The sequence below is a fragment of the Pinus tabuliformis genome, chromosome 5_2 (assembly GCF_031772625.1).
Source record: "Pinus tabuliformis cultivar Carrire ecotype Pingquan chromosome 5_2, CPIR1, whole genome shotgun sequence".
NCBI lineage: Eukaryota > Viridiplantae > Streptophyta > Pinopsida > Pinales > Pinaceae > Pinus > Pinus tabuliformis.
In genome coordinates, this window is record NC_142306.1 from 962,865,518 (window position 1) to 962,937,606 (window position 72,089).

Below are 72,089 nucleotides of genomic sequence, written 5' to 3' on the forward strand. Positions count from 1 at the left end.
TTTTGTATCTGACCCATAGCCATCCTGACTTTTCCTTTGTTGTTGGCCTTGTTGCTCGGTTTATGCAAAACCCACATGAAATTCATTGGAAAGCAGCTAAAAGAATATTTCGTTATGTTCGAGGTACAGTTCAGTTTGGGAATCATTATAGTGCAGAAGCATCTCCTCTATTGGTTGGTTTCACTAATTTTGATTAGGCTGGTGACCCTGATGATTGGAAGGTCTACTACAAGTTATGTCTTCACTCTTGGTTATGGACCTAATACATGGGCTTGCAAGAAACAAAGTGTCATTTCTCTTTCTTCAGCAGAAGCAAAGTATCATGGCGTCGTTGAAGCTAGTAAGGAAGCCCTGTGGCTTCGTCAGATCCTGTCAGAGTTTGGTTTTCAGTAGCAGCATCCAACTACACTTTGGTGTGATAATCAAAGTGTCATTCAACTATGCAAAGATGCAATCCAACATCAGCGCAACAAACACATTGAACTACACATGCACTTCATCAGAAAGCTCATTCATGACCATGTTCTTGAAGTGCAATGTTGTTCAACCAATGATCAAGTTGCAGACATCTTTACTAAGGCTCTCACAGAGGCAAAGTTTACTAAACTTTGATTTATGGTTGGAGTTTAGGAATTTGTCACTAAGAGGGGATAGGCTCTAATGCCTCCTTCCTTCTCCTACTATGTCATCTTTGTACATCTTTCAATCCTATCCCAAGTTGTTCTTAAGGGGGGATGTTAGGATATTCCGACACATAGGAAATAATTAAGTATAACTTGGTCTAGTGTATAGTTAGGTAAAGTGTGTTTTTTTAATATGTACTTTTTGTAACTTACAATCTGACGGTCATGATATGTTCTAGACATGAAGTGATCCGACAGTTCATTCTCTCCTCGGTATTACTGACACTTGATCTGTGGCTTAACACCCAATTGGTCCATGATCTCTATTTAAAGAGCATGGCGGGTCATTTGTTAGGTGACCATTCATGAGAGAAGCTTATGTAAATTTTCTTTCTTTTACATTAATAAATTGTTTGAAGTAGCCGCATTGGCTCAGGCCGTGGACTATTTCCCTCTTTGAAAGTTTTAACCACGTCAAAAATATGGTGTACTGATCTGTGATCTGTTTGTGAGCGGTGTTCTTTGGTGTTCTATCTAAGGAACTTACCTTGTGAATTCCTACATTGATCGGGGTGCATACGAGGATCTCAACGCAATCAACGGATTTAAAGGTGAAGGCCTCGAACGTTCAACCCACCACCTTCCACATGCGTGGCAAGGCTAGCAAGGTCACGTCGGGCAACTAGAGAAGTAATATGCATGAGGGTGGCGGTAGGAGGTGTATTCATCTCCATTATCATTGTAAGGTGTTGAAGGACTGCTTGTGGGTAGATACTTGGAGTCTAAAGGAGATCGAAGCAATGGTGGGTGGACGAACCAAGGACACACTCAGCCAGCCACTGCGAGGGTGAATTGGTATGTAGTCTGCCCCATCTCCCTGTTCGCAATGCTGGAAGTTTACAAGATTTATGGTCTGGGTTGGCAGGGCATCATTCAATGGGGTTCTGTGAGTCTGAGCCCTGCACTGTCTAGTTTTGTGTTGAGTCGAGGGGTTTCATTGGAAATTGGCCTAGAGATGCCACCATTTCCCTATTATTTGGCATATGGCTGTCTCGCCAGGGGATCTTCCTAACCTTGAAAGCTGGGAGGGTTTGTAGGGAGGGTAGGCAGGGCGGGGGAATTGCATGCATGAGACCCGTTGGGCTTCTTTCTGAATGGCCTTGGGCAGAGGTTGATGTCAGGGGGGACGGGAGAGCCTCGTAAGCATAGAGATGAACTAGCTCAGTAAAACGGTGGCCTCGACTCTACAACTGAGCAAGGCTGACCTGACAAAGAATTGGATAGTTAGAACAAAACCTCTACACGATGGGTGTGATGGAAGTCTAAGGGAAATGGGGCTTAGGGAGAGCAGGGTAACTAGGTGCAGGGGGACATCATAGTGGCGACAACCTCTTGTTAGCATGGGGAGGTTAATCCCTCGAGTCGCACTCATGTGAGGAGCAATGTATTGGGCCAAGCACCTGGAAATCACAATCCTGAGTCTGAATTGGCTTATGTCGTTTCTGGAAATTGTATTAAAATTTGTAATGAACCTCGAATAGATGTTGAGAAGTTCTTTCAGGTTTTATGTATGCTGAGTGATCTTTGTACAGGTAAGTCGTTTGGAACGAGTCCAGGGCATTCTGAAAGTTGGTGGCTCACTCCTCCGAAGGGCATCCACCACCACAGAACACATTGCAGGAGGTGGGACAAGATGGTTCGTGCAACGCCAAGCTCTCGCAACCCAGCCCTGTGCGACCAAGGCAGAGGACGGAAAAAAAGGGTAAGCAAGAGGAAGGGGAACCTAGCAATCTGGGGGCAAGCCAAGAGGTTGCAAACCAATGGTGAATATTATCAATTAAACAGTAGAAGCCTATCATGAAGGCATAGATGAGGAACCCACCAGCTGATAGAGAAGTGGGAGGTCGACCTAAACCAGCAAGAAGGTTCTATGGAGATCGAAGTCGATGACTAGCGGGACTTAGTGTCGGATCCCAGCCACACCCGCGGCCAAGTGACCCAATTCAAACACACTCTTTTCCTCTACTAGTCAATGAATGGAATCCTGGGCAAGGCCTTGGAACAAATGGCTCTAAATATGGCTGCTACAGTGCAGACATTCCCGGATTACAAAAAGGAATTTCAAAAACTCATGTTTTAGGTGTAGAAGCAATATGGGCGCCTCCAGTGAATCGAAATCATTTGCCATGCATACTGGTAGCGGATGAACTCCCAGGGTTGAATGAAAAAGACCCAAATTCAGTTGATTTTTCTTCGACAAAATATGCAGATCAGTGAAACGATGTCTTTTGTTTAATAATTTTTTATGCAGATAGCATTTACTTTTAATTGTAATTACAGTTATGTTAGTTGGCAAGTAGATAGAGGGATAGATATGGACATACAGTCATATGTAGCTTGGATAGAAAGACTCAAAATGTTTCGTTTTTGGATGGCTTACCATGTTGTTAGGTGGCCAACAGACTTGGTTTCCCGCAGGGCAAGTTGAGGCCACCTAAAAAATCTCAAAATTGGTTGTAACTTGTTGATTAAAATTAATAGAAAAATGAGGACCTACCAAGCTTAACAAAAAAAAAGAATTAAATATTTGAAGAACCGAGGGCACCTCAATTTCCAAACTCTAATGTCATTGTACTAGAATAAAATGTGTAAAGAGGTTCATTCGAGTAAATAGATGAATAAATGTTAGCCCCAATAGATGAAAATATTCATGTTCAAGTAAACAAGGTATTCCATACAAGACAAAAACCTTCAATAACCACTCACAAAACCAGACCAAAGATCACAATGCTAGTCTTTTTAACATGGTTAAAACCCTCTAAAAGGGAAATAGTCCATGACCCCTGCCAAGGTGATCACTTGAGACAATTTTATTAATGCAAAAGTAACAAAATTTACATAAAAGGGTTCTCACAATCAATCATCAACCATGACCCTCCATGCTCTTTAAATAGAGATTATGGAAGAATCAAATGTTAAGCCATAGATCAATAGCCTTCGGTATTAAGGAGAATATGGGTCGCTGGATCAATTTATCTGTAGAACATGTCGTGATCATCGTATTACAATACAACTATTGCATATTAAAGAAATATGTTGAGAAACACACTTTTACCTAATAGACACATTAGACCAAGTTGAATTTAACTAACCCCTAAGTGTCTAAAAATCCTAACAATTCAAGATCAGCACGTCTTAGAATCCATGCAATTTGAAGCAAATATGCAACCATTTTCTCAAGGGTATTTCATTGAACAAGTAAATTTTGAACAAAATCAAGGGAATTTAATCCAAACAAGAGTGCAAGCAAGTAAATTTAAACCAAGAAATCAAGTTAATAATGGGAAAATTATCAATAATGCTCTAGAATTAACATCATAGCAAGTTACTTCACAATCAACAAAGAATCAAGTAGATGCAACAATTAAGATGTATTGTAATATAACTGATGAACTTGCAAGGTGGCAAATTACACTTCCATTTCTTTAAGCAATCAAGATTCCTTAACAAAGGAAAATTTTGCTTAAGGTTTTAGTAAATCCGAGTTCATTAAGCCCAAGGATGGAAGCAGCTTTGGTTAGCAACCAACAAATATCAAACTATTTTCCCCCCAGAATATGACACAAAGTACCTCATTTCTATCTTTCTTTTGAAAATAGTGATTTTGTACTTCATAATTGCATGGTTGATAATGGAGCTACAAATAATATCATGCCACTCTTAATAATAGAATCTTTAGGACTAGAATGTAGTAGATACTATGAACCTAGAGAAAGTATATATGTTATTAGTTCAAAACCATCCTAGATCCATCTTAACTCTGGATCTATCAAGCACTGGGAGGGATCGAATTTTTAGAGGTGCAAGCCTCTCTTTTTAGTGCAAAACTTGAGGAAAGATTGGCACCTCAAGAAACTTGATCATTCTCCATGCTTTATAGATCTGAAGAAAAGATGGACCTCAATTGGTTTATAATATCTATATATTGTGACCTTTATATATTATATATTTATTTATCTCTCGCATGATTATAAATTAAAAAAAAAAAAAAACACCCGAATACTAAGTCCCTTTGATTTTTCTTTTCAATTCATCATTTTTAATTTTATTTTATCTTTTAAAATACAATCATTATATATATATATATATATATATATATATATATATATATATATATATATATATATATACTTTATTCTTATCCATGTATTTTATTTTAATAAAATATATTATGTAAATTTATTTTTTTATAAATTAATATATCAAATTTTGTAAACTTAATATGGTAGAGTAATGTAGCAAAAGTAATATATATATATATATATATATATATATATATTCAACTCTTTACTAAAAACAATTAATTAATTAATGAAATTTTGGAATTCATATTATAAGTTAACCAACATAGTTAATTGAAATCAAGGATAAAATTTCACCCAAGTTGTGAATGACTATGGTTAGTTTGGTTTTGAAATTCCTACCCTGTTGCTTCTACTAATTATAATACTTCCTAATTACAATGTGTATATGAATTATATATGTGTGTGTGCATTAGGAATAGGATTTTAACTTTTATTTCATAGTAATTATAATACATATGAAATTAGGATTTAATATAACCATAAACAAGACTTTTACAAGTTACAGTGTAGTCAACGAAGTTGAGTCAATTATAGAAAAATATAAAAATGTTTTACCTTAAATTTTCTTCACATATTGGTAACATTCTTCATATATTATGATAAAGCGAACATTACAGAATTGTTTTACCGCATGGTGAATGTGCTACTAATTTTTTTATAATAAAAACTTAACATATAAATCGTGTTATGGTGATATATCAATTTATTTTAAATGTGTGATAGAAGATATAATAAAAATTAAAAGATTTTCCATCATTCAACATTTCTAATTACTGGAATGGGGGGGGAGCGATGGCGTTTTCGGAGGCTTTCTCGCGAGGCAGTTTCGGTTAAGGGTTAGGGTTTCAGACATTTTCTGCAGCAGCCCGCAACTGTTATTCTCTCCACTCCCGGTCATCCGCATCCGACGCCGTTTATCCCTCAGGTCATAGGCCTAATCCGATGCTCTGCGGTTAGCCCGTCTCCGTGCAACTCCATCTCCGCCGTTTACTTACCATAACCATTACGGCTGTTACACTGTCGCGACCCGATTCCCTCCACGTGTATCTGCGTTTCGAGGTGCCCGCCGTTCCGAGGGTTTTGTAGCTGGCATCATGGAGGACCAGGAAGCTGTCGACTACACTGAAGACCCGCTGGAAGGTGTCTCCATCTGGCGTAAGCCCCTATCCACATCACAAGGTATGCTCCACTCTGATCTCCCGGAAAATTTGGATGCCTACTTTGCCGAGTTGTTTCCGCGTCATTTTCTCGTGATTCTCCCGGATATTCCCCCCACCTGGCCGGTTTTGTCTACGCCTCCTCACTCTCCGGCCACTCTGGGGTTTGTGGCAGGCTGTATAAACCCTAACCCTTGTTCCTCTCCTCATCTTGCCTCGTTACCCTGGCCCACATCAGCAGTACCGCCTTCCGCTCTCCCCTCATCCTCCCTCCCTACTGCCGGTACTTTCTCTGGAAGCTTCACTGATATCCCTCCCCTCTCCGGTCCATCTACCTCCGCTGGCATTAGCTCCCGTCCCCCTGCAACAAGCACTCACCCCTCACTAGGTATCGGCCCCGACCCGGCATCGAATCCCTTCCCGCATCCCCCGCCGAGATCTGGTCCCAAAAAGAAGTACCGTTGCTTCAAATCCAGGGAGGAGGATATTTTTCTCAGGCTTGAGGAGGACATCCAGTGGGGTGAAATCATGGATTTTGCGGACAGAGTCCTTGTGGGTCGCATCAGAGGCAGGAATTACTCGGCTGCACGCCTGAAGGCCTGGGCTACTGAAGTCTGGGGCCATCACCTGGTAGACATCCCCTTCGTGCAAACCTTTGTGAGGGGATGGTTCGCATTAAGGTTCGCTCGTGCCGACCACACAAATTGGGTCCTTTCCTCATTTTGGCATTTCAATCACGCCCCGGTCCTCCTTAAACGATGGACCCCTATGTTCGACCCGGCTACTGAACAGATTGGGATAGGACTTGTATGGATCAGGCTTCCCGGCCTCCCCCTGCAGTTCTGGTCTGAAGATATTTTTCGGAGAATTGGTAACGCCATTGGTGTCTATATGGATTACGACAAGTCGTATCTGCACACCGGTATGATGGCTTACGCACGGCTTCTCATCAATCTGGACACCAGGGAAGGATTATAGGAATATATCACTATTCAGTGGAGGGACTCTTCCAGGAAACAGAGTATTGACTATGAAGGGATCCCGTACAGGTGCCGAAGGTGTCACAAAGTTGGGCATCTTTACCGGGACTGCCCTCTTCTTAGAAAAGGGCTAGATCGTGCACAAGACGTGGTACCGGATCAAACCACTCCTCCTGCTCAGCCCCCGTCTGCGGAGCCCTTGGAATCTCCAGAGCAGGTTGTTGGCGCTCCTCAAAACCCTCCTGGCACATCGACAGAGGCACCCACCCGCCCATCGCCTGCCCCCGCTCCAGAAGACTCTGATCCGGCCGACGACGATACACCGGGTATGTCTATCACTTCCACATCTATTGTTTTTACATCTATGCATGATCCGGTTGTCACTATTTACATGCATCGGGTTACCTCTCATCCACCCCCCCCCATCTGCCCCTTATCAGTCCTCCTCCCCTGCACCTGTACCTCCCTCCTCTCTCATCTGCTCCATCCCGGCCCCCTCTCCTAGCACATCGCCGTGCCTGCCATCTCTTCCCTCGCAGTTGATGGAATCGCTTTCGGTTCCCTCTCCCCCTGCTCCTCCCAGATACTCCCTCTGACCCCGTACTAGAGGTATCGGCCCAGATGCCATAGGACTGGACCTTGATACCGCGCCTACCTCTCATAAGCTCTCTCGAGGGCGACCATCACGCATTTTGAAAGCCAGACATGCTGCTGATGCTGAAGTCGCTATAGGACGACAGTAGACCATCTTTAGGGCCCTTAGAGCATTGAATGGCCCTGCTTCTCATCTGACATGAAGATACTATCCTTTAACTGCAGAGGGTTCGCTAGTTCACCCAAAAAACTAGCCCTCAGGAGACTTCTCTCCCTCTCTCAATCGGATATTATTTTTCTGCAAGAAACCCTCTGTCCTGCGGACACCCTTATTCCCACCCTCCAGGCCTGGTTGCCCTACTGGACTTTTCACGCTCTGGATGCCTCCGGGAGATCTGGCGGTTTGGCGATTGGGATCAATAATAGAGCACTGAGAATCAAGAATACTTGGGGTGGCAGAGGGTTTATTGGTATAGACGCCTATGTTCTTTCTATGGAATTAGATCTTCGGCTCATCAATGTTTATGGTCCTTGCTTAGATAGGGCTGCCTACTGGAATTCTTTACTGGATTCAGCACTATTACAACAGGATAATATCATACTTGGAGGCGATTTAAATTTTACCATGGGATTCTGTGAATCATGGGGACATGCAGCCCGGATTGACCCCTTCTCGGAATCTATATCTACTCTATTGAATGAGCACCACTGGATAGACACACCCATGGCAAAATTACAACATACTTGGTCTAACAATCGAAGTGGTGAGCAGAGTCTAGCCAGGAGACTCAACAGATTTCTTATCAAAGAATCCCTCCACAACCGGATTGCCCGTATAAGGCAATGGGTGGGCTCTGGAGGCATATCTGACCACCGTCCAATTTTTTTGGAGATATCTGATATCTACAACAAAACTAAGAGCCCCTTCAAATTTAACTCCTCCTGGTTAAAGGACCCCTCCTATATTCAGATGGTAACCGAGTATTGGCAGAGGAACCTTATCAAAGAGGATGAAAACTTCACTGAAGGCTTCATCAGGAAAATAACGGAGCTGAAAAGGATCTCAAAGCTATGGGCACATCAGAAGAGACTCCGGGATGATCATTTTTTGAGGGAGGCAGAAAGAATCATAGCATCACATGAAGACGAGGCAGGAGGCATCTTTCCTACACAGGAAAGAAAAGATCTATACATGTCCCTCATTGCAAAGCGATCACAGATCCTGAAGGACAGAGAGGAAAGCTGGAGGCTGCGGAGCAGAGCTATATGGCTCTCAGAAGGGGATAACAACACCAAATTCTATCACAAATTTGCCAACGGGAGGAAGGCTATTAACACTATTTGGGAATTAGTGGATGCCCAGGATCATATCGTTACTTCTCAAAGGCACCTTGCTAAGCTAGCAACCAACCATTTCAAAAGCATATACAAGGCTCCCCGTGAGGCCAGCATTCTTGAAATAATGAGGGTGGCCGAAAAATTCCCCAGATTTGTCTCCCCTGAGGACCATGATGATCTCACCAAGGAGGTGACCATGGCAGAGCTAGAATCGACCATCAAATGGTTTAAGAAGGATAAAAGCCCTGGCCCTGATGGTTGGACCATCGAATTCTTCATAGCCTTTTTTGACTTAATGGCAGACGATCTCCTGAAGATCGTCGAACTGAGCAGGCAATCTGGTAGGATCTCCTCGGCTATCAAATCTACTTTCATCGCCCTCATTCCTAAAACCGATCACCCTACATCTTTCAATGATTTCAGACCCATATCTCTTTGCAATTGTCTCTACAAGATCATCGCCAAAATCATTGCAAACCGTCTGAAGCCTCTATTATCTCGCCACATTTCATCTGAACAATTTGCCTTCCTTGACCATCGACAGATACATGAAGCCATAGCCACTGCTCAGGAACTCCTCCATTCCCTCCACATTAAAAAACAAAAAGGTATGATCCTCAAGGTTGACCTATCCAAAGCATTTGATAGAGTAAATTAGTTATACATCAGATTGCTCTTGACTCACCTAGGCTTCCCCTTCGTCTACATCAAATGGGTCATGAGTTGTATATCAGATGTTGCTTACAGTATTCTTCTAAACGGGGAGGCCACATCCTTTTTCACTTCGGAAAGAGGGCTCAAACAAGGCTGCCCCCTTTCCCCCCTTCTATTCCTTCTTGTCATCGAAGGGCTGAGCAGGCTTATCATATACTCCAGAGATAGGCATCAGATTACTGACATTAACATCTCTGGAAATTTTCACCTCACCCATTTATTATTTGTGGATGATATTCTCATTTTTCTAAATGGAGGCATTGGCGATGTCACTACTCTACACAACATTTTTCTCCTGTTTCAGCAAGCTACGGGGATGATGGTAAAGGACAACAAATCTACTATCACGACTGTTGGTGTTACACGTCATGAACTTGCATATGCTACCCAGCGCTTCCCCTTCGCCTCAACCTCACTCGCTGATGGCATCAAATACCTGGGGTACAGGTTAAAACCTCTTGGCTACAAAATCGCTGACTGGACATGGCTTCTCGCAAAGGTGGAGAAAAGACTCCAAATCTGGTACCACAAATATCTCTCTAGAGCGGGTCGTCTGATCCTCATCAAAGCTGTCATTGAAGCTACACCAGTTTATTGGATGACACTGGCTTGGATACCCCGAGGTGTCTTAAACAGATTACAGAGCATCTGTACCAGATTTCTATGGAATGGACGGGAAAGTATTTGCATGGGTGAAATGGGATACCATTGCCAGACCAAAATGTTGGGGAGGCTGGGGTATTAAAAGGCTAGATCTATTTGCAAAAGCATTAGCTGCAAAGCTTGGCTGGCAACTACTGACCACAGACAGCCTTTGGTCACGAGTAGCCCAAGCAAAATACATCTGGCCCTCACACCTTATGGACTGGTTCCGACAGCAACATAACGTGGGACACAATATCTCTAAGATATGGAAGGCAGTTTTACTATCCCTCCCCCTTTTGCGGGACGGCATTACCTGGCGCATTAAGAGTGGACAAGATGTAAGAATAGGCATGGACCCATGGGTAGGATGTGGCAACATGCACAGACTTTCGGATGGCCTTATCAGACATCTTCATAGCAGGGGCATTACTCACATAAATCATATTGGTGACAGTACAAACTCTACTTTCCTACAACAGGCTTGGACCTCCGCGGCGGCACTGGATATCCCGGAACTATGGCAGTTATAATGGAGTAATTGTACAGATGCTCTCACTCAGGCAAACATCAAATTGACTGAACGACTGGATGAGCTCATTTGGGCCATAGCTAAACACGGTCTTTACTCTCCTAAAATGGGATACCTGAAGTTAATGGAACCACATAAGCCTCCTGACATCCTCCCGCACTGGAAAAAGATCTGGAAACTACAGGCCGCCCCTCATTGTCGTTTATTAATGTGGAACATCATTTTTGATAAAATCCCCACTGGTAAAAATCTCTTGAAACGATCTTTCAACGGACCCTTCAAATGTCATCTTTGTTGTTGCGAAGAGGAGAGTACTGATCATCTATTCATACACTGCACAGTCACTAGAGATTTCTGGCACAGTATATCATCTTATATTACCTCCCTTAAAGCTTGGCAAGGGACTAATATCTTGGATGCTTGGAACAATTGGAAAAGAGAACACTCAGGCAAGCCCATTAACATGCCCCTCCTCGTATGCTGGGCTATCTGGATAGCTCGGAATCAAATCATCTTTAACAACAAGGCTCCCCACTGGCCAACAATTCTGAGTCACACCATTGCTGATTATAATATGCTCCCTAAGATAGACCGCACTGCGCCAACACGTTCCCTTGCTCCTATTACCATTGATAAATCTAAGCCCTGGGCCTATTTTGATGGCTCTGCTCAGGATGAGGGATGCGGCGGGGGAGCAGTATTATACATAAATGAATCCCATTGCTTTAAGATCCAGATTAAACTTGCAAATGGCACCAATAACTTTGCAGAATTAAGCACCGCAAAACATATCATACTTTTTGCAATCCAAAATCAATGCAGACACCTTCAACTATTTGGAGATTCGCATATAGTTTGCAATTGGCTAAATTCTGCATCTCATTGTTTTGCTTTCTCTCTGAGACATATTCTTGACGAAGCCAAAAGACTAATTACATCTTTTGAATCTTTTGTCTGTCGCCATATTTACAGGGAACAGAACACTGAAGCTGACCAACTTTCCAAAGAAGCAGCGCACAGCCATCTAGATCAATGGCTGATACAGGAGGAGATTGATGGAACCTTCCATCAATACTATCACAAGCCTTATATGGATCTTAATAGAAATGGGTCTCAGACCCGTACATAATCAGTCACAGCTGATATGTTTCTTTTTGATACACATACTCATGATTGTACAGTCTATATACAGTAACTGTATATAACAGTGCTCTCTGCGTAGAGCAAGTTTTGATATTAAATTTTGGTTTTTTAGCAGATCTACAAGACTCCCTGCGTGGAGATCCAGATCATTCAGGATCATTTTATGATAACTTGACTGGCCTAATGCCACAAACGAATATGCGACCAGCATCTACAAAATGTAATTTCTCTCTTTTAATAGAAATTACGACTTTTTCCTTATGGGAAAAAAAAAACATTCTTCATATATTTGTAATACTACAAAATTAATTGTTATCACTTTAAATGCAAATATAGTAATCATTGATTCAAAACCTGATTATGAGCCTAGATGAGAGGTCCAAAAAAATATAGTCATTACTTATGATGCATTGATGAAATCGAGATTAAGTTAATTAACTAATGAAATTTTGAAATTCATATTATAAGTTAACCAACATAGTCAATTGAAATCAAGGATGAAATTTGACCCAAGTTGTGAATGACTATGGTTAGTTTGGTTTTGAAATTCCTACCTTGTTGCTTCTACTAATTATAATACTTCCTAATTACACTGTGTATATGAATTATATATGTGTATTAGGAATAGGATTTTAACTTTTATTTCATAGTAATTGTAATACATATGAAATTAGGACTTAATATCCCCATAAATGAGACTTTTACAAGTTACAGTGCAGTCCAAAGTTGAGTCAATTATAGAAAAATATAAAAATGTTTTACCTTAAATTTTCTTCACATATTGGTAACATTCTTCATATATTTGTAATACTACAAAATTAATTGTTATCACTTTAAATGCAAATATAGTAATCATTGATTCAAAACATGATTATGAGCCTAGATGAGAGGTCCAAAAAAATTAAGTAGGCATTACTTATAATGCATTGATGAAATCGATCTATTTTATTTTTGGGTGAAGTGAATCAATACACACAAACTAAATCCAAAAAACCATTCCACGAATATGCCCAAAATTGAAACCTAATTCCTATTCTAAACATGCCCAAATATCTCTGAGAAGAAGTTTAAAAGGATAGTAAAACCTTGGTGAATAAAAAAAAATTTGATAGCTACCAAAATTTCGTCTGAACAATTATTTCGCCTCCCAACGACCTGCAAACTCTATGCATTATGTGTATCCTTCTAAGCTTGATTATGCTTACGTCTTTTACCTCTAGCATGTGTTGATGCTTTAAACCTAATTAGCAGTGCTTTAACCCTAACTCTTTTTTTTTGGTGTGGTTCACGGACACCCTGGTCATTGGGTGGCCACTACATCCACGGAAATATCTGAGTTGATCAACCCCGAAGGGAATCAAGCCCCGCGGCCAATAACTAGGCCTAACCCCAAGGGCTTCGGGGAGAATTGACCCTGTGACCTCCCGATCGGCGAGGCACTGATTTGACCGGTTGAGCTAACCCTTGGGGCTTTAACCCTAACTTAAATAGGTATATATTATATATTACAATAAATGTTTTATAAATTAAGTGAGATTCACTGTAAGATAGTTTGGAATTATAAAATCTTATATTAAGAAATATATTAATATATTATCCAGCGTCTAGTATTTTAACCCTAACTAATAGATATAAATCATAATTAAAAATTGCTATGTATATTAAATTATATTAAACGTAGGTATAAATTATAAAACAATATATTGACAAATATATTATTATGCATGTGCCCCTTTAAACCAAACTTATAATGATGCAATCCTAATCTATGGGTATAAATTATATATTATAATAAATGATGTGTTAGATTAGATTAATTATAAGATAGTTGGAAATTATAAAATATTATATTCAGGATATTAAATTCATAATATTGTACTTTTATTTTAAATAATTTATATTAGTTTTATTTCTATGTAATTTGACTGATTCAAAATGTTTACAAGATAGAAAATTATAACATCTCTTCCATACTAGATTAGAGAGCGCCTTTCATCGCAATAAAAATAAAAATTACCCTATGCTAAAATAAAAGTTTTGCATTTTTATTTTTACTAATATTTGTTGGGTAGTTAAGGCACACTTGACTTGGTCAAGTTACCAATGGTTTTCGAGCTCCAAGTTTAAAGAGGGGAATTAAACATGCCTAGATGCATCTTAACTATGAATCTACCAAGCATCGAGAGGGATCAAACCTCTTGAGATGCAAATCTATTGAAATGCAAAGAGATTTGATCCCTCTCGATGCTTGGTATATCTGAAGTTAAGATGGATCTAGGTTGGTTAAAAGGAAAAAAATAGGATAACTACTTTTCGGATAAATTTCAACCTTCTAAGACTACTAAGAATATTGTAAAAGATTCAATGGGGGTTAACTCTCTACCATCTATATAATAATTATCGATAGTTGAATTAAAATTCTAGAAGTCCTATTTCAAATAGGACGCTTCAGCCTAACTAGTAAAAACTTGATATTTATCTCGTCATTTTCATGCCGAGAAGGAATGTACGAAGCTCTGTGGTGTCTCTCCATTGCGGAGGGGTTCGGCCCTAGCCAACCACTTTTGTTCTTTCGTCCTCCCAGGTCGGCATCCTTCGTCAATGGCAGTGTTCCCTCCTTCTGCAGGGTTGGATCTTCTAGTTGTTTCTAATTTTGGGTTGGGATCTTTGATGGCTCCCATGCCAGCTGGCAATCTGAAAGTGTCCTCTACTTCGAGTAAAGGTATTCTTTCTTTTAAAGTTGTGGTCAACTTTAGATCTTGTTTTCTTCCTCTCGTTCAGGTAGTACATGAAACCTCTATGATCACAATTCCTTTGGGAGTTGAAGCCATCAGTGAAGTAATGTGTTTTTCAAAAAGAGGTTTAGCTTGCATATTCAATGGCCTCTAGCATCATTTAGTTGATCTTCATCAATGGATCTCAGAGAATTGGAAACCCCTTCTTTATGATGATCTTAATATTTACCCTTTCGCTCATGGTTTTTTTGTGGTGGTTTTCAAAGAGTTGGAAGATAGGAATGTTATATTTAATAATAGCCCCTGCTTTTGGGGAAGCGTTGAGCTTTTATGCAATCATGGTCCCCCTCCTGAAATCCTCTTACGGCCACAATTTCTTCTACTCTAGTTTGAATCAGACTCCCAAATCTAACCTTGCATCTCTGGAATCTCTCTTCGCTTAAGGAAACTAGGAATGCAATTGGAGTCTTCCATTGTCGAGCCCAAAAACAAAAGATTATCTCAACCCCACATATGACTGGATCTGTGTAGAGATGGATTTCAACAAGGGTTTTCAAACAGAACTGAATTGGACCAGCACAAATAACTTGGGGCATTCAAAAGCTCGACTATGAGAATATCTCCTTTCGGTGTCGAGCATGTTATGAGACAGGGCATACAGTTAAAAACTGCCCCAGAGCCATGAAAACTAGCAATATGCATACATCCCAAAAAATGCAGTCGAAGGCGCAAATGGCGGGAAGGCATTTATAGAGAACATTGTACAATATATAAGGAAGAAGAACCCCAAGATAAGGCAGAGGATATACAAGAGGCTAAAGACAGGAAAGAAGACACAGAAGTATAAAAACTCCACCTGACCCAACTTGAGAAGAGGAGCCTACTCTATAGAGCCCTAAGAATAACTTCTTCTCTTGTGTTTCTTAAGAAAATAACACTGAACAAGTAACTTCTTAGGCTTACTAGGCTTACTAGGAAGACAAGGAAGAGCCATTAAGGTGCCAAAGGATGAAGCTGCTAGTATATATCATCACCAGAAAGGTGACATGTCATATTCATCAAATAACACAAGATGGACCAAAGTTGGAAATAAGGAAAAAAATATCTCGCCAAGGAAGACAAAAATCCATTCAAAGTTAACGTGACAAATAGTTAAGAATGGGATGCAAACGAATTTGGATCTTAGATGTATTTTGGAAAATCTTCAGCTGGAATGGAAACATTTTTTTGTATTGTGGAGTTTTCGATTTAGGATTTGGATTGTACCTGTATGCTCAATCTCAAGTCCTCAAGGAATTCTGGCAACTCTTTTTTAAATGAATTGTAACAGTTCTAGGCCAGATCCCAGTTCTTTTAATATAAACTAAAATATCTATTTATGTTGTTACAAGTATTAAAAAAATGATATTTATCTCAAAGGTAGTTATGCAATTTTTTCTTTTGAATATAACTTTAAAAAATATTAAGGTATTGGAAAATCCAAGTTCATTAAGCCCAAGAATGGAAACAGTGTTGGTTAGCAACCAATAAATATCAAACTATTTTCCACCTAGAATATGATGCAAAGTACCTCCTTTCTATCTTTCTTTTGATAATCATAATTTTGTACATCTTAGCTACATGGTAGATAGTGGAGCCAAAAATTATATCATGCCACTCTTAATAATAGAATATTTAGGATTGGAATGCAGTATATGCTATGGACCTAGAGAAAGTATGTGTTATTGGTTCAAGAAAAGTTCTGGCTTATGGTGAAATCATAGATTTCTATGCAGGGTAGGAATTTCAAATCTAAAACACCAATCAAATTTGATGGTTTTTGCAACTCTAGTGCCCATTTTGATCATTTTGACAAAGAATGTTGACGGGAAGGGAAAAAATTATGTTGTAGTTGACAGGCAAATAACCCATTAATGGGTAATTTTCCCATCAAATTCCATCCTTACTTCTATAAATGGATAAGTTTAGCACTACATATTACTATGGTATTCACTAAAATAGTAGTGGGTTGACCACCCAATTGCATATGGAGTTGTGCTCCCTCATGACTGTTGTTCCATGATTTGGGGTCACATCATGAATGATGAAATTTGTATGATGTTTCTTAGAAAAAATGGAAATATTGTTAGAATCCCAAGAGAACAAAATAAGTTCATTTCCTTTGAGAAAAAGGGATTGGAAGTAATACAAGATTGTATAGACTTAGGAATTATGTTCTTAATTTACAACAATGTGAATTCTACAAACCCATATTTTCTAAGGATTTTGGAAAATGCCATTTGATGGTGCCTATTCAAACTCTAGAATTGAAGCTAGTATTGTTTTTCAAAGCACAGACTCTTGTATTCATCCTTATGCTTTCATATTGGAATTTCTGTGTACAAATGATGAAACTAAGTGTGAAACATGAATTCACAGATGTATTGTTTCCTCTCAAATGAATATCAATGACATAATTGTTTGTGGAGACTCTGAGTTAATCATAAATTGTATCAAGAAAAAGTATAAGATCAAGAAAGAATGACTTAAGTATCATCCTAGAAGAGCATGTTAGAAACCAAGATAACACTGAGAAGGTGGGGTGAATCAGTATTATGTAAATTTTAAAAATATTTAAGATTATTTATGTTAACACAAATCAAAAACACCACATCACCATAAATCAAACAACGCGCACATATGAGACACTAATATTTACATGGAAACCCATAAAGCGAGAAAACCACAAAACTTATATCTTAATATTGTTGTAGATTGCAACCTACTATTACTCAGTTTTTCTAGCACCAACCAAAAGGAGAAACCCATCCCATGAATTTGCAAGCACTCACTTGAAGAAGCACCAACTCCCTGATGTTTATAGGCGCCAACCTGAATGAAGCACCCACTCCATGATATGCAAGCACCAACCTGATTTTTCTAGCATATCCCTCTTTCATTCTGTCAGGTCAAGAGGTAACTCCTCAAATCAATTGTGCTTCTTCATTAAGATTACTCATGGTTATATACACAAGGGAATGACTCTTGGGTTTCACCCCCTGATGACTCTTCATTTTCCATTATTTACTATTTACATTATTTACAAGTGTTCACTCAATCCCCATGATTAGGTGTCAACATTCCCCCCCTTAATCTGAAGGGATATTGGTGAGTCCAAGCATCATTCTGATCTTTCAAGCTTTTCTCTTCCAAGCGCTTTGGTGAAGATCTCTGCAATCTACTCATTAGTAGAACAATGGCGTAGATGGATTGCCTTGGCCTCAACATGATGTCGAATCAAATGGTATTTTGTATTGATGTGCTTCGTTCGATCATGGAACTTTGGGTTCTTGGCCAACTTTATTGCAGACGTGTTGTCAATCATGAGTAGAGTTGAATGTACTTGTTTTACCTGCAAATCTTCCAGAATTTCCCTAAGCCACACAATTTCCTTTGTTTCCTCAATTGTTGCCACATATTCTACCTCTATTGTGGAATTTGTTGGAGCTAGTTGTTTGCATGATCTCCAGGAGACAGCTCCTGATCCAAGACTCATAGCATAACCAGAAGTAGATACCCCAGTTTCTTTGTCTCCATCGAAGTCTAAATCAGAGTATCCAATCAAGCTGAAGTCGCCAACTTGTGTATACTCGAGTCCAAAGTCTTGAATTCCCTTCAAGTACTTTAGAACTCTTTTTGCAGCAGACCAATGTCCCTCACAAGACTTTTGCATCGTAGTAGTCAGGGAATTGAGACTTCCTACAAGCTATCTATACTTTGTTGCATCCTCAAATTATTTTCCTTCAATGGATGTGAGTTTTAAGTTTTGTTTCATTGGAGTAGTCAAAATATTTCACTCAGCCATGCCAAACATGTTCAACAGATCTCCAATGTACTTCTTTTGAGAGAGGAATATAGACTTCGGATGTTGAGTCACTTCAATACCAAGATAGTAGTGAACATAGCCCAGGTCAGTCATTTCAAAACCTTTCCTCAATTCCTTCTTTATGGATGCAATGTAGTTCTCAGTGTTCTCTGTCATCAAAAGATCATCTACATATACCATAAGATATACAATTGTTTTGCCAACTTTCTTGGCAAACAAAGTTGCATCATCAAGATCATAATGTTTGAAGTTGAGTTTCAAAAGATGCTCAATTAACTTTTCATACCAAGGTCGCGGTGTTTGCTTTAGGCCATACAAGGATTTCACAAGTTTGCATACTTTAAGTCCATGTCCTTTCATAGCAAATCTTTCAGGCTAGGACATAAAAACATTCTCTTTTATATCTCCATTCAAGAAAACAGTTTTTACATCCATTTGATGAACTTTCCAACTATTCTGAGCTGCTAAGGCAAAGAGTGTCCAAATGGTAGCCCATTTTGCTGTGGGGGCAAAAGTCTCCTCATAATCGACTCCTTCCTTCTGTGCAAAACATTTTGCCACAAGCCTGGCTTTGTGCTTGTCAAGTGAGCCATTAGCCTTATACTTGTTCTTGAAGACCCGCTTGTAGCCAATTGGTTTGGTTCCCAATGGAGGATCAACCAGCGTCCAAAGTGTCATTCTTTATTAAAGCATCATACTCCTTTTGCATCTCTTCTTTCCATTCATCATGAGAAGCGGCTTCTTTGAAGGAAGTTGGTTCAAAATATGTAGACAAATTCAGTTCACAAGCATAAGAAACATCCATATCAACAGGTGAATCAGAATCACCTATATCGCCTCCATTTTGCCTAGTTGAATTTCTTGTTCCTGTCTTTCCAACCTCATCAGGATGAACACTTTCAAGTGTCTTTGTCAGCCACTTTGGGGGACTTTTCTAAGATGGTCCAAGCTGCTCAGTTGATTGAGTTGGGACTGAATCAAGATTGAGTCTCCCAATTTTGTCAATCGCGTCACTCAAAGTATCATCAATGGTTGGAGTTTCATGTGGGGGAGAGAGCGCTTCAGAGGAATATTCCACAGATTGATCAGTATAGGAATCCCCCCTTCAAGATGTGGAATCTTATTATCAAATTCTTGATATGATTTTGCATTTCTGAATCTATCCAAGCGATCAAGTTTCCGCTCAACAACATAGTCAGCTCTGGAAGGTTCAATAAATATTACATCTCTAGATACAACAAGCTTTTTTATTAACTTCATCATAGAGACAGTATGATTTGGAGGTATTTGAATACCCTAAGAAGATACACTTACGACTCCTTGCACCAAGTTTGTTTCTATGTACTTTTGGTATCAAAACATAACATGTGGAACCAAAGACCCTAAGATGCTTTACCAAAGCAATGTGGCCACACAACATTTCATAAGGAGTCTTGCTTCTAATAGCATTAGATGGACATCTATTCTTTACATATGCAGCACATAGAACTGCATCAGCCCAAAACATCAATTTTACATTCTTGAAAAACATCATGGAATGTACCATATTTAAGATTGTCCTATTCATTCTTTCAACTACTCCGTTCTATTGGGGATTATAAGGCACAGCTTTTTGAAGTTTGTTCCCATGTTGGCAAAGACAGTTTTCAAATTCATTTGAAGTGTATTCTTTTCCATTACCAGTGTGAATAGAGCCAATATGAGATTGTGCATCATTTTCAATCCATGTATGAAAGTTCTTGAATGTTTGAAAAGCATCATATTTGTTCTTCAATAAATAAACTCAACACATTCTGGTGTAGTCATCAATAAATGTCATCATATATTTATTTCCATTTGCAGAAGGAACAGGCATTGGACCACATAAATCTAAATGAACAAGTTCAAGTTTTCTATGTGCTCTGGAATGTGAATCATGAAAACACTGTTTGGTATGCTTTCCTAAAATGCAAGCATCACATTGCTTAAGTTTCCAAGGAATTGTAGGCAAACCAGTAACACCATTTTTCTTTAATAAGTGAAGGTTGTCATAGTTCAAGTGTCCAAATCTAGCATGCCATAATAGACTTGATGGAAATGTACCTTCATCATAATGAGAACTGTATGAGAAATTTTGTGCACGAGCAAAGGTACCTTGCAACTTGAGAAGCCTTTCTTCTTCTATCCCCATCATGGCAAGTGAGTGATCTTATGCTTTTCTCACCTCAACCTTGCCATCAAACATATGAATGGAGTGTCCTTGCTGGCAGATGTGGACCAAGGACAACAAGTTTCTCCTCAGTTGTGGGAGATATAAAACATCATGCAGAAGAAAGTCTAGAAGACCAGGCAATTTGAGCCTGATTGTGCCAAGCCTTGATGGCTTGAGTTTTGATTTGTCTACAAAGTATACTGCTCCATCAACATTGTCGGTAATTTTCTTCAAAAAAAATATCTTCTAAAATTCATGTGGCAAGTTGCTCCTGAATCAAGCAACCAATCATTTTTCCAAGAAGCAAGTGAAGCATTAAACAAGTCTTCATTTACTCCAATATTACAATGTGCCACAACATAGTGAGCGGATTCAGGTGCTTTACCTTTCTCTTTGTCATTGGTTTTACCTTTGGGTTGATTTCTTTCCTGCTCAATTCTGTCCCAAGGCAACTTGCATGTGGATGCATCATGTGATCCATCTCTATTGCAACGTATGCAATGCAAATCAGACTTTTCTCCTTGAGAGAGTCTGTCCCCCCTGCCTCTGAAATTTCTTCTTCCTCTTCCTCTTCAACCACCTCTTCCCCTGGCAAAATCTTGAGCATGATTCTTCTCTCTATGTGCAAGACATTAAACTTCTTCATAAGACTGAGGAGTTGTCTTTTTCCCAAAAGCTTTCTCTCTCTCAGTGGATTTATTCACAAGGGAGTCAAAGGTAATTTCTTTGAGGTTTCCATTTGCTTGCAATGACTCAAGATAATTTGAATAAGTGGGATAAAGTGCCTTGACAAAAGCTATCAGAGGAATGTCTAGTTCAACATTAATGGTTTTGATATCATGCATAATAGATTTTACCTCTGATGCAAGAGCAAGAGGATCATCATTTTGTAATTCAAGGATGAACAATTTAATCATCAGTTGGACAACTTCAAGCACAAAGTGAGTCATAGAGTTCCTTCAATTTTTGTAAGGTTTCAAAAGCATTCGAAAATGGTGAAATATGGCGACTCACCTCTTCATTTACATATGCTGCAATCAAAGCATAGGCCTTGATGTTCTTGTTTTCCCACATGGTGAATTCCTTGTCTGAGATAGGCTTCGCTGGTTCATTGTCTCCTCCAACACCAACTCCTTTCCGCAACTCATTAAAAATGAGTGTGTTTGATCTTATGCGACCATTCTGGATAGTTCTCTTTGCCAGTGAGAACCACTCCAACTATAGAGATCAATGAATGCATTTAAATGTGTACTGTGTAGAAAAAAAAAAAAGCACGCTCTTCTGCTGGAAAAAAATTGCACTTATTTTGTAAAAAAATTGCGTTGTAGTAGCAATATTGTGAAAATATAATTCTGATATGTATATATCAGAGGTATAATTGGGAGGGATTATATGGGGGAGGGAGAATATAGGGGAGGGAGTATTTGGAGGAGGGTCAACATATTGTCTGAGCAATGGTATGGGAAGGAAATTAAAATTCGGGATGGATTTAATACCAATTTAATACAGTGCGCAGAGGTGGTTTAATATTATGCAATGGAAGGAGGGGTGGCTGTATGGAGAGGGCCAACTGGAGTGAACCGGGAGTGAGCGACATTGGTATTTGCAAACGGTAGTGGTATTTGCAATCGGGAGTGGCATTTGCAAACGATGTATTAAAAGACACAATGGTGTATTAAAAATGCGGCATTGTATTAAGACGGAGATGATGGAGGGAGCATTACCAAGTCACTCACTGCACCATTTTCTTCAAACCAAGATTGCTCCAAGGCTACACCATAAACACGCGAATACCATTGATGCATGAGGGGTGTGAGGGGACCGGACCGGTGCTGCGAGCAGAGTGGTATGGGGAGAGCAACATATATGCAAAGACAGAGGTATATGTTGAGGTATTAATTGTGATATCAATGGAGGCACAATATATATGCGTATGGGAGAGCATATGGAGGACTATTGAAGGGTGCGACTGTTGAAGGGGAGAGGTCATGTATGGCACTCACAGCGAAGGGTGCGAGGCCAAGGTGATGAGCTTGCAGTGTGTTTTAAACCACTACGTAATACAATTACGATATGCACAACACAATTAGGATTAGACCTATACACAACACCTTAGCACAATCACGATAGCACAGCCAGGTAGTTACCACACACCAGCGCCTTTGGCTTCAATGCACCAGCCACAACATGCCATTCGACGCAACAAAAAAATTCTTCAATGTAGCAAATCGACTCTTCAATAGTTAGAATAGAATGCACAAAACTTGGCAGGGATATGTCAATCTGCAATGCAGAACAAAGACAGGAAGGAGTTACAAGAGCAAGGAGGCCAAAAATAGTGGGTGGGACCTGTGCTCTGATACCATGTCAACTGGCCAAGAGGTAACTCCTCAAATTAACTGTGCTTCTTCATTAAGATTACTCATGGTTATATACAAGAGGGAGTGACTTGTAGGTTTTCACCTCCCGATGACTCTTCCTTTTCTATTATTTACTATTTACATTATTTACAAGTGTTCACCCAATCCCCATGATTAGGTGTCAACACATTCATTTTCAAACTCATACCAACGAGCTTTATTCCTTTTAGTTTTCAAAATTGTTTGTTCTGCTCTAACTACTTTAGCTCTCGATCAGCTAGATATTTCACTACAATACATATATGCTCAAACTAGCAATTCAAAATTGCTCTCTTCTCTGAAAATCTTCTACTCGGCCTTTCACTACAATACATATATGCTCAAACTAGCAATTCAAAATTGCTATCTTCTCTGCAAATCTTCTACACAGCCTTTCACCGCTACTCACTAAATTCTTCTCTCATACACACAGGCCCACCTCACTACACTCACGTGGATCACATGCATTGGTTTCTCATCACTCTACATCTTCATGTTTTCAATTCTTATGGCCCAAACTTTAACAACACTCTTTCTTACACAGCCTCAATTTCTCATCAACGCATCCAACCTTGCATTGTTCTCTTCCTCTTTTATGGTTTGGCCCTTCAATTACATGGGTATACATCCATGATATTTACCCATGGAAATATTGTTTGACTATATCAACAATTCAAGTAGTTTGATTGCATCAACAATTCTTGTCCTATTACAGTTGAATTCATCAATGGCATGGGGGTTCTATAGCTCCTTTCTTTAACGTCTCACTTCATGTGTCCACGAGTCAAAACTTGGACATAGACTTCATAGGTACTCATCTGTTTGTCGACCATCGGTCTTTTCTCCATACACAGCCATAGCCTAATGGTCGATAGACCCCCTGGGCGCTTACTCCTTAGCCCAATGAAACCAAGGGTTGTGACCGAGAGCTACTTCTCCAACATCCCATCGCTTCACCACTCATCAGCCTTTGTTTACCCATTTGTTTCTTTGATTGTTGATAGGACGAGAGGTTGAAGCCCCTAGGTGCTTTCCCATCTAGCACCCACAACTGATGGTTGTGACCACTGCCCTCCAAACTCAAATTCATTATCGTCCATTTTTCCTTTGTCAAATTATTTGCACCCATTAACTCTTGGATTACTAGTTATCTGAATACCATAGCTTAACCATAAACACGGGAGTTTGACCTTCCAATTCATTCATATCTGCATCTAGTTCCTTAACCGTCAACTCCTCACGTGCACCCTCAAATTTATTGGAAACCCCGAATATTCGAACATTTTAGCCTTCTTCATTATATTTGAATTTGGTCCAAAAGGAAACTTGTACACTAATGGACCCCATGATCACCTGATCACCAAATGCTTGAATGGCCTAAAATTTGGGCCTTCTGTTGTATTTGGGGCAATTTACCTTGATCAAAATTATTTTAGCCAAAAACTCAACACACTGAAAACCTTCACCAAACCAACCCCTGGCGTGAATCATGTGACCTCAAGGTCTTCCAAGTCATTCCATAGTGGACCAAACATTTGCTGAAAATGCAGCAAGAAAATATAGTTTTAACTTTTCCTTGGTCAAACTACATTAAGAAACGAATTTCTTTTTCAGCGTAATACTTGGAGGTAGTTAACTGAGGTGACATGGCTCAATTTACCTTGATCAACGTTATTTTAGCCAAAAACTCAACACACTGAAAACCTTCACCAAACCAATCCCTGGCGTGAATCATGTGACCTCAAGGTCTTCCAAGTCATTCCATAGTGGACCAAACATTTGCTGAAAATGCAGCAAGAAAATATAGTTTTAACTTTTCCTTGGTCAAACTACATTAAAAACGAAATTCTTTTTCAGCATAATACTTGGAGGTAGTTAACTGAGGTGACATGGCTCTTGTCACTCAGTTAACTCAGTAAATTTGAGTTAGAGACAATTGAGTTCAGTTCTACAAGATTGATTGCTAGTTCATTTGAGTTATTGTCAGTTTAACTAGTTCTAATTGTCAAAAGAACTAGTGGAGGTCAAGTTGTGGATGTGTAACTTCAACCACACTCAGTGATCAACCAGTTAACTGATCAATCAACCCAAAATAATTGTTGCATGCAGAGAATTCGAGTTACCCAATTGAGATGGAGATTCCAAGGCAGTGTACTATCAATTGTAGCATATTCCTATGTGTATTACCTATGCAGTCAGAGATTGACCTAAGGCTATTGCGCAATTCCTTGGTGTGAAATTCCTAAAAAATAGGGGCAATTTCCCAAGGGAACAACGCAAGGAAATAGGAGCTTGGGAAGGCTTGAAATTGGCTAAGTGTTGGGCCAGGTTCAGTCAGTCAGGCAGAGGGATAGACTATACACTTGCAAGGTGTGCTCAGGCTTGAGCAAGCATTGTATTTCTTCTCTATTCTCTGATTAATGCAATATAGATAGTAAGGGGTTTTGAGTAGTTGTTTTCCCCTAGATAAATCTATGTGCATGTGTGATGTTTCCTTTTGCATGTCAATGATTCTTGTTTTAGATGGTGAATTAACTTTCGCAGATGAGTAGAGTAGCTTCAAGTCTTGTGATTTAACAAATTTCATGAGCAATATTGAATCTACACTATAATTTCTACATCATTGCCTACCATGTGGCACTTATGCCACCTCATCATTGTTATGTCACATCTACCACATCATGCTAGATATTGCCTTCAAACTTTTACAAAAGAAATTGCACTCCAAGTGCCCAATACCCCAATATCTCAATATGGGACCCGCCACATACACATCACCTGCCATTGTGCTTGCCACATCAACTACTATAGCCAATCAGGACTTGCCACCTGTCCTTCTGCCACATGTCTCACCAAGTCACCTGCCACATGTCACCTTTCAAAAGTTAAATTGGCCGACCAAAAATTCCATTTTTAGTTGCCACGTGTGACCCTCACGTGATGCCACATTATGATGACATCATACTATCATGGTGACATCATCATGCCACATGTCACCCAGAACCAGCCCTCTTGGCCACATCTATTGCCCAACCACATCAACATCATAAGAGAAGGGGACAATATGCTAACCCATCCAATCACCAAGTATGTCCCCACCACACATACAACATAAGATGACCATGTAGACCAACCCCTCTTAGTGAAAAACCAACATCATAACATCAATGCACCTAGTCACTAGGAAGCTCCAACAACATCATGAAACATCTACCTCCTAACACCATCATCTAATAAACCCCTTGCGAAGGGATAGAACCATCATCCATGGACAAGTCGTAGCACATCCAAGATAAACATATATAGCAAAACCACACCATAATGAGATAGCATTCTCCATAACCAAAGCTCCAACAACATCATGAAACATCTACCTCCTAGCACCGTCATCTAATAAACCCCTTGCGGGGGGATAGAACCATCATCAATGGACAAGTTGTAGCACATCCAAGATATACATATATAGCAAAACCACACCATAATGAGATAGCATGCTCCAACCATCAAATGTGCAACCAAGGGATGCTCAACAAAGCAAGCATATGTCAAAAGATCACCAAACCAGCAAGCATAATCATCCAATCAACGAGAAGTGAGACGCCCCCATCCAAAGACTTCCATCAAATATTTTGACCCCATGAAAGGAAGGGCTCTATGAATATGCATCACCCCGCGTCAATCCAATTCTCCAAAGAAACAGCAACAAATCCCACCAATGTGATGAAAATAACAAGATGAAGCCTCATACAATATGGGAGGTAACTGTAACAACTATTGCTTTTTGTGATATTTTTGCATTTGTACATTGCCTCCCAACCTCCATTTTGTCCACTTAATCTCTACAAACAACTCATTATCTAGCAACATCTTGTGGCAATTGCAGATCATGAAGACTAGCACTAAAACCTATCTATTATAACTAACTATTTCAGTAAACCTCCCACATAATCATCTCCATCTATCAATCTATAAATGTGTAACATTTCAGCAAACTCTCAAAAATTTCAACCAGTGAAGAAGCTCCTCAGGAGGGATAATTATTCTGACGTTTTATCCTTATCGTCAAACAAAATATTACAGAAACCATTTTATACTCGGTGAAAAATATCACCAAGACATACAACAATTATAACCACAATTAAGACTACCAGAGCTTAATTGCCACAACGGCAAATTGCAAATGAGTACAAATAATGTTAACCTCCAAATGAGAAGTAATTGGCTCCTTGATGCTCCATCCATGTTTGTAAATGTAGTTCAGCTACAAAGAAATATTGTGGATGCTTATTACTCTAAGTGTCATGCATCCACCATCTACCAAAAGATGAGACACCATTTTACACTTGTGAGATTGTGACCATCCATCCCTATTTTAGGGCCATGAAAGCTCGCCACTTACCAACAGCCCCGTTGCAAGAGCATGTTGGCAACTGTTTTGTGAAGTAAAACCCTGTGGAAGCTCCATAACAGCACCTTGCTTACAGCAGCCCAATCGATTTCTCATGGTTGCTTCATCTATAAGGGCAAATAACTTCTTTAAGAACATGAGTAGCATAAGTAAAATCAGACTCGCACTGAAATTGCAGTACTACTCCAAAGACATAGGAAGCAATGAAAAGAAAATCATGTTGTTTGTGGATTTCTTTAATGGCCGCTGCTTGAGAATTTTTAGTCCAATGCACTTCAAGTGAACACTACAGACACTGTCAGGAACATAGAGAGTAACTGTAATAAAAGTGAGAAGTGTTCAATAACAATTATATAACCCATACATGAAAAATGCATAATAACAAACCTTTGTTTTTGGTTAACTGATTGTAGCCGCTAACCATTCATCACCCTGTATGAAGTTTTTAATAGAATACATTCCTGCATTAATCTCAGGAATCTGATTAGACCATGGCACTCTTCCAGAAACCTTAGCCCCCGGTCCATAATTCTGGTATTCCCCATAGTAGAGTGTGTCAAGAGCAAAATCTCCTTTCCAAGGCATCCATCCCTTAGGGCTAATGAGTTCTCCCAGGTATGAATTCATGAAAATTACTCTGGAATACATCTTCCATGGCCGACCCAAATAGACCTTGTAAATTTTTGGGTTGGCATAGAAATTTGTCATGTATTCTGCTGTTCCATTGATGGTGCAATTGTGGAAAACAAACCCTGTGGGCTGAGCTGGGTCTATTCGTCCATGTGCAGTAATAGGATCTGATGATCCTTTGTTTGACTTTAATTGACGAGGACGCACCAGAATAAGACAGTTCTCAAAGATTGCTGCTGAGTTTCCAAATATGAAGTCAACGGTGCCTTCTATTCTGCAGTTTCTATAGAATTGACGAAGAGTATGAGTGTACAGTGTATCCTGGTGGCCGAGAAAGGCACAGTTGTAGAAGGCAGAGAGATCACTGTCAACTCTTAGGGCTACTGCTTGATGACTTCCTGGCCCTGCTGCATTTTCAAATGCAATGTCCCGTGCTAAGAAACCATCGGCATTTACAGCTGCAATTGTGAAACTAAATCAATTATAAGTTGCTAACAATCTAAAGCAAGATTCACTAAAATTGAAAAATATGAATTGATTGAATTGAAGCTATGAAAGATACATTATTTTATCCTAAGAACTTTATTGTCCAACTGACTGTATTCAAGAACAAAACCCATATTTTACCAATATAGTTTTATAATTTTTATTTTACCCTGCCAAAGCATGATGCAGATATTACAATCTCACCACTTCGGAACTAGTAGAATTTTATTTTTTATATAACTGTGAGAACACGTCACAAATATTCCTTTTTCTTTTCTGATAACAGTGAAACATTACTCTTCTGATTTTGAGGTTTGGTATAATTTGGATTTTAGTTGAATCCTAACTACATGTTTTATTGCAATTTTTCAAAACTCATCCGATTGATGTTAGAAAATATAATTGGGAGGTTTATTTTCTCCCACCACTTTTAAAAAAATGGATCCCTCTATGAACAGATTAGGAACCTCGGGCTCTGAGCTTTTTCTTTTAGATTGTCATTTTCCTCCTCATTTTTAAGGTTCACTGTCGAATTTTAATGTCAGCCCTATTCCTCAAGGAAAAATTTCGCTGCATATTTTTGGCTCTTCCAGTGAGAATGGCCATAATGTGAGAACTTCATATTGAATATAGTTTGAACAACAGAAAGATTAATGGATGGTGGCATTTGCATCTGATGAGTGGAAATTTTGTTTATCTGGGATTAGATAATTGTTGTCAAAGTCAGCCAATTCACTAGGAATCCGATGATTTTGACTTGCCTTGCTGAGGAAACGAACTCCACAGAAGTCAAGTAAGCAAGTGACTCGGTCTAACTCAGACTTGCTAAGCTGAGTCACACAATGACTCTGAGTCATTGAGTTCCTGATGTAGAACTCAATTAAAAACAAATGAAATGTATTTAAAAATAATTAAATGGACAAAAAGATCTAACACTCTATCTTACTTGTTCACATTCTATCTTGCCTCTTAAAAAGCTTCCCCCACTGAAAGTTTGGGTCTGGAGTAAACCATCACGACAGGTGTAGCTGATTTGGAATTGATTTCAGAGGGGCAACCGTTTGTGTTCAGAAATAACATATGCACATTTGTATGGTTGTCAGCAGAAGCCCAGGATCGCACTTTAGCATGTGCCAATGGAAATTTTGCTCTACATTGGTCTGCCCTGACAATCAAATTTGCAAAACCCCAATGCCTTTTCAAGTACATTATACATATGATCATGGAAGGGTTCTAAATATTTTATTCTTCCAATGTACAACAATAGTTAGATGTTTTCTGCTCTGAACACCATAATTTGGATTTTGGCTGTTCACTTCCACTCCCATCGGAATTCTTGTTGATGCTTCTACATCAGCATTCCCTAGCAAAACGATTAATATAAAATTTAAATTGAACATCAGTCATAAAATTCTAAATTGTTACTTGGATATTCAAAAGTCCTTTTCCCAATTGATTGTCTGGATGGAGGTCTTGTCAGTCATATCTCTACCTTTCTCTGGGCTGTTATTGAAGCTTATCCACATCCACACCATGAGCGTCATGTTTGGCATTTTTTTAGTAATAATCATGAGCAACATCACCCAAAGGGCAAAGTCTGTGTCACTACAGAAGGACTTGTAAGCAATGGCAGTGGATTCCTTGGCTACAAGATTGGACAAGTGTTTTGAGCCATTTTTGGCTTTTTAAGGGGGTCCAGCAGGCTGTTCTATGACAGAGCAACATACCATTTTCATGAAGGCACGTTAATGGTTCATTGTAGGAATGTGACTTGTGGCCTTCAAAATATCATCTTCCCTGCAATTTGAATGCAGTAAAAAAAGCCCCAATTTATGAAAATATAACCAAAAATAAAGGACTTTACACACCAAAATTGGACATTGACAGCCACTATTTGGATTCTTTCAATAAAAAAGACCATGCAAGAGAACCATAAAGTTTACAAAGTTCCAAAATGTTCTTACCCTCAGCTCTTATGATGATTACACCACCTCACTGCAGGGTAACCGTGGTGTTCAGAAATAGCATATGCATATTTGCATAGTTATCAGCAGAAGCCGAGGATCCTCCTTCAGCACATGCCCATGGAAATTTTGCTCTACATTGGTCTGACCTGAGGATCAAATTTGTAAATCCAAATTCTTTTTAAAGGACATTACACCTATAATCAAGGAATGATTCTGTTACCACCCGGATTAGCAACCTCAGCAAGGTCCAATCACGGTGCTAAGCGGTAAGCACACAAGAGATGTACCCACTGCCATCTTAGCACACTCTCCTCTCACTTTACAATGCCATGAGCTGTTTCACCAACAGGTTAGTAGACCAGTGCCTACAACCCTTAGATATGATGAAGGTTAAGAGTTAATTTTTGGATTCCTCTTGATTGTATGACCTAAACATGACAAGCTTGCTGCTGCCCTGCACTTCCAACGCCTGTAAATGATAAAATTCTACAGAAAACACAAGTTTGGAGTGCCTTTCAAGCCATTAGGGAGTATCAAAACACACTAGGATCAAGTATCCACGAGTGCTAATGCTAGGGCTATGAAATATGAGTAAAACAGAACCACATCAATTGTAGGGCTAACCCCCCTACGGTTAAGCCCAGATTTCCTCCCAATCAAAATATAACACTTTCCAGCTCTTTGGGAGGCTGAAAATACTTCTAAACAAGATAACTATGCAATTAAAACCAATCAGAAGTAAAACTAGGGTTTACATGGTTAGACCTCGAGTTGTTTCCTTCAAACCCTACACTAGGGCTTCACAAATCCTTGTAAAAGATGGCTGCAATTTTATTCCAAATTTGAGAAAACCTTGAAAACCCTCAACAAATAAGTTAGAGCAAAAATAATCCACAAAAAAGGGCAATTTGTCTTAGCCATTATATGTAGCTACAAAGGGACAAAGCCAAAGATTTCCACCTTGGAATGAGATTATTTTTGGAATTTTTATCTTATAGATTTCTTTCTATTTTGTGTTTTTCTATTTTTATGGATTTTTCAATAATAGAAGTAAATAAAATAACAAAAACTTGAATTTTGTTTAAAAAAAGGTGGTTGGTTGTTGGATTAGGGCTTAAGTGCCTTATCCCCATAGGACAATTGGCGTTAAGATGAATGCCCCTCTTAAATTGGTTTATTCAATGCTTGTAGATTAGGGAAAGAAGGTAGAACCCTAAAAGTTAAATTACTTCCTTGTCTAATCAAGACAAGTTATGAAACCAAACCCCATTAGAAGGGATCCCTCTAAAGCGAAAGCATTCAACCATAATATCAACTATGGAATGAAACAAAATCAAAACCCTTGTTGAGGAACCTCTAGGGTATGTCCCAACAAGGAGATTTGATGCTTACCTAATACCAACAAGAAAGAACTAAGAGAATTTACCCTAGACATCTCCCTCCAACTGACAAAAATGTCCTTCAATGAATCGAATTAACACAATGATTCCCTTAAAAATATGTAAAATAGCCAAGAAAAAGAGACTTCAATGTTGACACCAAAGTTTCATGAAAATGTGACATTACGGAAAAAATGATATTAACAATTCACAACGATTTGGAAGAATAGTGAGCTCTCTATTTAGAAGAGGCTCTCAACATCACATCCCCTTTTTTTCCTTATAAATTATCTAAGAAGCTCAAGAAAGATTGACTTGTCATCAACAATAGACTTGGAGACTAGGTCATTGCAAAAATTTGACTTTGCATTAATTAAAGCCCTCTAAAAGAGGTTAACGTCCCCTTGGGAGAGGCTCAACTTGCTTGGTTGGAGACCAATTTGCATTAGAAGTTCAATGTTCCCCTTCAAAATAGGTTAGATTGGATTGGAATAATTTTAGGAAGCCAAAAGAGGTCAAGCACGTCCCTTAAGTTGCTCAAAGTTGAATTGGAGAACCTTCCTTGACCCCCCAACAACTAGATAAAAGGTGGACAGCTCCTTGACTTAGTCCAAATTTAACTTGCTTTCATTATTTAAGGTTTAATTTGCTTGTTTGTCCATTTGATCTTGGTCCATAGGAGTGTGACCCTTGCTTTGCTCATAAGATGTGCCATGTTGTTACTTTTAGTTTTAACCTTCACGGCTACCCCATGAGAAGTCGACCCCCTTTGATGAAAAATATAAATGAAAAGGCACTTTGAAGAAGGAAATTTGGGTGTTTTGATTTAAAGATGACTTAGCTTGTGCCAAAGAGTGCAATAGATTTCTTGCCTTGCCTCGAAGAATGTGAAACATTGCCTCGTGGAGCACAAAAGCATTGTGAATTGTGAGACTACCATGAAAAATGATCGCCATAGCCAAAATGGTGTGCACACATAAGAGAAATAGTCCATATGGGAAATAAAAAAATAGGTGCACTAAGACAACAACAAGATGGTGTTTCCACCCTTACATAGTGTGATCACCTTTACAAGGCTAATAAAATAAGTGTTCCATTAAGCCATGTGTCCTAATAGATCCACCTCCATGATGCTCGAATGCCAACCCAGGACATAAGCATGTCCATTAAGGAAGGGAGTTATAACCCACCAAGGGGCTATTAGCAAAGCCATAAAACCAAGCACCATGAAGATGAGACTAAGAGGACCCTATTAATGTTAAGCAATTAATGGTAAAGTTAAATTCTTAAAGCGAAAGTGAGATTCTCCTTATCTTCCATTTTCATCCTTTTACTTAAATTTTTAACAATATCATTAATTGACTCAAGATGTTTGAGAACACGGGTGGGACTACTTGCAAATTGATTCCAAACACCAGAGTTGTTTCGACCTCATTAGATTTCATATGGAAAAGGTAGAATTTTAATTCCCACTCAAAATCCAGCAGACTTAACAATTTTTCAATATTTCAGGAATGGAGAGATTGCAACATTTCCATTGGATTTTGTCTTGTAAGGAGGTATGGAAGTCACATTTAATCAAGAGTACCAAGCCCTTTACGTAACTTGATGTTAGTGATATTGATTGTTGAACTCCTCTACCATGCCCCTACTAAAAATGTACCCATCACTCAAACAAAATCTTGACTTGACATGCTAAGCTTTTTATATCTTTATTTTAATGCTTAGAGAGTGATAGTGATGACGAAGATCCCAAAATAGGCAATGATTTGATGATATATAGGTATTTCTTGTAGCATAATTCTTTTTGGATGCTAAAGGCCATCTAGGGCATGTTTGTTGATGTACTTTTAGTTCAGAGATGGACTGCACTTCTTGTTATTTTGGTTATGTGCACCCACATGCTATATAAATGAGAAATTTTGCTTATTTGTGTATAAATGGTTTGAATTCATATGGATGCACATGAATATCTATGTTTTTCTTTTAGATTCAAATATTTTATGTTTTTTTAGTCGACCAATTTTTTTATCGGTTTCGGTCTGGTTTCCAGTTAGAGGGGTCTACCGGTTCAATCAGCGATTAAACTCTGATAACATTGCTTGGAACTAGGATATATTTTTACACTTCATCCTGCATGGCCTACAAGGCCAAAATATTGCACACATTTGGGCTTACAAATAACATGGTCCTTTGTCAAAAAAACTTTGGGGTACCCTTGCTGAAAGAGGGGTAACAAGTTCCAGATACTTTATCCTTCAAATTTTAACAGCCCCTCCCACCCCCTTAGCCCAAACCAACTGAGTTGGAGGTGTTACTTTCTCTTAACCCAACCTCCATGATCTCATTATGGAAATGAGGTTACAAAAATTCTCCTTCCCCAAAGTTAGTAGAATTAACCTTAGGCTACACCATCACATTCAGCTCATCAAGAGCTTTACAACAATATAAACTTTATCGAAATCCGACATCCAAAGCAAAAGATATGACGATTTAAACTTTTACCACTTTAATCCCACCACAGTAGCAAGACTTGCCACACGACACCCACGTGGCAATCCCCCACCTCACCCGCATGGTCCACATCATCCTCAAGTGCCAGCATGCCCTTTGTTGCGCCAACGTGGCGTGCCATGTCACCACTCCACACAAGCCCACAAGACCACCCTATAACCTGCAATGTGGCAATTTCCCATTATAATTTATTTTCAAGAATCTAGCCCTTGTGAAAAATTAACATCTTAACCAAGGTCCTGACCTCGAAACTCTGCACTAGCTCTTGTTCCCACACTAGTCCAAGCCTAGCCCACATCTAGGCCTTTGGACTAACACTCAAGCATGCACCTCCGGACAGGCCCACATCCGAACCTCCAAGTCACTCAACTTGAGTCCGGCCCCGCACTCCAAATCCTCTGCGAGGGCCCCACATTGGACCTTCACTTGGTCTGGTCTACTTATCCCTTGCATAAAACCAAGTTCGGCCCAACTAAAGACATAGTCACTGCTATTCGTCCTGAATGCCTGGACCTCCATACCTCCCCAAACTAAACCAAGTCCGACCTCAAATAGCAAGCAATTTTTGCTTTCTCAAACCAAAACTTCAATGGTTTTCCTAAGTTAACTCTAGGAGTTAACCAAACACTCAGTGCGATCCTAGTTCCAACTAGAACGTGCTCAATCACGAAAGTTCACATTCATGCATCAATGCAAATGAACTCCAAGCACTAACCATGAATAAAACACATTCATGACAATAAAACCATTCCTTCCACTCAAGCATTGCGATTGAGCCTTATTCATAGCTATCATGCTCTGTAAATTCAACTACAAAACACCAAACCTGTCCACACAGGTTCCGAACCAAATTCTCTCATGCCTCTTGGCATATCCATGCATATGTGCATCATTCCAAGCATTGTTCCAAACAAGGAAACAACAGTCAAATACACAAAAAAGATCCATGTTAACTTATAATAAGCAACATCTAGTCCTTGAAACAGCCAGACCCTCTAATGCCCAAGCACAAAGTCCCACTAGCAACAAGTAATAATTAAACATGGACTTTTAAGCACCATAAAAGTTTAACTTAAATTCTGAGCAGTCAATACTAGATAGGAAAATGACTCTGCAAAATAGGAAGTATATCAGTATACATAGGGAGCTTCCAACCCCTCATTCCTAGAGAGAATTCATGCAATACACACCATTGCAAACATATACAAGAACACATAGACCTTCATTAACAGTGTTATTACACACACACAATGTTATACAACAATAACATTCAACATTCAAGTGCAATAAGTATACAAGTAAACACTTATCTTATTATCTTAGAATGACTAGCAATTGACGGAGGGACTTCAACTCTCCACCCAACCGTAGGCCAATTGCACTGCAATCTTTCTTGCAGTTGACCACCCTGGGCCAGATTCAAAGTCTAAGGGCAATTGCTCATGAGTTCTCAACTAGTTAACAATGGTAAGAGGCGGATTCGATTTCTCAAGTGATTCCACAACAACCCCCAGTTGTAACACCATAAAGAAACCCGACCCAGTATACAACAACCACAAGGGTTCAAGCAAGGCACAGAGAGTCTCAATTCAATTCTAGGAGAAGAATTTCATGTGTATAATGGGAAGTTTATCAGTTGGATTAGCTATAGTAGGAAAAAATAGCACACTCATCCAAGTATTTTATTAGTGGGTGCTAACACTAGTGTTTATCAACACCAAGGTTACACTTAGAGTTTCTCAATCCTAGCTAGTACCTATGTAGGTTATCAACCCAACAAGTTTCCTAGTGGTTTTTCAGTCCCAAGGCTAGCCACAACTCGGGTGTTTATCAATGAGCAAGCCTTTACAAGTTTCTTAGCCCAGGTAGCCCCTAAGTATCACTACTCCACCAAACTCTCTCTGGAACCCAAACAACACACAAGCACCATACAAGCCTTAGCAAAACAAAGCATAGGCACAAACACGGGCCTCAACAACATACAGGGAAATCCATCCCACAAGCGCAAAACACAAAGAAATGTGTTTGTCCAAGCAGATCTCAACCACTGCCCACTTCGACTCTACACTCTCTTGCTCTCTACCCTCCTTCGTGTCCCCTAGACAGACTTGCGCATATTGCATAATCCCCCAATCGTATTCCCTTCCCCAGGATTCTCTTCTCCTCATACATCAAGCATGGTGACCACATGCACGTCGCTACAAGAATCAAGACTGCAGGCTCATCCTCTAACCATGAGGCCCATTCTCTCCAATAAATGTCTGCATAACAGTGGCATTAAACCAGCGAGGATTTAGGTGATGAAATAAATGCAAGGCTTGGGTTTACAAGCGATTCCTCCTCCTCAATCCCTCTGAATCCATGTCCACTTCCTCATTCAGTCAATGTGTTTACATTTCCAGATTATTTACATGAATTACAATCCATAACAACATTTACGAGGGATTAGCTACAAGGGCCGTCACACAAACGTACAACAATATTTAAAAAAAATCTACTCAAAACAACATAATTTGGATTTTGACTGTTCCCTTCTCCTCCCATCTGAATTCTTGTCGATACTTCTAGATCAGCATTTCCTAGCAAGTCAATTAATATAAATTGAACCTCAGTGGTAAAATTCTTACTCGTTAATTGGATATTCAATAATCCTTTTCCCATTTGATTGTTTGGAAGAGGCTCTTGTCCGTCATATCTCCACCTTTCTTTGGACCGTTATTGAAGCTTACCACATCCAGGCCATCAGCGTTTTGTTTGGCATTTTTTAGTAATAAACCTGAACAACATCACCGAAAGGGCAAACCATGTGTCACTGCAGAAGGACCTGTAAGCAATGGTAGTGGATTCCTTGGCTACAGATTGGACAAGAGTTTTGAGCTATCTTTGGTTCTTTAGGGGGTCCAGCGGGCTGCTCTATGACGGAGCTACATGCCATTTTCGTGAAGGCACCTTAATGGATTGCTGTATGAATGTTAATTGTGGTCTTCAAAATTACAATCTTCCTGCAATTTGAATGCAGAAAAAAAAAACCCATTTTTATAAGAAAATAACCAAAAAATAAAGGACCCTATACAGCAAACTCGGTCAGTGACAGCAACCATTTGACCTCTTTCAATGAAAAAAAGTAAAAAGACCGTGCAAGAAAACCACAAAGTCCCAAATAACTACTCCACTCGGAATCGTTTAATTCAAAAGTATTAACGCATGGAATTCAACGCATCTAAGAACAACGAGCAACCACACCATCATGAAATACAATAACAATCCAGAGTTTTGGAAAACAAAATTCCAACTGGATATGAAGAAGACAAAGAAAAGGAAGCACGATGAGTATTACCAACAGTTGCAGAGTCATATGTAGAGGGAACACCAGGGAGGGACGGCACACTCATAGACCCCCTGATCACAGTCTTATCCATGCCATCGCCCACAAACATGAGATTAGTCTTATTGGGAGGAACCCTAACAGTCTCCTCATAGACCCCAGTCTTTACATATATCACGAATCTCCTATCAGAAAAATCAGGTGCACTGTTCACCGCTTGTTGAATGCTCATGGAGGATTCATCCTTGGAAACGGTAACATTGGGAACGAATTCATTTATCTGTAATACATCCCAAATTTTATTATTGTGATGGTAATAATGTGCAGTGGTAGATAAATTGGATGTTCTCTCCGTTTTGGGAGGCTTCCATATGACCATATCCTTCCCGTAAGTATCCAAAGCATCGACCATACTCAGAGCATTACTAGTGAAGTTCATAACTGTAATTAACTCTTGCATGGATCTCCCCACCATCTGTGTGGTATTGACATATTTGAGAGCCGAACTGCAGTCATACTGATAACTCAGCGCTGCGCTCATCCAGATCTTGACGTCTTTAATATTCCTTTCGTTCAGCTGCTGAGTCCTGCTCTTGGCAATATATGTCATGGAACCCTGCAGGTATTCCAAACAGTCGTTAACGGCGCCCGTGAAGTTCGCGTTAGTTGAAGTGGTGAGCAGCTGTTTAGAGTGAAGATAACTTTCTGTGGTTTGGGCGGACGAGAGATCCATGGCGGCACCAATGATTTCCTCTGGCCCTGCATTTTCACTAATATTAGAATTGGCCCGGAGAGATGACTTGCAGAGGTCCGGGTACTGTGACGCCTGGCATGCTAAATCTATGATATGGCTGGCAGAGGATTTCTGAACTGAGAGCTTCTTTGAATGACCTCTGCGGGCTGAGAAATGATTAGCTGAGAGTTGAGCAGAGAGCGCAAGGAGGAGGATTGTGATCAAGAGAAACGAAGCCACGATATTCATTCTGAGTAACATTAAAAAGCCCTTCATCGTCCTTTTTTCTCGCCTCATACTTCTCATTATCGTCTGATGAATTTGTTATATGAATGCCACTGCAACTATATTGTCGCACAGAAATTTGGATTCGCGTGATCTTGGACTCCGTTGGGGCAAGGGAGATGTTCGGAATGTGGGGGAATCCAGAGCGAATATTTAAGCGTGAACTGACAGACTGTGTCGGTGGCGCGTCACGGGCAGACCTTAACGCCGCTAAGTACAGCCCGTTTTAAATTTGAAATAGTCAAAGAAAATTAAGAAATCCAACCATTACAGCATTTGAATAGTTTTTTTAAGTGGAAATGAACTTATCACCATTAAGAATTTTATAGACACCCAAAATCCTTGAGCTTGGCAGCTATAATCTATATTTCAAAAAAAATTAGTTAAATTTTTTCAAAATCTCGTTGAATATTCCATTATTTTGGCCTTCAAAAAAAATAGTTAAATTTTGTCAAAATCTTGTTGGAAATTCCATTATTTTCTAGGCGACCTGATTAGACAAGTCTAATTAATAGATAAAATAGGTTTTAAGGCTAGAATTTGGTAATACAATTAATTAATAAAAAGATTTTGATTTTTTCTTTTTAAAATACGCTTTTAAATGACGATGAACCACACTGGTTGGTTCGAAACGCGTCGACAAATGGTTTCTCATGTGATTTTCGCCGAAAAATCTTTCATAAACGCTTTTAAATGAATAAATAGATTCATTACTAAAAATCTCAAGGCACTCAAACTTTGAAATTAAATTTATAATTCTTAAAAAAATTCCTACCAAATTTTGGGTAAAATTCACGAGAAAAAATGCCAAGACTATTTCATCCATTAATTAGACTCTGTGTTATGTAACAAAAATTTGAAATTTAGCAATTTTGCATATTGGCAATTTATTAAAGAAAAAAATTATCACTAGGATTTAATAGAGAGGATATATTATTCATCCTCTTCCCACATGAAGGGATTAGATTAAACTCTAACCTTAACCTTCATAGTTAATGAGGACCAAATTAAACTCTAACCCTAATATTAATGTTCATCAATTTTTCCTTTATTATTTTATTTCAATTATTTCAACTAATAGCATATACACTTTTTTTTTTTTGGTAAATCGACACAAAAATTTCATTAATCAAAATATGTTTACAAAAGTACATGGATATCAATAGGCACCGTTTGAAATTGCAAATTGTTCTGTGACCATAATGTTGTGTAACAAAAATACTACCTCCCATCCTTTAACAATATCAAATTAGACATTACTCATAAGATGTCATCATATGAGTCTAATACAAAGATCTAGCCTCTCAATACAAAGAAATAAAAAGAAAACCTAGATATAGAGAGTAGACGATAGAGGAAATGTCATGGAGAGGAGTATGAATCGGCCTTAATTCAATGTGATAAAGCTTTGTAATCCACCAAATCATAAATGCGCTGACAACACTGAACAAATGTCAAAAAAAAAAGCTACTACGAGGCTACTACCTCTAGTCGAAGATAACTACCATAGACAGAGAGTCTCCATTTGTTGGAGGAACAAAGTTATTTGGTGAAGCAATGTTGACCGATGGAGCGTTGATCACTGTGGGAGTGTCAGAGATGTTATATGAGTCTGAATTTGAATCCAACATAATTACGTACTTCTCCACCCTTTGCATACATACAAGAATATCATCCAAATAATACTTCATGCTTTTGAGAAGGCATTTCAAATCCTCCTAACCTGCAAATATCTTGTAGTGATCCACTTGTTTGTTTCGGATGACCAAATGAAGTAATGAGTCCAATTGTTGGTAACCTGCAACATAATGTAGGAAGTGCAATTTTCTCTTTCTAAATTTGCCAAGGTCTGGAATCCTTTTGAATTCCTAATTTCCCACTTTAGAGTCTAAAAAGTATGCTCTTTCCCCAAATTCCCAATATTCAAGTTGACAAATCTCCTTTTGAACTTCCAAGGGGATTATTGTTGAGCTAATTAATTGTTCCTAAAAGGAACAACTAACTACTACACATTAATTTATCAACCCGAGTTTTCATTTTTCTATTTCAAGGTTATCAACATAGTTTATGCAAAAGAAATGCAGATATGACTAGTTACTATAATCCTATTGAAAAGCAAAGCTGCAATATCAAATGAATCAACTCAAGATGCAATCTTTAGTTATCGCAATCTATTCAAAACATTAACTTCTAAAGGACACAGCGAAAGAAAACCTACTTAACATCAAGTTGTTTCTTAGGGAACAACAACTTCGGAATAAATATTACATAATCATATTATCAAAAGTGATTAAGAAAGCAAAATAGTAATCTATGATAATCTATAGGAACGGAAAGGAAGAACATTACTCGTAACAGATTCACTACAACATATCTATTCTATAACGATTTCAATTAACCTAATTCAAAACAGAGCATTCAATTTAACAAACATGCAACGAGAAATTAAGAACAATTGCGCAAGTAGAAATAGTTGGAACAATATAATCAAACACCAATTGAATAATACAAGAGAAGGCATCGTTGTTTCCAAGATCGGCCCAAATCCGGAATCGAATTGCCTTATGAAGAAATTAGCACAACAGACTAAATCTAAGTAATAAACACTTCCATTCGATTGCAGAGAACCAATTACAATTAACGTAATCTCAAGTCTAAGCTTGTGTCAAAAAATAATATTACAACTTGAACAACCCCTTTCGAGGTTTAGTTCCAGTTTTTATATTGCACCAATAAAGGATAACAATCAGAGAATCTATTTTTAATAATGATCAATCTTGAGAATCTAAAGATTTTCAAGATGCTCGTTTAAGCTACAAAGATCTTAATGTTGGAAATAATACTGAGAGGGGGGGTGAATCAGTATTATCAGATCAATAAAACCTTTTCAATTTCATACTCAGAAACATATACGCGACTTCAGTTAAGTGAATCCGCGTGTACACGCGACTGTGTCTAAAGCAACTAGCGTATATGCAGATATCTTATGATTCAGTTAATCTTATCTTCAGTAAATGCATCAGAACATTATTAAGCAATTTAACAGTAAACAGGTGCAGTATAACAGAACAGAACATCACACAAGAGCCACACACATGAACACCATGATATAAGGTGGAAACCCAATGTGGGTGAAAACCACCTGCTGCAATTCGTCTCTTTCTTCTTTAATGAGAAACTTCTTTTACAATATACTGGTGCAGTCCTTTACCAGTATGCAGGCTACAACCTGCAGAGGGCTACAACCCTCTCTTTCGTTTTCCAACTACTTCTGGAAGGGAGCTACAACTCCCTCAGCTCTTGTACTAGCTGATCCATTTACTAGTACGTAGGTGCTGACCCTACAACCTTCAGGGACCACGTTTCATCAATTTTCAGACTGGATCCAAGAGTACAAAGCAAACATTACCGCAATACAATCATCAACTTATACTTGCATCATAATTCATTAAACAACCCAATACCGAATCACTGAAACCCTGTCATCAAGAACACAGAACCCAAACCAGAATCTAGAACTCTGCAACAACCACCAGAATCAGCAACAACCTGAAATATCAACCCTTATCATGCATACGCTACTTCACTGTACCAAAACCGCGTGTATACGCTCTTTCTCCAAAGGCAACCCGCGTGCAGATCTAGAAATGATTACTTCTGCCTTTGCTGTCAGATCCGACCCTTGCCAAGCGTCCCGAACAGATAACCAGCAATACCAGATCCTCTCACTGCGTCAGACACCCACACACATCTCTTTGCCTAGTGATCTTCTCCTTATATAGCCTTAGGCCTTGTTCAATACCAAGAGCCAAAACCATAGAAACACAATACCATCAACTTCAAAACTAGGGATCGACACGCCCGTCGAGACACAATGGTCCGAAACCATAGGCACAACTTCCAAGGACTAACCGCCATGGACCAAAGGTACTTTTCCACATACACGCGCTTTTTCTGAAGCCAACCTGCGTGTACACGCGACTTGGGCTTAACAAACCTGCGTGTATGAACTTCCTTGGTAAGCTGTACTAGGATCTGTCTTCTGATTAAGTTGCCATTACCTGTACCAACTTCTGAGCATCTGTACCAACCTCTGAGTGAGTTGCCATCAAGGACAACACTTGAATCATAATGCCAACAATCTCCCCCTTTGGACTTGATGGCAACCACTACACCAAGTCACTCTCCCCCTTTGACATCAAGGGCAAAGGGCGGACCAAGATATTCTCTTCTTTGGTATACCTTCTGCTGTCCATACTCCCCCTGAGTACTTGCTGAAATCTCCAACTGTGCTCCCCCTTTGTGTATGCCAAAGTGTACCAATCTATCCATCCTGCTCTTGCTGAATTGTGCTGTTCATGCTCCCCTTGACTGTAGGCAAGATCTGCAAAAGATGTTCTTCAAGAAGAACAAGGACTTATACATCATAGAAGACCTTCCTATCACCAAAAGACTCAACATACATTCATCATTCATCCCAGGCATAGTGGGGAAACCAACATAGGCCGTTACATGACCTTGACACCATAAAAAGAGATATCACAAGAGATACATGACATAGAGACGAAATATCTAGACCAAGACTTATGAAAGCCACCAACAGCATCATGATCTGTACCATAAGCATCAGCCTGCAATCCCATTCCTAAACAGTAAGATGTATCATTTAGCTTCATAGACTTTATCAACAACTTCTAACCATAATGCCAACAATGCATTATTTGAAGAATATTCTCCCCCTGAGTGTGAGCCAACCATGTCTGAACCATTTCCTGAGTCTGTTCTGCTGCCCTTTCTCCATATACGCGACTTTGCAGCCTGTAACTCGCGTATATACGCGACTTGTCTTCATTATTTCAGCGTATGCAGGATGGAATACTGAATCTCATCACTTTCAGATTCCCCTGTGTCTGTTATGTCAGCTGACTGAGTTGTCCCACACCTTTCTGTCTCTGTCTTCTTCAATTCCTGTAACTGTGATGATGTATGGTCCCCTTGTCTTGAATTTTGAAATCTGCTCCTGCATTCCCTTGCTTTATGCCCATAGTTGTTGCATGTATAACACCTTATATTTTTCATGTTCCTTCTATCACAATCAATTGCTTTGTGTCCATATGCATTGCAGGCAAAGCAATACCCTCTGAAATACTTGGGATGCGATGATCTTTCTTGAACCATTCTACTTCTGCATCTGGCTGCAACATGTCCAAGATTATGACATACATAACATTCAACATTATTCAGCGGAGGAAATAATCGTCTATCACGTCCATAGTTAGGAGTAAAGGATCTTCCTTGAGGAATTTCTTTCCTTGGTTGTTCCTTGAGCATTTCAGATTTCTCATTAGAGTTTCTTGCCTCACCTTGTGAACTAGATTCACCTTCACCATATTCATGAAAACCAAGACCAGTCTTGATAGCAGGAGATCTTTGACTATTAAGAATATCATCCAAGACTTTAGAACTATCTTGAAATCGTAAGAGCTTATCCTTTTCTTCTAGTTTACCTTTCAAGATATTTACCTCAACCTGATGTTGTTCTTCCTTTTTCAGATACTGCTTCCTTAGGTCTTCTTCAACTTTTCTCCCTTCTTCCACTTGTCGCTTTAGTTTGATCACTTCATGTTCTTGATCTTCAAGATCTTCTTTTAGAGAGAGGATCTTTGATTCAAGTCTCTGAATAGTTGTGCTCTGATCTTTTGCTATATCCTGCAATCTCTCCCTTACCCTGGTTTCTGTTTCCAATAGTTCTTTTAATTTGGCAGCTTCTTCAGTTTCTGCATTCTTCTCTTCATGTGCCATGAGACTTTTAATATCCTCGCTATTATTGGATGAAGCATTCTTCTTCTTGTGCGCCATGAGACTTCTAATATCTTCACTATCATTTAATGAACTTTTAATATGGGAATAATAGCTTCTACCATCTTCTTCATATATCCTTTCTTTGTTATGAGGACATCTAGCAGCATAGTGACCAACTCTACCACATAGAAAACATTTGAAAGGCAGCTTATCTTTGAACCGTCCAGTTCCCCGTTCAAGATTCTTGACAAAATTTACCTCATCTTCTTCCTCTGACACTTCGAATGCGGCCTCTGGTGGTACCTCTTGTCGCATTTCAAAAGCAGTTAAGATCCCGTGAAGCTGTGACATGGTAATTTTCCGCACATTCTCCTTTTCTTCTATGGCAGATACTTTAGAATCAAATTTAGTAGACAGAGATCTCAAAACCTTTTGAACTAAGACAACTTCCTCAAATTCTTCACCCAGATCCCTCATACAATTCACAATCTCATCCATACGCAGGAAATAATTAGCTACGCTTTCATTACTTCGCATCTTAAGAGTTTCATACCGGATTCTGAGAGTTTGAAGCTTCGCTATTTTTACCTGATCATCTCCTTCGTAGCTTGTAACGATTTTGTCCCATATTTCCTTAGCTGATTTGAGATGCATGATCTTCATAAATTCTGATTGAGTCAAAGTACTCAATAGGACATTAACTACTTTGGCATTGAGCTCATATTGCTTTTTCTCTGCTGGATCTGTAGGAGTTGCTGATGGGAATTTGTATCCTCCTTCTACGAGTCCCCAAACTTCTGCTCCAAGAGACTGTAGATATGCAGTGGTTCTTATCTTCCAGTGAGTAAAATTGTTCCCGTCAAAGACTGGTGGCCTGATGTGTGCCTCTCTTTCTGGATTAGCCATTTTGATGGATCTTTTCCTTCAAGCGATCAAGCTTCCTCTGAAGGACCTGCTCCGATACCAATTGTTGGAAATAATACTGAGAGGGGGGGTGAATCAGTATTATCAGATCAATAAAACCTTTTCAATTTCATACTCAGAAACATATACGCGACTTCAGTTAAGTGAATCCGCGTGTACACGCGACTGTGTCTAAAGCAACTAGCGTATATGCAGATATCTTATGATTCAGTTAATCTTATCTTCAGTAAATGCATCAGAACATTATTAAGCAATTTAACAGTAAACAGGTGCAGTATAACAGAACAGAACATCACACAAGAGCCACACACATGAACACCATGATATAAGGTGGAAACCCAATGTGGGTGAAAACCACCTGCTGCAATTCGTCTCTTTCTTCTTTAATGAGAAACTTCTTTTACAATATACTGGTGCAGTCCTTTACCAGTATGCAGGCTACAACCTGCAGAGGGCTACAACCCTCTCTTTCGTTTTCCAACTACTTCTGGAAGGGAGCTACAACTCCCTCAGCTCTTGTACTAGCTGATCCATTTACTAGTACGTAGGTGCTGACCCTACAACCTTCAGGGACCACGTTTCATCAATTTTCAGACTGGATCCAAGAGTACAAAGCAAACATTACCGCAATACAATCATCAACTTATACTTGCATCATAATTCATTAAACAACCCAATACCGAATCACTGAAACCCTGTCATCAAGAACACAGAACCCAAACCAGAATCTAGAACTCTGCAACAACCACCAGAATCAGCAACAACCTGAAATATCAACCCTTATCATGCATACGCTACTTCACTGTACCAAAACCGCGTGTATACGCTCTTTCTCCAAAGGCAACCCGCGTGCAGATCTAGAAATGATTACTTCTGCCTTTGCTGTCAGATCCGACCCTTGCCAAGCGTCCCGAACAGATAACCAGCAATACCAGATCCTCTCACTGCGTCAGACACCCACACACATCTCTTTGCCTAGTGATCTTCTCCTTATATAGCCTTAGGCCTTGTTCAATACCAAGAGCCAAAACCATAGAAACACAATACCATCAACTTCAAAACTAGGGATCGACACGCCCGTCGAGACACAATGGTCCGAAACCATAGGCACAACTTCCAAGGACTAACCGCCATGGACCAAAGGTACTTTTCCACATACACGCGCTTTTTCTGAAGCCAACCTGCGTGTACACGCGACTTGGGCTTAACAAACCTGCGTGTATGAACTTCCTTGGTAAGCTGTACTAGGATCTGTCTTCTGATTAAGTTGCCATTACCTGTACCAACTTCTGAGCATCTGTACCAACCTCTGAGTGAGTTGCCATCAAGGACAACACTTGAATCATAATGCCAACACTTAATGCATCCGAAAGACTAGGTTGAGAGGTCATCTTTAACTAATTCTCTCCAAACAGAGCGTAATAGCCTAAGGCTTACGCGATCTTCCACGATCATTCCATGAAGCAGCATCAAATATCAATCTATCAATAGATTCATGTCCAATAGCGAAGACCTATTCGTTAGGAAATATTACTTTAATGATCAAATTGTTCATAAAATAATAAATTAATAAATGCATATAAAATACTACTAAAGTCCATACTACACAAATTAACATAACCTAATTACAAGAAAGATTGAGAAAATATTATGAAACCCGAGTAAGGCAAGGAAAATATGACAATTATGAGGCACAACATCACCCCCCCAACTGACCTTTTTGCATGACCTCTTGCAAATAAATGATTAATATGTAGGGAAGTTAAGGATTAAGCTTCATAAGCTTCATCTACTCTATGCATGAATCCATTTCTACTTTGGAGCTCTTCAAATGTCATAATCAGATTTATAAAATGATTGAGGACATGAGATCATAGGGCACCAATACCTGCATCCTATCAAGTGGACACCTCTTTCGAATACCAAGTAAACATAGTCGTTTACTCTAGTCATGGCATACCGAATATTGTGATAACCAAAAGTTTCTATTTTCTTAACTTCATCAGGTGATGCCTGTCATGTCTCCTTAGCTCCACGAAGAGCCTCTCTCTGATGTCTTCCAAATATTCCATTCACTAGTAGAAAACGACAAATTAGTGACTAGGTGACTAAAATAGTTAGTCACCGCAACTTTTCCAAGTGAAATAGTACCAAAAATAAGCAATCTTAAGTGACCCAACTAAAAACATCTAGCATAAGCAACTAATTTAGTCCGAGATTAAAATATACGACTAGCTAATAAGTAATGTAACTAAAAATGACTAACATAAATGACTAATTTAGTCTAGGAACAAAAACACGACTACCTAACAAGTGCTACAATAATACGAATCAGTCGTTTATATGTCATTTTAATTGTGTCACTTCAACAATATAACCTTATAAATGATATGGGATTCAAAGGTTGTTGTAAATTGGCTAAAAGGTTAAATTATACTTCCTTAAACACTTCTTTATTGGATCAATGGATTATTAGAATTATGGGGCTGATTAGAATCTTCAAGGTTATATCCTTTGAGCACATTCATAGGAATTCAAAGGCTAACAAATTATTCAAAATGGGAATGGGCTTCCGAAAGGTCAAATACATTATGAAGAATATTTTCAAAGAGAAGTGTTGATTAATTAGTAAATGACACATTTCTTTTAGTTGAAAACTTAACTTTTAATACATATCTACATTTTTTATTATCAGGTTAATATCCATTAAACTTAAGATATTAGTTTTTAACTTTAATATCAAATTGTTTATCTATATAATTCAATTATCTATGTATGGGAATACTAGAAAAAAGAACAACTATAAATTTATAAGATCAAATTTTCTCTTCTTATTCATGTTTGTTCATTTTAATGTCAGGAAAATCAAGTGCACTAGAAGGGAAAAGCCACGAGGCGGGGTCATTCAGGAGGATTCGACAAGTCGGATGCATCCCTAGGAGATGGCAAGCCGAGTGACCAAAAGGAAAAAAATATGATTTGGCTCTCCACCTACTCGTGTAGGTAGAAAACAATGTAAGCATAAGGGTCTGGAGGCTACCACAAGACTTCCCACTATCACCATGGTTACCAAATGCAATATTAGTCTGTTGAAAGTCAAACGAATCAAATATTATTTGTTAATGGAAGAATAATTTTCTAGCAATTAGGAGCGATTGAATCCCTTGCAAGACAAAAATGAGGAGGATAGATCCAAGGTCGATGGCCTCCATGGTTCCCTAATGAGTGTTGGAAACCTCGAGGAATTGATATACAATAATCATGGCATTTTCCCATTGTCAGTCGGGCCATAGTATTATGTCAACATTCTGTCCTTTGTCAGCAAAGATTAGCTCGAGCCTGGTTGTGACATCCTTATGCACAATAAGGTTTTTCTTTTTCCCTCTGTATTTCTGAAGATATCATGTTCTTATACACCAGATAAACAAGATTGCATGTCAAATGAAAAAATTGGACAAGTTAAATGAAATAAATATTGGTTAAATACAACAATTCACGGGTTAAATTGAAGAAATTATAGGTTTTATGCAAGGAATTGACATGCCAACTAAATGTTTTCCATTTTCAACCATTGAATGGAAAGAATTGTTGGTTAAATGGAAACAAAATCGTAGGTTAAATAAAAAAATTGGGTCGTTAAGAACTAGATCAAAGAGAATTATACGTCAAATGAAAAATAATCCAAGTTAAATATACCAAATCATTATTTGAATACAAAAATGTTCACAGGGTAAAAGAAGAAATTGTAGTTTAAATGAAACGATTTAGAGGTTAATTGAATATTTAAGAAATTGCAGGCTAAATGAAAATTTTGTGTTATCAAGCATTGAATCAAAAGACTACATGTTAAACAGAAATAAATACAAGTTAAATGGAAAAAAAAATCATAGGTTAAATGCGACAAATCACAGGTGAAATACAAAAATTCACAGGTTAAATGTAAGAAATTATAATTTATTTGAAAATTTTGTCTTTTCAAGCACTAGATGTAAAGAATTAGTGGTTAAGTGGAAAACAATGCGGGTTAATTTTCTCACCATAAGTTTTTAGTGTATACAGGCCAATTTTTTCCCAAAACCAACATTTTGGTTGACCTAGAGAGCAGTCTTGCAATTATCTCCACTTCGAGTGGGCTTTTCAGGCTACCATTTTTCCCATTTTTTATTAGCTTTCAGGTCCAATCTTATGCCTACTAATTCTTTCCAATAATTTTGATAAGTACTTTCCCATACACTAACAATATGTTTCCCAAAATGGTCTTTGCAACATTTCTAGAGATCTTTAAAAACGAGGTTTAAGTCAATTTGGTATCTTCGTACATGGACTTGGTTTTCTCTCAAACAACGTTAACAGTTGACACTGGGTGTTTTTGCAAGCAGACATTTTTCTCATGCATTTTAGTTGATCTAGAATTTGCTTTTAAAACATAAGCACAATTTACTGACCTTGTTTTCTCTTTCCAAAGTTTGTTGAAACAAAAGGAATTTTTTAACTTTTGAGGCCATTATGGTGATGCCATGTTGGATATTTTTATTTGCAGGTTCTATTTGTGATTGGTCTTTTGCAAGATGAAGTGGACCCAAGGGTATAAGTGATGAAGGTTGAGAAGGCACCATTGGAGTCATATGTTGATGTTGGAGGTTTAGATGCCCAAATTCAAAAGATTAAAGAAGAAGTTGAGCTTCCTGTGACATATCCTGAATTATATGAAGATATTTGTATAAAGCCTCCAAAAGGAGTCATTCTTTATTGAGAACCTGGAATAGGATAAACTCTTCTTGCAAAGGTATATATTGTCAAGTTATATTTGAAACTTTGCTAATATGCTAGTCATGATTTTGGTTTTGGTAATTACTAAAAGATCACAGGGTTAATTACTATATGTTGAATTAGTATTCAAAATTTCCGGTTTGTAGTTCACCCCAAAAGTTGGTGGGAATTGAAAGGAATTTGTATTTCTTTTTAAAATAATTATATTAAGGTAATGGCTTCTAAAGGGTGGGTGGTGGTGTATTTACACCTTCATTTTAGGGTTAAATTTATCATGTGCATATTGAGCACCTTTTCTATTTGTCTCATCATGTTTGAGGCATGTTTTAACAGATTTAGATGAAAGTCATATTGGGTAGTATCTCCACCGTTGTCCTATATCTACCTATCCTATCCTAAAAGTGTTATTAATATGGGATGTATGTATTCGTTATTTTCATGAATTGAAATAAATAAATTTGCTTATGTAAAACTCTCTTCCATGAATTCTAACACAGTATATGAGCCAAATTCGAATTGACTTGCATCATGGAATTTCGAGAAATGAAATCCTCTATAGATGCACTATTATTATAGGGAGAGTCTAGTTTTTTTTCCAATGGCCTGATCTATTATTGTGTGATGGTGCAATCCTTGTACCAGTGATTTGCACCCTCTTCTTGAGCTAGTTTGGAGAATCCAACTTGCCCCAAATTATTTAGGGCATAATGCATTCCTATAATATGCCAAACATTCCTCCTCTAATGCCAAGGTTATTCCCTAAGAAAGCAACCTTCTCCATGTGGCCAACATGTAGAATCCCACCGAGCTATTTGAATATCTCCAACACCCTTTAAAATCTTGTAATGCAGTCACCTCACTGAGTTTAAGAAACCATTGATAAGCCATATTAAATGCAAAAAAATTTCATGATTAAGGGGTTGATCATACACTATGCACCCCAAATCCCATGAAGCACCCCCAAACATGGTGTAAAAATTTTCAGAGTAAACTTTGAAAGTTGACACACTGCTATTATTTGATGGGGGGTAGCTCCTTTATTTCTCTAGGTACGTGATGTCTAGTGCTAACTTTTGAATGTCCCCGTCCTTTGGCACTAGTACACGGTGATAGAGAAAATGTAGTATCTTCATGGTTTTTTTGTAATGTTGACAACCCTTTTCTACTGACAAATCTTCTTTGTTGTGTGCTTCCTGCTTGTGAATATTGTACTATGTGAGTGAGATTTTTCTCATGCATTTTTTTTTGGTTTGTACCCTTATTGTTGATGTCTCCTCGACCAATCCATTTGGCATGGTTTCACGTGTGTGCATAGCCCATAGTGCCCTTTGGAACCACAGCTTGAGGCACAACAACTCATGAAGGTAATACTCTACAACTCACAGGTGACCTTGGTTGTGTGTTATTGACATATGAGTTTCTTGTTGCCTTTCAATTGGTTGAGATATATTGTGTAGAGGAGTAGGGATCAATTCCCATTGGGTAGTCGATTCCATCCAATTTGTGGATTTAAGGCCCAAAATAAATCTTTATCATGGTGGTATTATCCTACACTTTTCTCTACACAAATCCAAGGACTTAATTTGAAACTTCACTGATGTCAAAGGAAACTTTCCTAGTGAAGTTTGGATCAATGTTGATAATATCGATGATATTTCATGAAATATTGCGAATATCACAAGATTTTCAGGAAAACCATATGTCGGTAGGTAAATAGTGTGATATTTTCAGATTTGAAAATATCGTGATATTTTGAAAATCTCGATTAAATGTCGCCATATTTAGAAATTCTCTGCTAAATATCGCCATATTTTGAAAATATCGGCTAAATATTATAGTTTCTTTATATGTCTAAAAATCTAAAGAAGAAGAAAAAAAACGATTTTTTATGTTTGTTGATATTTTCCGATATTTTCACCGATATTGCCAAAAATATTTTTTTCAGGACCCTCACTGATATTTTTCCGAGAATGTTATTATCAACACTGGTTTGGTTTATGAACCTATGTTATTCAAGTTGGTGGACGCATTCTATTGATGTTCACGACTCTCTTTGGGTAGATTGCCACATTATTTTGCAACTTCTGATCCTCTAATGCAAACATATTTTCCTTTATTGTGGTGCCTTCATGTGAAAATTTATTGTGTGAGATGTCCATGGTAGGAAATGGTGCTTTTAAATAGAACTTCTTGTGGATTGCTCTAAATGAGGTTGTGTCCCTCAAACATTGTCTTCTTTGGTAGATTTGTTTGTGTTTTGAGTAATGCCTTCATCACTCCTACCTAGTGTTGGTGGATTTAGTATGCCTATTTTAGTGTGATCCACTTGATATGTCTATTTTCTTCCTCCCACAACACTACATAGCCTATCAAAAGTTCCTTTGAATGTTCAACACAAATTTGGTGTCACTCATACTCTCCAAGTGGTTGTTGAGCACACTACAACCAATGGAGGGTTTTCTCTTGTGTCACTCTCTCCAACATGTTCTAGATTACCTTTATGCATCATTCCTTGTCAAGTATTATGGCCTAGGAGAATTAGTAGCTTGCCCAATTGTTGAGAGGATAGCCAAAGTTCTACTTTTCTTGCTTACACACTTTACTCTAATGTACTATTGATTATTGGAATTTTATAGTAAAGTTTTTTTGAAAAGGAGGATATTAGAACCTTTGTTTGGAGGTTTTTGGATTGATTTCTTTTTCCAATTATTGTAATCTTAACAGGTATTGTGTTTTGGCCATATATGCCACATACAATATCAATTTGCAATTTCGTTTGAGTGTTGCGAAGAGCATTATGTCGGATTTCTAATAAGTGATTACATATCACAATGTGTTCTCCTTTTTTTTTTCTTTTTTTCTTTTTTTTTCTCGAGGACAATAATTCTTCTCTTGAATGTGTTTTCAAGAAGGCATACCAACATTGTTCCCCATATCTTTGGTGTATGAGCTCCAACTGTAATTTTATTAGCTACCTTGAGAAGTTGAAATAACATCATTTCCAATGAATGGTTAGATGGCAATATTCGGTGATTGTGATCTCCCATGAGACTCTTGGCTTGCTTGGTGTGCTTACGTTGATATTTAACAATTTGACATTTGGTGCATCTATGTTAGACCTTGTTTAGGGTTAACACATTTAACCCTCTTGATCATGTGTTAACCCTCTTGATCATTTTGGTTTTGCCTCTTTTACAAGAAACACTTTACCTAGATATATGTTGGTATCAATGTCTTTCTTGGAGCACTCTTGTTGATCTCGACACTATTGACTTATTTGGAGCTTTGTCAGGTCATTCTCGACTTTGTGATTGTCATCTTTTGGACATTGTCCTTTAGCAACATTATGGGAATTCATATTTTACACACCCACATTTCATTTTCTCATCTACTTCTCATTTTTTTCGCCCAATAATAATGAGACTTGATTCCAAACTTGTATATGGGTACCTTATGTAGGACATTATTTTCTAGTACCCACATTGAGGTTTGTTGTCTTTTATGGCATTTGTTTGTGCATTTTCCTCTAACTAATTGGATATGTCCAAGTAATGGATTCAAGTCACTTGTGTAGATATCTTAGTGTCACCTAGTATTTGCATCCACAATCTCACACGACCCTTTCATTGTAGTGTCATGGCACTTGCAACATCAATCAGGGGTAGTCAAAGCAGAGTGCACTTGTTTTGTTTTAAATTTGATCAATTCTAAATAAAACAATCTAATGAACATTGAAGATACTACCAAAAATCCATTTCCTATCAAGAGAAGGTGATGTTCAACTTAATAAGCAATCCTTCATGGTTGGTTAAGCCTACTCAACCATTATGATTTTACTTTAGAAGACCAAGTAGTGCAGTAGTTTTTAATAGTCCTAGTCAACAAAATATGGAGATCTATGCAGGGTAGTAGCATGGTATCATAAGTAAAACCAACTACACCAACCACATCTTCTGTTTGCAAAATACAAGGTGCATGCAAGGGGGTAGGATGACCCCAAAATGGAAACCAAGCCGAAAACCTATCATTAAATCTAAACCCCATAAATCCACAATCTTGTGATGGGAAAGCACACTTCTGGAGCAACAAACACACAAAACCTACCATGTTTTACTGCTTCTTATAGAGACTAAGTTGCAAATCCAGCATGAAAGGGACTGAACTTCCATCAACTCGCAATCTGGCCTAGATGAAAGTAAATTCTCTAAAATACAAGTTACAAGACTTCTCCAAAATCCAACCCCTATTACATGCAAATAAAAGACTTTATAGAAAAATACATCTCGAAGCTATTACTAGCTTTTAGGAATCAATTTTTTTTAATAAACTAAAAATAAAAACAATCTATGATTTGTCACATAGAATTTGGAACTGTTGGAGTCAAATTCCCCAAAATATGGGTTTGATCCTTAGGTGTCTAATCTCCACAAAACCTGGAACTACCATGTAGTTTTCCCTTGAAACATGGCAAGCTCTGGCTCCTATTCTAGCCGACTATTATCAACTTCCCTTTAAACAAGGCAAGCTTTGGCTCCTATTCTAGCCGACTATTATACAACATCTTTTGTAAATTTTGCCGAGAATGACTTTTAGTGCATATTTTCTTAATGCTTTATAATTCTCTTTTGATAATTTCTTATTTTCACCTGGAACAAATTCATCTGAATTTTTTATACTAATAGTAAATTGAAAGTTACCTCTTCCTCTACCACAAGCTTTTCTTGCTTCAATTATCTCAGAAAGGTTATTAGCCCAAATGTGTTCACCTTTTGAGGATTCCAAATTTTCTTTAGAAGGTGTCTAAGAAGTTTGTATATGGAAGAGGTCGTCCTTTGCAACCATACACTGATCAATATTCTAATTTCCAATCAAACATTAACCTTTTGCATCTTTTTCAACATTTTAATTCTAGCCTTTTGTTTCATGTAGTTGTGAAATACCAAAAATATCCCCCAGCCACTTTAGCAATATGATTTTTTTCTACTTTGTCAAGACTAGGGTACCAAACATGAGTATCTACCTCTCGTTTTAACTTTAAATATGAAAATTCGAAGTTTTGATATTCACCTCATATGAACCTATGAGAGTAAAGTAATAGAAATTTTCACATGTCTTGACTGTTCATTCCACCTCCAACTTCAAATGAAATGGAGGGGAGGGTGATAACCAACATGTAGTTATTGACATTGTCAATATAAAACAATACTCTTCAAAGTTCAAATGAATCATACATATACATGTGAAGAGAATCTTTTGACTACTTATTTGGAAATATGGAATCCAATATAATTTAAACAAAAAGATTGATATGATGCATTTTTGTAAGAAACTCTTAGATTGATTTTATGGAATTCAATCTAATCTAGATTCTACCCAAATTTGTTGGTTTTAATTCCTAATCCAACCTATTTCATTGGCTATGCATACAACCAAGATATCCATCTTTTGGTATCTCACCTAAGAGTTGTAAAATTGGTACAACCTATTTCAATTTTATCAACCCTTCTTCTCGAATGTTATCATGAAAAATAGGAACACTAGGTGCATCTAAAGCAACTTCATATTCATGCCATTATATCTTTTGCACATAAACCCAAATGTCCAATAACAAGTCCACAAAAAATATTTTATCCTTTGAAATGACCCTAGGTATAAGAAGCACTTCATCATCAACATTAGTTAATACCTCTTTAATGGGAATAATTTGTGAAATAGAACTTGATTGGGCAGAAACAAGATTTAGTAAAAACTTTATTGAAGTTGAAAGAATTGTTCTTGAAAGTACCATTTACTCATGATAACAGGAAGGACAACCTTGGGGTCCTTATGCTACAAATATTGAGGAGATATTATCAAATCCATGGATTTAATGACTTTCTCCAGTATGCTACATCTTTGATTACTTTCGAGAGTAGATTCATACACTTAACACGAAAGTTCAAGTATAAATTCCACAAACGTAGGTTTTACTTTTCTCCCTGCAACCTTCTTCCCCACAATCATCTTGGTCTTTGGGATAAAATAGTGGTTTCCCTATAAGACCACCTTCAATGCTATGGAGATTTCCCAAATCTTGGTAGCATAGAGATCAACAAACCAATCCATACAAAATCCCCATCTACCCAGTTTACAGTCGAATGAAATATTTCCCTTTTGTTGTTGAGATGCATCTTTATCACCCCCTTTTCATCTCCACAAATACTAAGGTCAAAGATTTCTTTCCATGAGTACCTTCAACTTTTTGAGCATGAATAAGATCCATTAAATGGCTATGTTTATTAGCATCAAAAACTAATTCTACTCTTTATACAATCAAATTTGTACTAGAACCAGCCCTTCCCACTGCCAAATATATGTAATTTGAAAGAAAATATACAACCAACTTTTGTATCTCCCTTGGAAAATTAGCACCAAAGAGCATGTTTTGTGTTCTTCCTAGTGGAGGCATATCTGTTTCTTGGACAATTTTGTGAATTTTGGGTTCAAAGCCCATTTCAAGCATGTGATCAGCCTCATCTAAGGCCAAAACTTGTATCACAGATCATTTTTGGGGTTGTCTTGGTTTTTGAAACAAATATTTTTCAGGATGTAAATGGAGCAAGCAGGCATCCAACCCAATATCTTTCATCAAATGCAGTAATCAGACATCCAACCTAATATCTTTCCTCAAATGCAGCAAGGGCATCCAACCTAATCATTTCAAATTTGCAAGTGTTTTTCCTACATGTACCAAGTTGGGAGATCTGAAACAAGGTATGGATATCCATGAAGACATAATAAGAAGTGGTTTTTGGTCTGATGTACGTGGGAAGTGCCTTTGTAGACATGTATGCAAATTGTGGGAATATCAAGAAAGCATGCGATGTGTTTGAAAAAATGCATCAACAAGATGTGGTATCATGGACAACTATGATTGCAGGGTATGCATAGGTAGGACATGGTGATGATGCCCTCAATCCCCTCTGTCAAATGAAATTAGCATGTGTGAAGCCGAATGCAAAAACCTTTGTCGGTGTTCTGCTCTCTTGTTCCAATTTCGCAACTCTGGAAATGGGTATGGAGATCCATGGTGAAATAATTAGAAGTGGCTTGCAGTCTGATATATTTGTGAATAGTGCACTCGCAGATATGTTTGCGAAATGTGGATGTACAGGGAAGGCACATATTTTATTTGATATAATTCCTCAACGAAGTGCCTTCTCTTGGACAACCATGATTGTGGGGTATATGCAGCTTGGAGACATTGATAAGGCCTGGAAACTCTTCGAGGAAATGCCAAAAAGAAATGTTGTGTCTTGGACAAGGATGATTGTAGGATGTGCTCAGAATGGACAAATTTTGGAGGCTCAAAAACTTTATCGAGAAATGAAAGAGGCAGGTATGAAGCCAAGATTGAATACTTTTTCTAGTGTGCTTTCAGCATGTGCCAACTTGGCAGCTATGGAACAAGGAATAGAGATCCATCAAGAAATAATTAGAAGTGGATTGCACTCTGATTTTTATGTGGACAATTCTCTTATAGACATGTATTTGAAAAGATGCCTCATTGAAACATGGTTTCCTGGACAACAATGATAAGATATGTAATGCATGGCTATGGCAAGGAATACTTGGAAGTCTTCAAAAAGATGCAGCATTTTGGCATGAAGCCATATTTTGTGACCTTTATTTGTGTTATGTCTGCATGTTGCCATGCAGGCCTAGTGGATGTGGGGTGCTAATACTTTGATCATATGATTCAATGTTATCATATTAAACCTACAATGGAACACTATGGCTGCATGGTTGACCTTCTTGGTCATGATGGCCTCCTGAGTGAGGAAATAAGCTTTATTAATAGTATGGCAATAACACCTAATGCCACAGTGTGGGTTTCTTTGCTTGGTGCCTATCGAGTGCATAACAATGTCAAGCTTAGAGAACAAGTTGCTAGACATCTCAAACCTACATGTCTGCATGTTGCCATGCATGCCTAGTGGATGTGGGGTGTTAATACTTTGATCATATGATTCAATGTTATCATATCAAACCTACAATGGAACACTATGGCTGCATGGTTGACTTCTTGGTCATGATGGCCTCCTAAGTGAGGAAATAAGCTTTATTAATAGTATGGCAATAACACCTAATGCCACATTGTGGATTTGTTTGCTTGGGTTCCTATCGAGTGCATAACAATGTCAAGCTTAGAGAACAAGTTGCTAGACATCTCTTTGAGTCGAACTATAAAAATCCTGCACCATAGGTTCTTTTTATCAAACATCTATCTTGTGGTTGGCAGGTAGGATGATATTGATAGAGTATGGAAAATGATGAAGGACAAGGAGGTTAAAAAACATGCCTAAATGTAGTTAGACTGAGGTCAGTAAAGAGGTGCATGATTTTCGAGTAGAAGACAGATCACATCCACAAACAAAACAAATTTATGCGGAGTTGAAGATATTATCTAGGAAGATGAAAGCAACAGGATATGTCCCCAGTACAAAATTTGTTTGAGTGATGTGGAGGAGGAGAAGAAAGAATAGGCTCTTTGTTACCATAGTGAAAAATTGGCAATTTCATTTGGGCTCATCAACACATCTCCAGGGACTGTGATTCGAGTTATCAAGAACCTTAGAGTCTGTGTTGACTTCCACTCTACAACAAAGTTCATCTCTAAGATTGTTGCATGAGAAATTGTTCTAAGAGATACGAACCGTTTCCATCATTTCAAGGATGGGCAGTGTTCTTGTGGAGATTATTGGTGACGCCAAGTGAAAAAAATGAAATTCAAAAGCATGTATGATCTAGGGGAAAAGGTAGGGGATTCAACATAGTTTTTAATTACCATTGTCTTGTGCTCAGAGCTAGATCAGTGGAATATATTTGACATCTCTTCTACTATATGCAGATTAAAGTTGATTACTTGCATGGGTTTTGAAGGCCAAATTGGTCTTCTTTTGGTATCCATTATGGATTGTTCGAAATGACTTCAAAGTTCATAGATTTGGGATTTTTGTATTTTTGCATTCTACATTTGATGCTAAAGAAACACCTTTCAAGCTTGCAAATAAGGTAATAATATGTTTGAATGATTCCTAGTAAATAATTCATAATTATAATGCAGTAAATATGCTAGCATATAGTAGCTCCCATCATGCATGGGGGATTCAAACCATTCACCTACTGGCACAAAACTAGCAAATCTCAACAACATTGGTAACAATCGATTGAGCTAACCACTTGGGCTGTAATAAAGCAACTTATTTGCATTTAGTTTCTAAAACAATATCTATCTGAAAAGATAAAAGCAAATTTAACTCAATTAAGAATTGAAGCACAATAGTCTAACACTTTTTGTTAAAATTACATTTTTTACATTCATCATTGAGTCAAAAACTGGAGTAAAATAATTTAAAGTACCTTCAACACCACTAACCTCTAATTTCCACTCAATTTATTTGTAGATGAAACTCACATTTAAGCTAGGAGGCAAGTTAAGTCTGCGTAGATATTTAAGTTGTTGTCCCTACCCAACTCAATTGGCAGGATCAGAATCTAAAAAAGTGACCTTTGCTTGTAGCAATGTGGCTGGATGTATGCCAAAGAACAAAATGGGCATGCCAATCATCCTATATGGATGGCAAACAAGGATCCTGTAAAAGAAACTGTGGAAATCATTTCAAGACCATCATCTTTAGATGTCCTCTCATGATCTTCATAGTGGGATGATGGCCACCTCTGCCTTACAGCTCTTAGTTGGCACATCATTGGTAGCAACCTAAATATCCCTGTTACAATTGCAACAATTTCTATTGTTAGGCCTATAGAAGAACCAGTCATACCTAAGGCTAATGTAGGTGATGTGGGTCTAGATTTCAAAGGTTTATCTATGGTTGGGCAATCAAAAGCTCCCCGGAGAGCTATATGAGCAATACACAATCTTCCACATCAACAGGAACAAAGTTTATCTCAAATATGGTCATCTAGAAATTTTGGAAGGTATATACCTGACTTGCATCCAAATTCTTCACATTCTAGGAGACTACTTTTAGGTGAACTTACAGTTTATGTGAAATTTTCAATGTTAAAAGTAGCATTGACCTAATTTAGAAATGCAAAGAACCACATAAGCCAAAGCATTTTTAGCGTATAAGGTCATATAATTGTAATATTTACGTCATAATAAATCTACAAAGTGGTACTTGTCCTACTAGTTTGCCAGAAAATGACTCAATCAGGTTTAAATCTTAAGGGAAAAAGACTATAAGGCCTTCTCATTCCCACACAATGTATAAAACCATAATACAATGGTTATTGGCTCTAAATCTCGTACATAAAAGCAATTATGGCTTCCTTATATGTGACAAAGACATAGACACATTGGGAACAATGATCATTTGCTCCATCCAAAACTTTTCCAAGCAAGCCCTCTTTTCTTGGAGGACATTGTGGTATCACCGTTGGAATTCAAGTCTAAATCCTCTGTCATTTTGGAGAATTTTTTATACCCCTTGGAACATGTTTTATCTTGATTCATGTAAAATTTGGATGCCTCATACATTTGACTATTTTCTTGTAGAGATAAAACACTAGAAAATGCTAATGTTCTTGTTATGGGTGGATCAACAAGCACTCCATTTATTTCACTATTTTCCTTTTTTGTCTGATAAATGGTTGCCATTTTCTTCTGCTTGTACTATGTCACTAGTAGCCCTCTTATGAAATACAATTGAAGAATCCTTGGTCCTAGAGGAAGGTGAAGAAATATTTTCTTCTCCTATCAGTTCTTGCAGCCTCATATCTTCCATAATTTCATTCTACCAAAACTGTAGTTTGTTATCATAAGCAGACCTTGGGCATTTTCTACCTCCAGCCTGCAAATTCTCTGTAGGACTCTTCTAAGAACTATCATTTGAAGTGACACAACTATATGCAAAAAAAATTGCAACCTAGGATTTCTAATGAGAAATATGAGATTCTGGAAATATATCAGGGATTTCAGGCATCATGGAGAAGGTCAAAGCAGAAAATGTAGAGTTAAAACATTCACTTTTCACTTTTGAGGCCAACTCAGAAAGTTTTGCACGAGTAGCTTCCAATCCAATTGACCCCACGTTGTAATCTGCAAGAGTTTCTCTTGATTTTTCTAGAATTGACTACAAGTACTTTCCTTGTGCTTCTATATGAAGTTGAAAGTGTCTTTGAACTTGCTAAAAACAAAGGCTCAAAATCAATGTGATTTTTTAAGTTTAGATTTGGCAACAACATTAGTAGAGTCATGTACAAAGAATGGAAGCCAAAAAAATGGAAATACAGTGATCCGAACTTAAACAGGAACACAACAAATTACAGATATAACCATAAGTATAGAGATGCAGCAGAAATAACACTTCCTTTCATTAATACCAAATACTAAAATATGCTTATAAACATAATTGGGTAGCTTATCTCTGAGAAGAGATGTGGTGGCTACATGCCTTTGAACTGTGTTACAATGAGGCTCAAGGGCCTATATATTATTGAAAAGGGAAAACCCTAAACAACTAAAACCCTAACCCCATGTTGGCTTAAGGGGGCCTGACCCAGGGGTCAGAGTTGTATGTTCCAACTAAAAAAACCCTAATTGTTGGCCCTTTCAGCAACAACCAGCATATCGCAAGCTGCAATCTCACCCAAAGCAGTATTGGGGGATGTTAGAACTAGGTTTCTGCATCCAGGGACATGTGATAAGTGGTTCTCAAGCTTTGACAGTTCAAAACTTCCTTCGCATAGATCGGTATCCTTCTAGGGCTCGTTACTGTAACTAGGGTAAAATGGCTTCTAGACCTTCGTGAAGGTCTACGATCAGTCTTTGCAGACCTTAAACAGACAATTTATCCACTTTCGTGCATCAATAAACAACCCTAGATCTGACTTCGCGCAGATCTATTTAATTTATCAGAAAACATAGTAGAATCAACCCTTAACTTCACGAACACAGATAATTACTTAAAGCATGCATAAATAAGATAGATTCAACAGTTTTGCGCAACATTCATACATTATTTCATGAAAACATATCATTGGGCGACAGAATATAACATAAACAGAATCAACATAAATGCTCAGATTGCACAATAATTCTTCAAAATCAGTGTTTATTGATCTTCAGTGTTTAGATTACAGACTCTTTCACCCTGCGCACTCAGCTACGAACTTACCAAGGCCTCCTGCACACTCAGCTTCAAGATCCTTCCCCTTCTCGCCTAAGTACAAGAAGAAGATCCTTCGTGCCTTAGCACTCGCCCAAAAAGAACAACAACCATTCAAAGTTCACAATTCTTCATTCTAAGCTATCAATAGACTTATTATGACTCAACTGTTTATAAATTCCTTCCATACAATACCATGGTCTGTGGACCATGGGAGAATCTTAAAACCGACCCAAAACAAGGGGCTAAGACCCCTTTGACTCCTACCTAGGGTGCGTTCCGCATCCACATTTCGCAGATACTTTACATTATTTACAAAAAAAATTACAAAAATTGGGTTAACTAACCCCAAAACTGACCCTAGGGACCTTATCCCAATAGGCCCCCAACACAAAGGTTGTGACTCATCCTCGAGTCACTCAGCTGGCGCCTCGATCTTGTTGCATAGTCCATCGAGCTCGACCTATAACACTACAACTTCAGCAGTGCTCTGCACCGCAGCCTGCTGCACTTCTTCAACCAATTTTTCTATTGTCAGGCCCTCCACTGCTAGGCGCATGGTCCTTTGAGTCTGTTGTAGCACTTTTAGCTTTTCCTGAAGTGACAGTGTAATCTGACAAGCTTCCTCTATCCATGGCTATAGTATGGCCTTAAGAAGGGCCTATTTTCTCTGCAACTCTTCCGCCTGTGCTTCCAGCTGCTTTCCTTCCTGTAACTTTGCGAGGTATTGCGCTAGCACTAAAGTGCACACAGTCACTCGAACCTCATAATACTTTTGTTGCATCTCTCAGACATCAGTGTTTAGTTTCTGCAAGTTCAGGTCCTCCTACAGATTTTTCCATAATTCGATTGTTTGGTCAAACATTGATGTGCAGTCAGTGACTACGAAATCCAATGAGTTCATGCTCCTTAATTGCTACTCCGAGTTTCTCTTGTACCTCTGGCGGAGTTGTTGGCTGCAACTTCAACTACAAATATGCTATCTTCATATGGAAATCAAAAGTCACCCTGCCGACTTCCTCCTTTGATGCACGTATTGCAACAGCCAATTTCCTTACTTTTGTCGAAGCTTCAGCATCCTCAGGGATGTTCAGTTCTAGTACTATTTTGCAGGCCTATTCTATCATTGTCTCCAGGCTTTGACGTCATGTCTGCAACTCCTCCTTGTCCTTCAGCGCCTGAGTTTTCTCCGTGAACATCTGTTCATTGTTGACCTTAAACTCACTTATGACGATGAGGGTGCGCTTCTCTCTAATCCTCAACTCATCTGAAACCCCCTGATGCAGCGCATGGAGGGTCTGGAGTAGCAGTGCGGCCAAATTCAGTCCCATTTCTTTCATTGTGCTGATCACAGTGCAATCCTTATCTGACTTGACGTGAATGAACCCCTCTGGAAATGGTATGACTTTGAGGTCTAGAGTCCATTCCAGCTCCACCACTGTTCCACTTCCCTGTGTCAAGCTCGTTTGTACCCTGCTCGCTTGCCCGATGCTCGCTTAAATCCTTCTAGCCTAGATCTACAACTTGCGCAGATCCTTTTGGACACTCCCTAATGTCTGCATATATTGTTGTTCAAATTGTAGCAACACCTCAATCGTCATTTCTCTAATCTTGTCATTGATCTCATCGAGATCGCCTTTTATCAACACCATTAGGTTGATGTGTGTCTGCTTATCAGACTTATGCTTCTTCCTTTGTCTACCCATCTGCTCCTACCCTCGCCTCTTCAGGGTGAAAGGAGTGCTCTTCTCCTCACCACCACCTCCTCCCTATTCTGATAGCTCTTGCTCATATGTGTGTTGTGAAGATGACTTTTCATCTTCTTATCAACCTGCTCTTTAGTAGTGTGCTCTTTGTCTGCCCTCTCTTTCTTCACAACTACCTTAGCAACAATGTCCTTCTTCTTCTGCTCAGTAAGAGCTCACGCGGCCTTCTGAGCAGCTTCCTTACGCTTCTGCGCAACAACGCTCTCTACACCTTTGCTTGTTCCCACATCAAGCCCTGTGGGTTCGTGCCACTCTGTTGGCCAATACAACACAATCTCTTGCACGTTCATCTCAGATACCAAATAGGGAAACTTGTGCCATGTGTGCTTTGGGTCCTTCCACGCTCTGATTGACACATTGTGGAAATCAACGTTGAACTTCGCGTAGGCATTCAATTTCGTGAACAAGGTTGGGGACAGCCTTGGCCTCTGACTAATAACCATACGAAGGTCCATCTCCATGAGAACCCAGAAAATTTTGGACTCCTTGATCCTTTCTGGATCATTTATTGACCACAATGAAGTGAACCTCGCTACCTCGGGTAAATCTTCCTTCTATGGGGGAAACTGACTGTCCTCTGAAAATCTCCAAGCTACCAGTGCAATAGATAATAAAAGCCAAGCATAATGAAACAAATTTCTTTCCTCGTGCGCTTCTCGGCAATTTGCGAGTAACTCCTTGCATAGATACTTAGCCCAATTGTATTGGATGCCTTCGCGCACTGTTTTGCTAGTGATATTACCAGCACTGGAACTTCGCCCGTGCATCACTTCCTCATAATTTTGCTCGCAAGAATCTGGGTAGCGAACTGCACCGCTTGGTCTTGAATAGAGTGGATAGAATATCTGCATGACTTCTTAACAAGCCCACAGTCTGCCTTCATCTTGTGTGTTAATTCCTTTTCCCCACTTTTCCCTCCAAACTCCTTGGCAGGGTCCACTCCTTTGTAAGGCAGCTTCGTTATTCAATGGATTAACATATTTGTAATCAAGATGGGCTCCCCAAGCCATAGACACCCATCGTGCACTAGCGGAAGGAGATGGTGCACACACACCGTGTTGATAGTTTATCGATGATAATACGACACACAAAGCATGTGTAACAACCCAGCCTGCTCAATACCTCTGACCCACTTCATGGGCTCTAATCATGTAACCCTGATCGCCTCATAGTATATTTTGGTCATAAACTTGTTGTTTGCCAAATGTGGGAACCGCTCGTGGTCCGCGAGGTCCCAATCCTTCATTTTCAGCACAAGAATTTTCACTAATGGCGTGCCTTCAAATCCCACTTGTTTAGGCAACAGGGGAGTTGAAACTGAGAATTTCCTAGAATTAGGGTCTTTGGTAACCTTGGTATTTCCCTTCCATGGAGGGATATACTCAAGGAGCCATGAGATAGGATCTACCTCTTTGGTGTCTAGTTCCTCTATGCCTTGGTATTCCTCCTCCTCCAAATAAACCACTTTCTCCAGTTGTTTGTCTCTTTTCTCCTTTTGTCACACCTCCAAATTCTTCCTTGGTGACATTCTCACTGGCATTGACTTCTTCTGCTTTCTCCTTTGTGGTTGGTTGCTTCTGTTTTGCGGAGGATTGCTTTGGCCTCGGCGACCTCGGTGCAGTAGGCACAGGGGTTGAAGCTTCCATACTTGAACTCTCAGGGCTCGACGCGTCAAACACAACAACTTCTAAACTTAGGGCTTCTGTGGGATTTGTGGAAGTCATTTGCTAGAGAACAAGTCTCTGGTCAATTTCAGGCAACGTTGCAAATATTGGACTGTGTTGACGGTGTTGGACCCACCAACATTTAGGGGATCACCCTAGTATGAAGTCCCAACTAGACCTCACACCATTTGGTGTGGGAGTCCCATCTGGTATGATGGCCCTATTGCCATTAAGGATTTGCCTCAACTCTTGCTTGTTAGCATAGGAGAGTGGTTCACTTTGTCTTCAAGAAGTGAGGTTCACATGCCTAGTCAATGTAAGTGTACTTGTGTCAATAGTTGTTTCACTGTGAGGGGAAGAAGGTGAAGGTGAGTTCTAGGTTGAAAGGGATCAATCCCAACTCGGTTAGGAACACACAACACAAAGGACATACATAGCTTCTGGCAGAGTAGTCCACTCAAATGTGGAATTCACAACATACAAGGTAAGATAACACGTACAACACTCACGGATCAGTCTGAACGAGTGCAACGGTTGTTATAGAAAGGTTCATGTGAAAGGTTTGTCTGATGTCCGACAGAGCAGTCGACACGGATGGGGTAACATTAGCAGCATATACAACACATTTCCATTAATAGATTATGTATTACAATAAATGAATCAGTTTAGATGTATAACACAAGTTAAAACAACATGCATTACAAGTGTTAAAGATCATTCTTACAACAAATACAATACATGTGCGAAAACGTGTTGCCCTGTTAACAGGCTTCTAAATTAAGCAAAAGTTCCAAGACACATCGTTACACCATACATCACTAACCCGGTCAGTAGGGCAATGGAGCCACTACTTACTCCTCAGAGAAAAGATTACAGACTCTCTTGGCTATGTGGGAGAGCGTGAGGTGAAAAGTCCTTTCATGTACAAATGAGGGGGGTATTTATAGCCAAGGTTGAAACTGATCCTTGTGGTTGTTCGACTACCCTCATGACCATTCGACTTCCATGATTTTTCGACTTACATGACTCTATGTTCAACAAGTGGGTCTCTTCGACTTCTACGTTACATCATATTAATTGACAACAAGCCCATAGTGGAGAAGTGGGCAACATAACTCATGAATTGACTCGACATGACTTGACATGACTTCACATGACAATGCTGGTACATTCGTGCTGCTGCTGGAGTGCATGTCGAGCTATAGTGCTGCTGAGTGATGGATGTCTTCATGGTGTATCATAGCTTCACCTTTGCATGGCAAAGTGCGTGGATTCTTCGATGGTCCTTGGTTCGCTTGATGAAGCTTTAGCATCTTTATTAGAAACCGGAGAACCCACAGTAAAAACCATTATTTCTGTCAACGTTTCAAATCCCAACAGGGATCCATCATCAGGACAACTATTGAGTGTTGATAGAAGAAGAGCTTGATAGGGAGATATAAATAGTTATGAGGAAAGTTGTTTTGATTTAAGGGAAAAAATGAAAGTCGGCTGTTTAATAATTAATAATATCAAAATATTTAATTTAATCTATTTATTTAATTATTTTTTATTTATTTTAATTTTTAATTTAGGTTTATTTTAGTTTTAATTATATAATATTAATTTCTGATGATAAATTAATATTAATAATAAATAGTAAAGGTTTCTTAGTAAAATACTTTCTCTCTTAATAATTAATAATTTTTTCCTCTTTCTTAATAATAATCTTGCATATAATAATTTGAAATGATTTATAATAATAGTATCTTGTTCCTTGCTTTCATGATGGAAGGCTTGACACGCTCACTTGTTCACAAAGGTGCATGCTCATCGCGTTCGTCTGCTTCACATGCTTCGTTCATTCGTCCATTGGTGAAACTGTCCATCTGCATGTGCTCCCTTCATTCATCCTGTTCATCGTCTTGACATTTTTGTTGGTGTACCTATACCTGTAGTCAATCATGACAAGACAACATCAAATCCAAAACCTCCTAGTCTACCATGACATATGATCATTCGGATGCAAGTGACTGGTAGAGGCAGTAGGGTTGTGATGCGGGATGATGGCTTTGGACAACTACTGATGAAAACTGTGCAAGAGTCACTTAGAGATGGAGACACACAATCTGAGTTGATAGTGACTGTATGCAAGGTCTGGCTCGACTGGGAGGAAAAATTGCGCAAATTTTGGGAGGGACAGTACGGGTTGCAGGATGGAAAGGCAGACATGCTCTACGCATTTTCCAGAATGAACAATAAGCAGGGGTTGGACAACCAGATTTGCACAATTTTCTAGAGGAACAGGTTGGGCTGCATGAAGGGTTAGTAGGCAGGGATTGCGCAGTTTTTCTGGGGAACTGCTCGAGAGACTGGCAGCAAAACTGTGCAATTCCCAGAGGGAACTGCTAGTTGGTTGATGGGTCAATGGTAGACAAAACTGCGCAATTCCCAAAGGGAACTTCCAGTTGGCTGCTGGGGTCACTCACAACCAAAACTGTGCAATTCCCAAAGGGAACTAGCAATTGGCTGCTCAATCACTAGCAGCATAAACTGTGCAATTCCTAGAGGGAACATGCAGTCTGCTGCTTGCTGGGAAAATTGCACTGAGGCTCGGGGGCCGGTCTGCTAATCATCTCTATGCAATTTCTGAGTTGAGCTGATTGATGGGTAGTGAAAGACCTTCTCATGAGCACTACGCAATTTCCGAGATGAACAGTCAGTCGACTGTCCGGATGACTGACTAGAAAAATTGTGCAATTTTCTGAAGGAGATAGGGACGGGCACTTGGTATCTGTCCAGCCTATCTGTTCAATTTCCTCAGTCAGTTGAATGGGTGAGGTCAATGACCTTTGCGTAAATTTTGAGGGGAGTCAGTCCCGAGGTGACTGCCGGGTCTGACTGTCCGGGTGGCCAACATGAGAGTTGATTGAGTTGCTTGCGGGGAGTGCAACTTGAAAGGACTAGCTTGGTGCTTCTGCATTTTTCTGGTTGACAGTTGATCGAGTCGAAAGTAGCATGATGGTCTGGTTATCAGTGAGGAGTTTGGTCATCAGAAATTCAACAAAAATTACTAAGTGTGTGAACAGTTGAAAGATGCATAGGTGATCATATGAACACACACTCACATGACTTGACAACGAAACGACCAAACCATCCATATACACATGTTCAACATGATTGACCAATGGTGGAAGCGACACTCATGATTGATCATTCATGATCGAGACAATGCTTGTGAGACAGTGAATGTGACTCCGTGTGTGAGTGCGACAGATGCTTTCATGGCGAACACAACAGACACATACGAAGAAAATACTTTGAGCATAACCAGAACATGGTCGAAAGCATGACTTGGATATTTGCATGCAGAGACTTGGATGCAATGAAAAAGCAAGGAGAATTTAAACACTCACACGAGCTCACGAGTGAACCCAAGCGTGTGCAATCATAAAGTGAAGCTCTTCAGGGGAGATTTCGAAATTGGTGCAGGTCAAAATTTTGGAGGGTGGTTGTAGCCACTACAACACTTGGCAACACACTAGTAGAACTCCAGCTTCTTTGTTTTGGTTCATTGCTAGCACAGGGCCTTGGTCTTTCAGGGAGTATTGAATCATTTTGCAGGTTACTTCATTTTCCCTGCTTACCCCATGGACATACATGGTTCACCCTTTGCCAACTCAATCAAACACAACCAAAACTTCAACTTCGATCTCAATGTTTCGAATCCGAGAAGGGTAGTTTAGTTTGCGAGTTGAAGATTTTCAGAGTATAAGTTTTCATCTCTGGTGTTGCTCTGCTACCAGCGAGCCTGATCAGTGCCGCCTCTGGAGTTGCATGCTTCACCTCTTTGCACTAGAAGCCTTTCTCTTCTTTTGCCTTTGTATTTTTTCAAGAGAACTGTGCATAGGCACTTATTTATTTTTGGGGCGGAAGAGGGATCCCGACTTATTGAGAGTAGAAGAGGTTGTTCCTTCAAAGAAGCATGTAAGACCTCTTATATAGGTTTTCTCGTTTAGATTTTCCCCTTCTCTGTTTCTACTAGTTGGATTAGCTTAAACACACACACCAAAAATCTGAGTGCAAGCATGGGGCTTCCCAGTGTGGATACAGGTTCATGGTTGGACCAAAGATTCCCTTACAGGCGATTCATATTTTCCATCAGGACTTCATTAGCCGAAGGTTGTAACCAAGCACATAGAAAATGGACACAAGATGGGCCAAGTGTTGTAGTCTCTTCAAATTTCAGCCACGTACTCTATTAAAAGGCTAGAACGTAGTAGTTGGCGGCACTTATTTCCAGAAACAAAAATAGTAATATATCAAACAAACAAAATGAACGTGAACAAAAATAGTAAGCAAAATCAAATAAAGCGAAATCAAAGGTAATAAGCAACAAACCAAACGAAACAACGAATAGCAAGCAGACTATGTACATGGCACGCGTGCGACCCGACCTATTGAAACTAGTGTTTGAGGACTTGGCCATTAACAGGAAGATTATCAATCCTCTCATCAAGTGATTGAAAATGATATTTATGTGAGCCAATTTTCTCGTGGACCAGTGCCTGTCCACAGGGCTCCGCTACCGGAACCTGGTGGCATTCCAGAGGACCTTCAAGTAAAGACAACACCACTGTTTCAGGTACTGTGTTCAACATGGGATCGAAGGATGGGACGGGGTAGTTGTTTTTACTCCGGGAAGGGTTCAAGTTTTTGAAGTCAATGCGTAAGAGGATCTTCCCATATTTCTTAAATCCATGACTTAAATCAAAAAACCAAGTATGATGACGAACTTTGCAAGTAATCCAAACACTTAAAATGTTAGTCAATATTTTCGACAAAAGGAGGACAAACAGCATGTATGTGTTACCTATTCTTTGCTGCAATGGCTTGTCTCCTCCTTTACTTGGAAACTCATGTTGGATTGCTTACGTGCAATGGGTACTCAGGTCATCATCTACTTGTCCAGACCCATCTCAGTACTGTTTGATCAAGTGGCCAACAATTGGTTGCTGCTGCAGTGTGTAACTTGTACCGAGATTGGCCATCTTCGAATCATGGTGGGTTCCTAGGTTTCTCTATTCGTTCATATTGTTGGTCCTTTGTGTGTTCAGTGCGAGTGCTTCAGCATCATAGTTTGTGACTTTGGACTTCAAAAAACTTGAAATCACACATGGTTCATTATTTTGGATGACTGAGATACACTCAGTCCTTGAGCCATCATGTGTTCCTGATTTGTCAAGACTCATGGCCCACAACTTGTCTGTACATGGACCGTTTGGCGTGATGGTACTACTGCTATTACCGTTGTTGCTATTACTGCTACTATCAAAAAAACAAACTGTACAAGTTTCATTATCATCAGTTGGGCGAGGAAGGAGTCCCAACTGCTTGTCTGATGAGGTTGGAGTAGGCCGTGCAGGATGACACTCCAATGTCTTTTCCAAGAGGCAGTTGCCAAACATAAGTTTTGTGAAAGCCAATGGTTCATTCTCGCCGTTAAGGGGAGTGACAATGTGTTTCATATACCTCTCGGATAAAACCCAAATTTGGTTATATGTGCCTTTGTATGGAAGCCACACGTGAGACCAGTCTGTAGAAAAATATCCATCTATCTTGTTGGACCAGTCTTTGCTGAGTAGCAGGCCATATGCTTCCAGTATGTACACAACAACTATTTTGATACACTGGTGGACTGGACTGTCATGGGATAGTCAAATCATTACGTCTTGTAGTTCACCAATCACTGGTACTGATGTTCTATCGAGTTGGATGATTCTGGCGGATGTTTCGCTCCATCATGCATTGATATTCTTAGCAATGGAGAGCAGCATGACATTAGTTTCCACGCCAGAATCAACTAAGAAGTTGTGGAAATTGTAGTTGAAAACATCGAATGAAAGCAGGAATGGGGGGTGACCTAAGTTTGCTTCTTCCATCTGGAGTGTATTGAGCACAATCGATAGTGATCTGGGAGGTGTGCTTACTCCCTTGCTAGTAAAGGTCACGCTGTCTATTGTTGTTTGTCCCAATGCGCGCAACAGGATATCTCGCAGACTCTGGACTTTGGCTAGCTCAAACAAAATGATGTTCACTTGAGTTTTCTTCATGTCATTGACTATGTTGTAATCTAGAGGTGGTAGACTCACCGAGATGTCTGGGGTGGAACAGATGTTCATGTTATCTGGCGGAGTGTTTTGCGACTTGTTGCCTATGGACATAG

The 72,089-nt window shown here is 38.9% G+C and overlaps 2 protein-coding genes and 1 pseudogene across 3 annotated transcripts; 1 reads left to right on the forward strand and 2 right to left on the reverse strand.

Annotated features, from left to right (window-relative positions):
* Window positions 1–27,060: 27,060 nt before the first annotated feature.
* Window positions 27,061–38,922, reverse strand: LOC149162490 (pectinesterase-like). Of its 2 annotated transcripts, none has more exons than XM_089437292.1 (3): window positions 37,780–38,922; window positions 27,854–28,554; window positions 27,061–27,573 (listed from the first exon to the last, which is right to left on the reverse strand). In XM_089437292.1, exons 1-2 carry the CDS (start codon window positions 38,804–38,806, stop codon window positions 27,866–27,868), a joined length of 1,716 nt encoding a protein of 571 aa, XP_089293418.1. In that variant the 5' UTR covers window positions 38,807–38,922; the 3' UTR covers window positions 27,061–27,573; window positions 27,854–27,865. The 2 variants fall into 2 exon arrangements, with proteins under 2 accessions (XP_089293418.1, XP_089293419.1); XM_089437293.1 differs by having other exon boundaries at window positions 27,061–27,761.
* An 18,409-nt stretch (window positions 38,923–57,331) lies between these two features.
* LOC149162491 (pentatricopeptide repeat-containing protein At2g13600-like) lies at window positions 57,332–57,856 on the forward strand. Its single transcript, XM_089435191.1, has one exon. It carries the CDS (start codon window positions 57,332–57,334, stop codon window positions 57,854–57,856), a length of 525 nt encoding a protein of 174 aa, XP_089291317.1.
* A 2,800-nt stretch (window positions 57,857–60,656) lies between these two features.
* LOC149162492 (uncharacterized) lies at window positions 60,657–63,013 on the reverse strand (annotated as a pseudogene).
* Window positions 63,014–72,089: the final 9,076 nt, after the last annotated feature.

What these genes read in the sequence shown, in the direction of transcription:
- LOC149162490 (XM_089437292.1), bottom strand. Translation starts at nt 38,806, where the DNA reads ATGAGAAGTATGAGGCGAGAAAAAAGGACGATGAAGGGCTTTTTAATG. An exon ending in ATATGACTCTGCAACTGTTG is followed by an intron (nt 28,555 to 37,779) that starts GTAATACTCATC and finishes TCACAATTGCAG; the next exon opens with CTGTAAATGCCGATGGTTTC.
- LOC149162491 (XM_089435191.1), top strand. Translation starts at nt 57,332, where the DNA reads ATGGGTATGGAGATCCATGGTGAAATAATTAGAAGTGGCTTGCAGTCT.